The sequence below is a fragment of the Carettochelys insculpta genome, chromosome 30 (genome assembly GCF_033958435.1).
Source record: "Carettochelys insculpta isolate YL-2023 chromosome 30, ASM3395843v1, whole genome shotgun sequence".
NCBI classification, from domain to species: domain Eukaryota; kingdom Metazoa; phylum Chordata; order Testudines; family Carettochelyidae; genus Carettochelys; species Carettochelys insculpta.
The window spans coordinates 7,231,026-7,302,192 of NC_134166.1; the positions used below are offsets into that span (position 1 = coordinate 7,231,026).

At 50.0% G+C, this 71,167-nt stretch overlaps 2 protein-coding genes across 2 annotated transcripts; both read right to left on the reverse strand.

Annotated features, from left to right (window-relative positions):
- Positions 1–3,598: 3,598 nt before the first annotated feature.
- On the reverse strand, positions 3,599–16,279 carry ENSA (endosulfine alpha). Its single transcript, XM_074981198.1, has 3 exons — positions 16,123–16,279; positions 8,355–8,480; positions 3,599–6,731 (listed from the first exon to the last, which is right to left on the reverse strand). Exons 1-3 carry the CDS (start codon positions 16,177–16,179, stop codon positions 6,561–6,563), a joined length of 354 nt encoding a protein of 117 aa, XP_074837299.1. The 5' UTR covers positions 16,180–16,279; the 3' UTR covers positions 3,599–6,560.
- A 15,797-nt stretch (positions 16,280–32,076) lies between these two features.
- LOC142003875 (hepatocyte nuclear factor 6-like) lies at positions 32,077–57,251 on the reverse strand. The gene is made up of 2 exons (XM_074981213.1): positions 56,318–57,251; positions 32,077–32,766 (listed from the first exon to the last, which is right to left on the reverse strand). Exons 1-2 carry the CDS (start codon positions 57,249–57,251, stop codon positions 32,459–32,461), a joined length of 1,242 nt encoding a protein of 413 aa, XP_074837314.1. The 3' UTR covers positions 32,077–32,458.
- Positions 57,252–71,167: the final 13,916 nt, after the last annotated feature.

Consider the following 71,167-nt stretch of genomic DNA (forward strand, 5'->3'; position numbering starts at 1 on the left):
ACCCAAAGATTCTGAGATTAGTGATTATTTAGATGAGTGGGAAAATACCTGTGCTACACTGGTGGTATCCTCTCTTCTCATTCTGTGTCTTCCCCCCACCAGACTCTAAAGCCATAGCTACACTAGCACCCCACTTTTGTAAGGGGGATGCTAATGAGGCACTGCCATGCATACACAGTGCTTCATTAGCATAATGGCATCCACACAAGTTTCGAAGGTTCTGCTTTCAAAACGCATGCTCCCGGCATAGTTGGGGGCCTTTCTAAAGGACTCCCAAGTTCGAAAGCCTCTTCTTCCCAAAAACCAAATGGGAAGAAGGGGCTTTCAAAGTCCGGGGGTCCTTTCAAAAGGCCCCCCCATCGACAGCAGGAGCGTGCGTTTCAAAAGCGGCACTTTTGAAACGTGCGCAGCCGCCATTATGCCAATGAGGCGCTGCATATGTATGGTAGGCAGTGCCTCATTAGCATCTGCTGAAGTGACTCATTAGCATCCCCTTTCGAAAGGGGGGTACCAGTGTAGCCACGGCCTAACTGGAGAAGGGATCTCGCATCCAAAACAGAGTTCAGTTAGAAGGCTGCTGGTAGTTGCTCCATTAAGCTCTGATTCAGAATCAATGAGATCAACTGCTTTTGTATCAGACCCCTACTATCCATAGTAATTGCATTCCTACAATCTCAGTCTTCATAGACAAGGAAACAGAGTTACCTTTTTCTGTATGTACCAATGGAAGGGCCACAAAAGCATTCATATAGAGTAACGAAAAAGAAAAAGCCATGCCCCAGAGCTCCAATAGTCTCTGAGCCAGTCTGGCTTCCTAAGTCACCCCTGAGCCTCACAGGTATCAACCTGTAAAATCTGTTGTCCTTGGTCCACTACAAAAACAGACCTCTGGCCAGTCTGGTGCTAGAACACTGTCCATCAGCATGCAACCACAACACATCTCGAGGGTGACAGAGAGGGGAGATACTGCCTCAGCCTGGTGTGATCCAACTGTAGCATGGGGGCCACATTCTACTGTCCTAATACACAATGAGAATGTGCACTAACGCAAGGCCCCTTCCTTGTGAGGGCCTGGTAAACTGAACTTTGCTAGTGTAGGCTGTGGTGTGCCTACTGTCCCCAGAAAGGGCACTAGGTATAAGCAGACTAAGCATATGCTTAGGGTCTAAGCAATGCAAAAAAGCCTCCTATTCCTTTATTATGCGCTGCTCATGTGTGGGAAACACATTCCTACTCAGGACTCTATGGCTAGCACTACCACTGGACTTCCCCCTCAAATGGAATTGCTATGCATTTGTGACCCCACATCTGTGTCTCTGTTCCAATACTTACCCCAGGAATAAGAGCTCAATATGCACATTTCTGTGGGAAACTTCAGCTTAGTCAGAAAGAATACAGAGATGTCCTGTGGTTATATTTTCACATTAAATGTTCCTTCCCACCTCAAAAGCAACAGGGCATTAAGAAATACTTCTGCAAATCAACAGAAATTCAGTAAGTGAAAAAAGCATGCCCTAGAAGCATGCTTTTATTAAACAAACAAAACATGATTTTAAGAAGTGGTGTAAAATTTTGATTAGAGGGGGAGAGGAGGGAAGGGAAGGGAGGTGAGATTGTTAGCTATGACTTAAAGCTGTTTCTGCCCTCTGCTGCTCAAAAAATAGAATACAACAGTTCCCTTTACAAGTCCAGTGGGCTCACTTCACCACCAGCCTGTACCTTATACAATCATTTACACCAATTTAAATTGGAATTAGAGAGTTTTGCACCAATGCAAGAGAGTACATCTTCAGGACAAACCTAGCAGCCCAATCCTAAAGAATATGTAAGATTTAAATCATATTAAGACATTAATAATCTAGTTTGCATTTCCTGCCTGTGTTGTAAGAGATTCTTTTGCTTCAGTGTACTTTATTTCAAATACTGAAAGTCCCCCCTCCCACTGCAAATACGAGTGGCTTTATAGAGCTACCATTTACACAATTCTGCAATGCCTAGTCTGTCAAACTGCAGCACGCTATCCCCCTGCATCAATGTTTTGTTCAACAAGCTTTGGTTGAAATCTAATAGTTGCTTTTCTGATGAGAACTGAAATTAAGCTCGCTCACTCTCTCTCTCTCTCTCTCATCCAGCACCCTCGGGACCTGACGGGTGCTGGACAAGAGAATTTTCCAGACCACGGGAGGTCAATATTGTATAGCACATTACCAACATTTCCATTGCTTACTGGGCTCTAAGACAACATTTAGGGGAAAATTACAGGTAACCCCCCCTCCACCCCCCCCACACACACAGAGAGTCAGGACTGGTGGGTGTAAAACTTTGTGGGACTACAGGAAACTTGGCCACACCCATGATGAGCGATCGTCCGGCTAACTAAAATCATGCCGAATTACAGATCTTGCCAAGCAAGAGTGTTCCAGATTAGAGAGGTTCAACTTGTGCTTCTGTTAGCTCAGACTGATCATTATCAAAATTTCAAGCGGACAATAGCATTTGTTGCTTTTTTCCAAAAAGTAGAAACAAGAAGCTATTCAGCTATTTTAACAAGGATTTTACACCACATATCCAAATATACTTCTTATACTCTGACTGCACCAACAGATTCAACCTTTACAGAAAGCTCAACTTAAAATCCCTTCTAAACCACACTCCAGCACACCCATGGAGAAATAATGGGCGTTAGTGTTGGTTTTATATAATTGTGCCTAACCCAGCTGCTGCCCTTATTCCAGGACACAATTCTAGAGGAATTGGACCAAAGCATTGCTTGAGAGGTAAAGCCAGCTACTCACTGGGGTTGCCACCAGCACATTGGTATCATTCAGCTTGGCCTATGAAGAAAAACGTACGAGCCCATTAAACATGCAGAGGCCCTTTACTGTTTTGCTGTCAGAGCTTCTATTCCTAATATTTAGTTTCATCCTGTCACGAGCCAAAAAAGTTTACACTCATAGTTCTATCCCCCAAAAGAGGAAATATGTAATAAAAAAATTACAGCCATGCTTCAGTTTTTCCCAGAAGTCTGCTTAGAGTAAGGAAAAATCATTCTAAACACAACTTTAAGATGCAAATATTTTGCATGAAGCGCAACAGTCCAACGCAGATCACTAATTCCATTTCCACACATAAGGCTACACCCCAAGAAGCTGAGCTGCAAAGGCCAAACCACGGAGAACTGGGAGGAAGCCACTGTGAAATACATAATGCTCCCTTTTTAGGGTCCATCTCTCCCCCATTGCTTGAGGTTTTTATGACAGAATAAAAGTGACTTTGGTATGCATTTGAGATAAGTTTATTTTAAAAAAATAATATTTCCTAATCTTTCCTCACCCAGTATTTTGAGGACAATTTCTTTCTCCTCTGTATATATAGAATATTCTGTTTCTTGAGTCTTGGAAGAAGGAGTAGTTCAACACATTAATTGCCCCTGAATTCTTCCTATCAATCAGATTTCACTGAGCTCTGCAACATGAAGGCTTATCAAATAGCTGGCAGATACCCAGTGGTTCAGGAGCAGCTTTCTTCCCTGACACCCCCACCCTGCCTTTTTTTTTGGGGGTTAAGAAAAGCATAGAATAAAATAGAGAAAAAGATGTAAAAAATTATATATATTTTTATATATGTATACATATATATATATATGATCCATATCTATTTACAATATGGCTGGGACAAACAGCAAAACATTTGAGGAGATTATACAAAACACCAATAGCTTTTCCCCCCCAACTTTCACAGATTGCCTTGGAACTTGGACATAAGGCATGAGGAGACGGAGACTAAAGAATAAAGTTACACATTTACAAAGGAGGAGTTCCCCACTCCTCCCTGAACCTGGTCTCCGTTTCATTCTGGTGAAATTAACTTTTATGCCAAACACTATGAAAAAAAAAAACAAAAACATATTTAAAAACCTTAGAAACATGGATGTTTATCTGTAGAGATATCTCAAGCTTGGATTTTATACTTCTTTTTGGAAGCATTACTCTTAGGAATACCTGACAGCTAGAAGCAACATCATGCGTTGCAGTTAGAATCATCATCAGCAAAGCATGATCAGCTGAAACAGATCTTTCTATGAATTACATGGTCGTAATTAGTCCCTACAAGTAAGGCATAGCACAGAACGCACGTAGAAAAATCAACATCAGTTGTGGAGTTTCAAGTGTTGTCTTTCATTGGGTCTTCTTGAGTTTGATATGCAACACAGTTTCCTACAGAATGAACTGATTAAACAGATTCAGTCCCACCCCACATCTTAACAAAACCCAAAACAAAAAAAGCCCCAAACCAAATCTTAAATTTTTGTCTTAAAGATTCAAGCTTCATTTCAGCTGAGCCAGCTATAAGCTGACATCTTAAAATTATCGTTCTAGAGAAACCTTTTAACCCATCACAGTATTGCATCTCTGCTAAAATAGCCTACAAGATTAGAAATGCACTTCGATCCTGTGTTCCAGGTGAAATGCTGTATGTTCTATACCACATGAAGATCATATTTGACATGCATTAGCAGTTGTGATCTTGCATTCCATAGGCTGCATCCATTGAATCAACATGGTTTTCAGGCCTGAAACAGACACAGGCATCAAAAAGAAAAACAAGCTAGTAAATGTGTAACGCCATTAATGCAAGTTTGCTGTTATGCGTCTTTCCAGTCCATCTTCCCAGATTCTTAGTGCTGGTGACCTTCCATCCTGACATCGTCTACCTTCAAAGACGACGTCCTCCTCCTCATGCATCTTCAGGAGTTTAGAAGCATCCTAATTATTGTCCCATCTTATAAATTACAAGACAGTAAACCACAAGGTTGCCTTACAGTCATTCTAATCCTTTCCTTTTAGCCAGCTAGAGGCTGTAGTACAGAGCTCAATATTCTCTAATTTCAACTATTAGTTAAGGCACTAGCCTAGGACTTGGGCCATCTCTTCATTACCCAGGAAGATCAACCTCACTAAGAGTTGATCTTCCAGGATTCAATTTCATACACTAGGCAGGTATGCACAAAATTGACCTATTGGAGTTAGTCAACCAACCCCTGTACTCCTTGCGTATTGTGAGGAATAAGGGAGGTCAATGGGCAAAATTATCCCATCGACTGTCAGTGAAGATGGCCAGGTAATTCAATTGCAGATACGTCAATTCTAGCCACACAACTGCTGTAGCTGGAACTGTGTATCTACAATTGACTTATCTACCTAGTGTACACATAGCCATAGAATCATAGATTCAGCCATAGATTCCAAGGCCAGAAAGGATCATTGTGATCATCTAGCTTGATCTCCTAGAACTTAAGCCATAGAACTTCCCCCAAATAACTCACAAACCAAATACTTTAAAAAAAATATCTTCTCTCTAGTTAAGAATTGTCAGTGATGAAGAATTCACCATAACCCTTAGTAAACATTCCCAGTGGTTAATTACTCTCACCGTTAAAAATGTACACCTTATTTCCAGTCTGAAAATCGTAAGATACAGGTTCAAGTCCTTGATCAACCACAGACATCATGACCCTGGGCAAATCACTTAGTCTCTGTGTGTCTCAGCTCTCCATCTGTAAACGGCGGATAATAGTACTGCCATGTTGCAGAGGTGCGGTGAGGATTGATACAATAAGGATTGTGAAGCACTCAGCTATTACGGTGATCAGGGCCATGTGAGTTCCTGAGATAGTCATTTGTACATGTGACTAGATCACTGTCTAAGGTAAGCAGGTTGTTTTAAAATGCTGACACTTTTAGAACGAAAAATTAAAACTCTGCTGATTCAAGGAGGTAGAAGAGTCTTCTGTCAAGAGGCTTACTCTAATTTTGCTAAAGCACGTTGGTACCTGTGAGTATGGAATAGTTCTCCATTTGCTCAGCCAAGCTGAACATGCAAATCTTGACAGTTCTTTTAAAAAAAAACCAATCTCATTTTGCTTAATTAATTTTATGTATTCTCACTAATATTTTGATTGGGAGTTCCACTATTTGTTTAGCTCATGCATAATATGTTTACATATACCCACTGGGCCACTTGTTGGCAGATCATCCTAGTCCTATCCAATTGTTTCATTACCTCCCTACAGTCACAAAACCTCTGAGTACATTGAACCAAGTAGCCACCAGAATCCCAGAGCCTGCATTCCGGTTGTGCAGCCAAGTCATGAGCCAGCAACAGCCCCTCCTTTATAAGCTTCCTTGCTCATATACAAGATGGCAAAGTTCAAAACACTTCTGCTATGACTCCTCAGATAGTCAAGGGATTTCAATTGCACGCAAACTAAGGCAGCAAACTGGCTTTGTATGGAAAGGATCCACTCAGCTGACTGATCACCAGCTGTAAAAATGCTCACACACATACACCTAGGACTACAGACACATCTCATTTGCCTTCCTTTTGTTTGATTAGTGTAAGTATTTGAATGACTACATGAATTCTGATCATCCCAGCCCTAATACAACCAAGTTCAATCCATGTGTGCTCCCCGCCCCTGCAAAAAAACAAAAACAAAAAACAAAACAAAAAAAACCACAACAAAACCAACAAACCCCAAAATCATCAGAAGTGCAGGTTTACCCTGCTAGCTTGCTTGTTACAAGTGAGGACTTTCTTTGTGGAAGATCTTGTGGTGTCGGGATATGATCTCCTGTCACCAGGTTCTTGTCAGGTCCAGCACTTGGCAACTGCTTGTTCTTCATCTTTGCCTTGGCCATATTGTAGTCACCCGAGTCAAAATACTTTTGCTGAAAGAGGGATGAGGTTTCACAGGTTACCTCAGCACAATCTCAAAACAATGCTTTGTCTGAATACTTGTTGGAATATTGTGAACATTCAAGGTCAGTCTAACCATGAATGCATTTCCTGGATTTAAGTAGTAGCTTGGTCTGTGCCCACTATTGTGTCCCTGAATGTGCAGGCTCATTGGATAAGCCTGGTCTGCACTTAGAAGTGTTGCCAGTATAGCCATAAAACTATAGCTACCCCAGAGAGGGCTTTTGCTTGTACAGCTCACTCAGGTTCAATGAGCAAAATAAGCCTTCCCAACAAAAGCACTTTTGTGTTGGCAGAAGTACATCTACACTAGGGTTTTTGCTGGCACAGCTGTGCTGTAAGCAAACCAACTCAAAGCAACTCTCACACCCTATCAGGCAAAGCTATGCTGGCAAGACTTGTACGTAGTCCCAGCCTAAGCAGGCAGTACAGCTTCACTTCACAGAAGCAATCACAGAAGACTGAAAATCAGACAAGCAGGCTCTTTCCACACAAGGAAAAGGACCTCTACTCCTTAAAGGCCTGATTTTGCACTCCAGTTGAAAAATGCCCTGCATCCCATTGCTTTCCTGCCAACACATTAAATAACCATTATTTTTGTGCTTGCTCTGCAGGCTGTTACCTAAAACAATATTCCCAGAACATCATCAACAGCAAGAGATAACCCTGGCATACAAAGATGTTTTGGCAGGATGAAAGGCGATAAATAAAAGCTGTCAAAGGAAAACAGTTTTGTTAACTCTAGTGAAGCAAAGCAGAGCCAGTGGGTACAGTCTGTGCATTTTAAATGAACAAAGGAGCAGAGCACTTGCATTTTTCAATTTCTCAGTGGATATTCTACAATCCGAAGGGGCTAAGGGGCTCATGCACTATACCAAACATTGTAAAACATTACAGCTAGAAACAAAATGCAAGGGTTTGCTTTGTTGAATTTCAGTGAGGAGTTTTATCAATTCCTCCCACACAGGAGTCACAAGGCCTGATACGCCTTTGCTGTGAACCTTGACTTGTCATATGCCAATACAAAGTGGGTGTAAAACGTTGCCATTCTGAGTTTGGCAGCATTTCTACACCCACTGTGCACAAGTATGAGCGACTGCATAAGGTGCAGGGCAATGGAAAAAATCAAGCCCACAGTTTCTAATTCTGCATCTTTGTTCTTTAAGACTTCTATCTTCAACCACATATGAGCTTTGGAATATCTGATCTGCCAAATCTTTAAGGCAGATCCGAGAGAGAGGCCAACGGCATAAGGTGTCGGTGCACTAGTTTCTAAATATCAGAGTCCAAATTATGACAGGTCACGATGCAGAGAAATGGGAAGCCACTGAGCAATGTCTACAAAGCAAAACTCAAATGTATTGCATATGAATGGCATTCCAACTTCAAGTCTCTGCTCTGGTTTGGCCAACAGATAGAAATATAACCATTCTATTCCTAAATTGAATCAAAACCTCATTCAATACAGTCTGTACTAAACATGTTGAGACTGGTTCAAGGGTTACTATCTAGATCACGCACCATCTGGCATTTTACACCATCTGGCAATGATAATGCTTAGCTTCCAATAAGAGAACATTTGAATTGTTAAGTACCCCTTTCTGCAGTCTTTTCATTAGGAAGTCAGACCCTCCTGGTTTCTGTCCTAAATTAGGATATTTGGCCTTTAATTTTGCTTCTTCTGCTCTCTCAGGGACGACTGCTTCCTTCTCCTGTGTATCCTGAAAAACAAGAATCAGATTAAGGCTGTTCAGCCCTATGAAAGAAGATACCTTTAATTTTACCTCTGAAATCTACTTATATAATACTTGGCCTGTAACTACAAGTCTAATGCGTATTGGCAATTGAGGTGTGGCCAAAGTATGCATAAGCTTTTAAGAACACTGTAAGCCCAATTTTAAACCCATAGTGGGAGTGTTCTTCCTCAGAAAGGCTGTGGGTGAGCAGACAGATAAATGGATCAGGTGATCGATACCAATGTCTCTTGTTCATGGATGTAAGCTCAACTGGGGCAGCAAGGTTCACCAGGGAGGCGTCAGTTTCACATCAACTCCCATCAGTAAAGCATGACACCATCTGTAACTCTCACCTTTCCATGCAGTAGCTGCCAATTGGCTGAGCCAAAGGGGGTTGTAGCCAGAAATTCAACCAAGCTTTTATACACAAGAGCAAGTAACATGCCAGAATAGCTCACGAGGCAGGTCACAGAGATCGAGTTCTGCTGCTTCAACACAGAGTAGTTGTTCACATGTATCCAATGCATCCACATTCCTAGTGATGCTTCAATATAGTTGTTTTAACACAATTGCTCTCTCATAATCACTAAACATCCTGTGTGCAGTAGAAAGAGGCATAGTGCATATTTTCTCATGACAGGAATTCCATAATGCTAAAGAAGGCATGTAGGCAGCTGACAAAGACAGAAGGTCTTCCACACAGCACAGACATCAGAGACTACCCTAAGCTATCCTGTATGCGTAAGAGAACAGATGTTCTTTCATCATCCAAGACTCGCTCACTTGCCTTATGGATTGAGAAAGTCAGACTAGTTATCTTTTCTAGCCTGAAGATCTATGGGTCTTTGGCCTTTTTGCGGAGATTTCTACCAATCCCTCACGTGATGGTTTTTGCAACATGGACACCTGTCTAAAAACTGGATGGAGACTTTCCCAACTTGTGTCACACAAAACAAACAATGCCGACTTAAGTCAGTTTCAACCAAGACCAAACTTAAACTGGTAACTCCAATACCATTATCAATCACCTATGCCATCCAGTATCAGAGGCTGCAAGGTCAGCCCGGTGTCAGAAAAGCACATATCTCTAGATGATCAAAAAGTGTCATTAACTTGTTCTGTGACAAATTCTCACTCTCATTGGCCCAAAGCCTCATAGCCTAGTCACAAACCTAGTGAGGTAAAAACAGGGTTGAGATTTTCTGTGTCCTTGCTGGAATCAAAGATTTAAATACTTTACAGAAAGGGGAAAAAAATAACATATTCAAGACTATTAACTAGCCAAACATCTTAGAATTGCTGTTGGTATGCAGGTGTCAAAAGATTACTGTCAAAGAGTTGCAGCTACAACAAGATCACAGAGATGTAAGAAACAAGACTCTCTCTGACTAGAGAGGGACCATGATTTTGATCCAGATTACTCCCTCTTGCTAAAAGGGGCAGGACAAAATCCATCCAATTAGACCATGTACATTTTAGTGAGAAGAGGCAAATTTTGACCTTCGTGGTTAGGCTCAGGCATGTTATGGGTGAGCTCAAAGACATCTTTGCTTGGAAATATGTAGATGGAACACTGCTGAAGCAGACAAGTGAAAGTTGAGTTGAGAAAATTAAGAAAAATCAGTTTCCTACCCTCAAAAATTAGTTAAGGTCTGTAACTATCTGACTGCTGTTTAAGTGACAGTTTCAGGCCTGTTGTAAAGAAGGTGCTGAACAAGAGTAAATGTTTGCGATGGCTTCAAAAGTAATGCCATCTGCAATGATTTGTCTCAGCACACTGGAGGAGGACGTTTGACAGCTGCTTGCGGTGCACTTGCCGTTACATCATGGAAGACACTGCAGGCCAGAATTACAACAAAAACAGACACCCTCCCTCCTTCAATCAAATGATGAAAAAGGAATGGAAGGGTTATATACTTTTGTCCTCCAGAAGAATGCTTAACCCAGCCCTATTTTTAAATTGGGTTTAAAGCAAACCAAAGAGGACTATGCATACATGAGTTAGGCAGATGATGGATGTCAGCAGAAACAGACTGAACGTGTCTCAGAATTTTTAAATACAGCTCTGAGAACAAACTCAGTGGAATAAAAGTCCTAAGAATATGAATTAACCAGTACGGTGAATTCCATTTCCTAGCACTATATTGCATATTACGATCTAGGGTCAACGGTTGGTGACCAGAAACAGAATGGCACAGTCTGTCCTAAGAAATCTTGCTGGGCTGTTATTCTTGAAAAGTTTGATACTGAAGGGCATTTCAGTGGTCTCTAAAATTCTTCAAAGATTTACAACAGAAGCCACTGGCCTGTTTAGGATATGGACTTAGAGTCTTTCGCTCTAGAGAGCAGCCTGATGGGCTGGGTCAGCTGCCAATCCCGGGTCTGCTGCATTCACTCGGCCCTTCCAGAAACCTCCATTTCTGCTGGTCACTGTTGTCATCAATTCCAGAAAAGCAAGACCACACACACTGGGAACTTAGCTGCATGGACCATTTAAATGGAACTCTCTTGCTGGCCTGCACCATCCTGTAATGTTTGCTCCATTCCCAGGTAACACCTTGGAAGGAGAGGCAGAACATTTTGAGAAGCCACTGCAAATTAATAGGTTAGCCAACCAAAAGTGAAGGCAGGCATAACAATATCTCAAAATCCAGACATAACTGTTCATCATTCATGGTCTCAGGTAGAATGAGTCACAGACAGACACTGCAATCTCTCAATCACAGGCGTGATCCAGCCACGAAAGAAGAGAAGTACAGAAGGAAGTCAGAATGTTGGTGGTGCCAGCAAAGAATGTGTATTTTGGTGATCTAAGTCCACGGGGGCTTGAGAAGGAGGCCGACTGGCTTTCGGGGCCCATAAGTGAACAGTATATTGAAGACAGTTGGTAGAAACAGTGTTTCCTACTTGCATGTGTATCTTATTCTCCAGTCTGTTGGAGAAAGTGGGTTGTACGGATGGAACGGCTTGGAAGCTAAAAGGCAAGATGTGTGTCTGGCCCAGCACAGACAGGTATACTAAAGAATGCTCCGTGAATGGCAGGTGGTGGGTAGAGACGCTGGCAATTTGTTGTCCAACTGGGAACGTTCCAGTGAATACCTGATCTGTTTAAGGCAACAGACAGCTACTAAGAAGTTGGCTGTGGAACTTTAGCCACAAGTATTCTGGGGTAATTTTCTGCTATAGTATTCATTGCAATGGTGTTAGGATTAATGGAGACTTATTTAGCATCTTGTCTTAATGAAGTCCTCTTTTGTAGGAAGAAGACACAGGTGGACATGTGACTCAGCATACTGCAACTCAGATGGACGCTGCCCCATGAAATAAAGTGATTCTTTACTAACAAAGAATTAAAGAGAGAGGCGTGAAGTCCAAAGATGCATTTGGTTTCAGAACAGGAAGTCCGTCTGTGTTACTCTTAGCCCAGTACATCTCACACGCTCAGCTATCCCACCCACTCCCCTCAACTGTTTATTTCTAAGACTTCTATTCCCTACATAGCTGTAAAGGCTATTTTTCCTCCTGTTACTTGGACCCTTTCCTGCTACCCTGGGTACACTACCTTAAACTATTGCTTAGGCACATTACTGTCAATAGCTTTGTGCTTTACTTCAATCGGTGGCCAGATCCATAGCTGGGATATTAATACCAATTAGCTTTTTTAATTTGGACAGAATGGCATAATGTGCAGCACTGCAATGCAGCCTGAACTGAAGAGACAATGGCTTCTTGTCAAAAGCGTGATGCAATCTGCCTGTCAAGGTAGAGTAAATGACCAAGATCCACACACACTTATGTCCTGCTACACAGAGCTAAATTAGATACAGGCAGTTCAATTTCCCTTTGCATACACCACAGTAATTCAACAAATGTCATTGCAGTTAGCCCATAAGCAAGAGAAGAAATCAGACCTCAAGTTCCCTTCCAAAAACAGCAGGACACATGGGCAGTTCACCTTTTTTAATATAGAACTGGCAACTTCCATAGCACAGATGCTCTCTGCTACATGCACAAGGCCCAACCCTTAATTCTTTTTATCTTTAGCCATTGTTCAAAATCAACCATGACACAAGACTGCCACCTTTTCCAGAGGACCTGTATCATTGAACATGTGCATCCAGATGGCCAGTAGGTTTTAGCTGCATGACAGTTAGCTAGTATTCAAACAGTACTGTAGGATCAGGAAAGCCTAGTGTTTTGACAGATCCCTGTTGTACTGGGAGCAGCAGTAGTTTGGATAATAACTGGTGCAGCTGAAAGATGCCCAGATGTTCGTATGAGAACACATGGCCTGTACTAATCCTGCTCCAGTTCTGAAGCTTCTGGTGGCAGCACCGCATATAGGCCATGTCTACACTAGCCCCAAACTTCAAAATGGCCACGCAAATGGCCATTTCGAAGTTTACTAACGAAGCGCTGAAATGCATATTCAGTGCTTCATTAGCATGCGGGCGGCCGCGGCACTTCGAAATTGATGCGTCTCACATCTCGTCCCGACGGGGCTCCTTTTTGAAAGGATCCCGCCTACTTCAAAGTCCCTTTATTCCCATGAGCTGATGGGAATAAGGGGACTTCGAAGTAGGCGGAGTCCTTTCGAAAAGGAGCCCCGTCGGGACGAGCCACGCAGCGGCGAGGCGCGTCAATTTCGAAGTGCCGCGGCCGCCCGCATGCTAATGAAGCACTGAATATGCATTTCAGCGCTTCGTTAGTAAACTTCGAAATGGCCATTTGCGTGGCCATTTCGAAGTTTGGGGCTAGTGTAGACATAGCCATAGAAACTCTGAGGCAAACAGGCTTTAAACACCTTCACTGGCATGCTCTGTTACCCAGAATGCTCTTCAACCTCACAACCATTAGAGATGAGAGCTCTTAGAAGGAATTTAGATTTGAGCATTACTCGTGGTTAAAGGGCTTCTTTTCTACAGGATGTGTATGCCAGAGTAGTAGAAAGAGAGTTCCCATTTTAGCCTCCAGGCATTTCACAAGCCAGGGCTGCACACCATATAGCTGTTTTTGATATCACAGGTAGAAAGGTCAAAGATTTCCTCTATCATACGAACTCTGTCTTTTGGCACTGATCTAGCAGTGGTGTTTAAGTGGTTGGATGGTATCATTCCTGGGCCAGGTGTCACTTTTCATTTGCCTACCATAAAAACTCACTCTGGTCCCTTGAAGGCATAAATGCAGCTCTCTTACGGTATATAGTTTCCCAACTGGTCACATATAGGACCCAATCCACAGTGCACTGAAATGAATTAAAAAAACAAACAAAGACAAACAACAAGTCCTGTGACACCTTATAGACTAACAGTTTTATTTTAACATAAGCTTTTGTGGGCACAGACCCACTTCATCAGATGCATGTAGTGGGTCTTTGCCCATGAAAGCTTAAGCTCCAATAAATTAGTCTAGAAGGTGCCACAGGACTTCTCATTGTTTTTGCAGATACAGAATAACAATGCTACCCCTCTGACATCTGAAATTAATTGGAGACTCCCACTGACTTCAGTGGGATTTACATTATTCACATATGAACATCGGAACCATATTTAGATTTTTTTAAAATTAAGTTGGATGGTAGAGTGGTGATTGGTATTTGGGTTTCCTGGCAAGTCATTAAGAGAAACCATGCCTCCTGGGGTTGGGAAGTCATAGTCTGTCGTACGCATTTCCACATTCTAAGTTGAGGAACTCTGTGAGAGCAAATATTTCCCTATGTTAAAAACCAAGTGTGAAAAGAGCTAATATTTAAAATTAAGGTTTCACATGGGAAACATTTTCTCCCCAATGCCTATATACCTGATTTCTAGGACAGACAATGACAAGGCATTTTGGAAGAGTGTTAAAATCAGGTTTCTCCTTTCCCTAAAGCTCCATCTATACTCTTTGGTCACCTTACCATCCACTTAAAAAGAATCAAGAGGAAAGAACAATTGGAAGGACAATGTAGTCTTTAAATAAAGAGGATAAGTATGAATAGCTGTTCCTCTCACAACACTATGGGCAATGCTCTAAGAAAGTTGATGACTCAGGGGAGCTAAACACAGTGCTGCTAAGGTGCCCTAGACAAAAGGCAGAACAAGAATTTTTTGTGCAGAACAGTTTGTGGGATCATTTTAAACAATTACTCACTACATCTCATTTCTACTGTGCTAATACAAAACTTCCACTACAGCTACCTTTATCCCCCAAAATAATGCCACCTCTTCTCATCTACTGCAGTTTCATTTTTGGATGACCCCCGAATTCTGCTTTACCCCAAAAAAATTAATTACCCTCAAATTAATCAAAAGCTTGTACATATAACTACAGAACTGTTTACAAAAAAAGTGGCTGCTTTAGTGCAAACCCAAACTGATATTTTGAGAAAAACATCCCTCCCACTTCACACCAAAGGCAAAATCCCCTATTGACTCTGAAACAGCCTTTTTATATAATCCTAATGAACCTTCATCTCACCTGTCATCAAATATTTAAAGAGAAATCAAGTCATGAAACTGAGGTGAACTGACATTTATACTAAAGCCACTAAACCGACTGCTTTTAAAGCAACTCCTGCACTCTTAATTCTTCATTTGGGCATTCAGCTTTGTGTGACTAACAGGGTCTGATGAGGTGGGCAAGAGAGAGAGAGACATTTTAAGTAATTTCACTTTCATGTGAGCAGTGTGGTTGTAGCTGTGTTAGTCTAAGGACATCACAGACTCAGAGATACGACGGGGAGAGCCTTTCATTGGACAAGCTTCTTCAGGTGGAAGAGACAATCCTTCCATTACACTTAGCTCTTCTTCAGATGACCTGTTGGAACAGGTGACCCAAAGAAGTGCCCTTTGTGGCTGAAGAGCATGTACCTTCCACCAACAGACACAGGTCTAAGAAAAGGTATTATTTCATCCACCATGTCACTCTGATTTCACGCATCTGCAATCATGATTTCACAGAGACCTTTTACCTAAGCTGCGGTCCACACACAACATTTAGACTGATCTAGCAGCAGAGGTCCACCCCGAATGCAGCTGACATGACCCCAGGTGTAGACACAAAACATTCAGGCCCTCCAAGCTCACTCAGGACCACTGCCCCGACATCCCCGCAGAAGTCCAAGCTCCCAACTGGCACTCCCACAGCCTCCCCCCACCCCACCATAATCCCCTGCCTCAGAGGGAGCCACCCCAGGCCCAGATTCCAACCCCAGACCAGCCCCTCAACAGAATCGCCTTCCCCCAACTCCCGCAAATCCTGCTCTGACCCGCCCTGCCCCATCCCACGACTGCACCCACGCTCCAGAAGCTTCCACACCCCCCAATATCCCACAACCCCCTCTCACCCACCCTGTCCCGCCAAGAGCGTCGCCCATGGCCCAGAGACCTCCACCCACACCCACAATATCCCACAATCCACCACCTAAGCGCCCACTCCCGCGGCACTTCATTCCTAGCTAACAGCCTACTAACACCACCCGCCCGGAAGTACCACCCCGTCAGGCCTTCAGCCAATTACCAAGCAAAAATAGCGAGACGGACGAGTAAGATAGCCAACCAGAGCGCAGCCATGCGGTCACAGGCGCCGCCGATGGCCAATCAGAACGTGCAGCGCAGAGCTGTCTCGCCCAAACTCAGCCCCTCACCTGTTTCTCGTCGCCGGTCTGTTCGGAGCGGCTGTCGGTGCCGAGTTTCTCCGACATGGTGGGGCAGGGAAGGGAAGAGGGACTGGCTGAGAGACGGACCGGCACTCCGCTTCCCACTCTCGTCGCGGCTCCCGTCACTTTCACTCTGTAACCAAAATGGCCGCCGCCGCCCCCCTAACATTGCTGTCTGAAAAGTGGCAAGCAGAACAGCCAATAAGAAAGCTTCGACGGCAAGGATGACCTCATAACCGACCAGTCCGAGCACCGAGAAGGCGGGATGGGGGGGGCGGGACACCGAGATGAGACAGATGGTGAAAATGGCGAATGGGGAGTGAGGACCGGCAGGGCAAAACTTGGATATGACGGACACTGTGCAGAACCAATAAGAGGCGGAGGAGGCGGCCGTGGGGCGGGGCTCTACTGGGATGGGGGAAGTCTTGGCCTACCCGCTGAGTCCCGCGTTTGGAGGTTGGGGGAGGTGTGACCTGCACCGGCCAGGCCCAGAGCCCCGCCCCATCAGCTGGGACACGCCCCCTTTGGAACTGCCCCCAACCGGAGCCCCCCACGCTCTGGGACCCCCCCTCCCACTTAGGACCTGCCCCCTTAACCGCACCCACCACATCCACTGGGACCTCTCCCGACATCACCCCTTCCCTCTGGGGCCTGCGCCCAGCCAGGACCCCCCCCACCCTTTAAGACTCCCGTCCCACATCATCCTGCTGTCTCCGGGACCTGCCCCCCTCCGCCAAAGCCTCACCCTCCCTGACCCACTGGGACACCCTCCCGTCATCCCCCTCCCCTGTCCTGGGAGTTGCCCACCAGCCAGACCATCTTCAGACACACTCCCATGATCTCCTCCCCCACCTCACTATAGGATCCCCACCCTGGCACTTGTCCCCTGTCCACATCACCCTAGGTGTCAGAGTTTGTCTTTGGTGGTGGTGATTCAACAATGAAACCTCCTGCCCAATGCTCCTTCTAATTTTTCCACGTGCAGAATAAGTGTTGTGTGCACGCAGACCTGTAGAAGCTGCCGGGCTCCGGCACGCTGCTAGTGAGCTGGGTGGCATTTGAATCTTTCCCGGGTGGCTGCCCAAATGCTGCCTGCTCCTGGGAATTTCTTTCTAATGGGGCCTGTTTTCCACTTCATGCCAGATTATGAAGAATGGATATGTAGAAGGTACATAATTAAAAGCACTAAATTTCACACTAAGCAAGGTTAGTCATATGTTTTTTTTTTAAACTATAGCCTGAAGTTAGTCAGATTTATTTGCAAAAATCAGAGTAGCTGTATTAGTCTGTATCTTCAAGAACAACAAGAAGTCCTGAGGCACTTTATAGACGAGCAGATATTTTGGAGCATAAGCGTTCGTGGGCAAAGACCCGCTTCATCAGATGTGTGAGTGGGTGGGGTTTCAGATGAGTATTTAAAGAGGAACCCTCCACTTTAAATACTCCTCTGAATGCCCACCACTCATGCACCTGATGAAGCAGGTCTTTGGCCACAAACGCTTATGCTCCAAAATATCTGTTAGCCTATAAAGTGCCACAGGATTTCTTGTTATTTACAAAAATGTTGTACAAAGGGTGAGTCAGTTGTCTTGCTGCTGAATATGACAAATATTACAGACTACATGGTGCAGCCCTTCTCTATTTTACATTTTCTTCATCAGTACAGGTTGCACCTCTCTTGTCCAACACCCTCGGGACCTGACCAGTGCCAGACGAGAATTTGCCAAACCACAGGCTATTGTCCAGCAGCATTAGCAACGCTTCCACTGCTTTGTGGGTTGCACGGACACAGGACTGGCATGAAATAAATCGCTCCAGGAAGATGCATTTAACCGTCCGTGTGATACTCGGCACTTGCATTTCATTTTTAGTAGCCTGGTTTAGTAACCAAGGCCCAGTTCTCCAAAGTACAATGATGCTTAGCTTGTAAATGCTCTGGGGGAAGTCTTTTTGTTTGGTGTTGGCAAAGTGCATAGTGAACCACAAGTGGAATTCAGAGTTACTGTAACACATGGTCATAACTTAACTAGAGAAATCAGAGCTGGAAAACCCCTCTTGGACCCAGCTAGTCCCCACTCTGTTCTCCGGGCTAGTCTGAACTTCCACCGATACCGTGGCGTCCATCGCATCTCTTCCACTGCTCAGAAATGGTGCTCCGGAGGTTTGACCTAATGTCCCTTTGCAGAAGGGAAGCCAGCTCTGCAGGGCGCACGACATGACATGCTATGGCCACTAGATGCCACCGTTGACACAGTTTCCTGAGACTTTCACAGGCCTGGCCATCTGCGGGGATTTTAGCCAAGAGTTGCACTGTACCAGGCTCAGCTGCACACATCTACCCAAGTGGCAGCTTCCCTGGGGCAGGAGAGTGCTGAGTGTGCAGAACAATGTTCGTTGGCCTTGAACTTTAAACCCAGGTTTCTGACCAGCCCAGTAGCAATGAGGCCTCTCTCTGGGGCCCTACTCACTCTGAAAGCCGCCTGTGGGCGGCGGCGACCGGGGTCAGGGGGAGGCTGATGAGAAGATCAAAGCAGAAGGCTTTGAATAGGGAAGCAAGGAAGAGTGAATCTTGGCTGGGTTCCTTTTTCAGCAGCAGAATTATGGGGCTGGGCTGCGCCGGGCCAGGCCGTTGGGAAAGAGATTAGCCTTCCTATGCACTCTGGTGCCGCACTCCACAAAGTGCTCCCGCTGGACTTGCCTGAATGAGTTCCGTTAATTCATGAGTGACCCGCCAGGATGGACACCTCCATCCAATCTGTTACTTCAGGCCTCCTTAGCAGCTAGAGAACGGGGCAGAGTCACTGAAAAGTCGTCCAGACACCGTCAACACCTCTCCCAGCTCTCATCAGGAAATACTCACGCATGGAACATGAGAGAATCAGTGGAACTCCCTGCTGGAGGCCATCAGGAAGTCAGATGTGGAGGCTGGCTGTGAAAAGGGGTGGACAATTTTATGATGATGCAGGGCGTGCTGAGGGAACTGACTCCTGCATTCAGAGGCAACAGCCAATGGCCAGGTAGGTCCAGCAGGCAGGTCTGCCTTGTGCACAGAATAGGGTGGGTGCATGTTAGGAAATATTTTAGATCAGTGGTTCCCAAACTTTTTGGCATCAGGCCCCCTTTTAGATTTTTGAGAAACCCTCACCCCCGCACCTCTTCTTTACCATCACTCAACCCCCCCTTTTAACAAAAAAATTCAATTCATAATTTAAAATAACACAAAAACTTGATATAAAATGTTATTGGAAATTAAATAATTACAAATAGTTTTCCTTGGCCCCTTGTGGGTGCCTGGTGCAGCCCCAGCTGGCCAGCTGCCAGAGCCCCATGCCAGCCGCCAGAGCTGCCCACACCTGCTGCCCACCCACCTGAGCCCTGTGCTGCCAGAGCCACTTGTTCAAGATGACTGTGCCCCGCACTACTAGGGCCAGCTGCCTGCCCACCAGCCTGAGCCATCCAAGCCCAGCAATGCTGGGGCCAGATGCCCAAGCCCCATGAGCCCCGCAAGTCAGCTGCCTGAGCTCCACTGGCCAAACCCCTCCCCTCCCCAGAAGACAGGCATCCCCAGTCCCTCACTCACTCCATCCCCCTCCTGCAAGCCAGGCACCCCTAGCCCCCATCTAATCCTATCCTTCTCCTCCTCCTCCCCAACCCACACTCACTCCCCTTTGCAGGAGGCACATAGCTCCACGTGAGTGTTTGCTGGCTGCCTGCTTTTTATAGCAGCTGTGTTGGGTCACCCACGTAAAATGGCAGGGGCTGAGAGCCAAAAGCACAATAATAAATATGGCGTTTTGCCTTATCCCCCTGCAAAAATCTTGCATAATTCTTTAATTACAACAAGTTGACCTGTTGCAGTAGCAAAACATAAGTTCCATGGAGCAGGCCTCTAAGAAGACTTTAAGAATTCCAGCTCCTCATGGGCATTATGACCTGCTAGTCCTTCTTGTCTGAGCAGGGCTTTGTCCAAGGCCAGAATCCCCTCCCTACCCCATTTCAAACTGGACTGCTGAGCCGTTGAAAATCAAATGTTCAAACTATGTAGTTCAAATTTTAAAAGGGGAGTGGGGAGAGAGGCTGCTGTATTTTTACAAATTCTCTCCTGCTCCCCAAGTTTTCATTTTGCAGCTGACTGTAGAGCTGGGTTAACATTTGGACAGCAATTGGACAAAAAAATTTACACAAGCTCCCAATTCATTTGCCCCCTTTCTACCTGGCTGCTGCACTTCACCTCACACATGGCTGCATTTCTGTGGCACTCACTGTACAGACAGCAAAGCCGTCTGGGATTATAATGATAAGACCTGCAAACATGCACGTGCTTTACTACTGTGAGCAGGCCTGTCGAAACCAACAGTATATTCATAACGAGAATTACATTCTGATATAGTGCCATCATCAGTAGCTCTCCAGGTGCTATACAAAGGAGGTCAGTATCATTAGCTCCATTATACTGATGGGGAAACTGAGACATGGAGCAGGGAGGTGACTTGCCCAAGATCAGCCAGCTGCCCAGTGAGCAAGCCAGGTACACTACTCCAGTCTCCCGAGTCCTAATCCAGGCACTGCCCACTAGGACACACTGCCTCCCTACAGCAGAGTATTGCTGAGGGACAAATATCTGTTGTGTGGCTGCAACTATCAGTATAAAGGGGCTTTTGTAGGGATTCCAGCGTAAGCTGTGCTGTTATCAGGCCCTTGTAATGATGCATGGCCGGTCTTCCTTGTCAGTCACGGAGGGAGGCCACACCTCCTCACAGTCACGCCCTTGTCACAGCAACAAAGGGTCCTGTGGCACCTTATAGACTAACAGAAAAGTTTGGAGCATGAGCTTTCGCGAGCACAGACTCTCACTAAGTGAGAGTCTGTGCTCACAAAAGCTCATGCTCAAAGCTTTTCTGTTAGTCTATAAGGTGCCACAGGACCCTTCGTTGCTGTTACAGATCCAGACTAACATGGCTACCCCTCTGGCCCTTGTCACAGTGCTCACTCAGAGGACATGCCTGTCCGTAACACTGAGGCTACCCAAGCCAGGCCAAGCAGCAGCAAGTTTAGGTGCCCGGCTCCCAGGCAAGGCCAGGGCCACCCAGGCAGGGGGCTCCAGCCTCCAGACAGGGCAGAACAACACAGCACTGGGCCTCTAGACTCTACGGACAGCCAACCAGCCTCTTGGACTACAGTGGGGGGGAGGTGGCAGAGGGACCCAAGCCCACCCTACTCCATCGGATCCCACGTCAGAGCCCTAGCAGTGGCAGAGTGGTCACCAGGGATCTGCTCACCATACACTGACCTGTAATCAGGCCAAGAACATAACAGGCAGGGTGGGTCAGACTAAAGGTCCATCCCGCCCAGTCGCCTGTCTGCCGACCCCAACCAATGCCAGGTGCCCCAGAGGGAGTGAACAGACCAGGGACTCATCAGGCGATCCATCCTCCATGTCCCATTCGCAGTTTCTTACAGACAGAGTCTTGGGACACTATCCCTGCCCATCCTGACTGATAGCCATTGATGGACCAAACTTCCACCAATGTACCTAGCTCTGTTTCAATCCCTGTTAGAGTCCTGGCGTTCACCACCTGCTCTGGCGAGGGTTTCCACTGGCTGATTGTGCATTGCATGAAGAAAGACTTCCTTTGCTTTGTTTGAAACCTGCCGCCTATTAATTTCATTTGGTGACCCCTCATTCTTGTGTGGTGGGAACAAGTAGATACATTTTCCTTACTCACTTTATTCCCCCCCCATATCATGGTTTTACAGACCTCTATCATAGCCCCCTTTAATCTCCTCTTTTTTAAAACTGAGAAGTCCCAGTGTTATTACTCTTTCCCTGTATGGCAGCCATTCCAAACCCCTACACATTTTTGTTGCCCTTCTCTGAACCTTTCCCATTCCAACATAGCTTTTTTGAGAGGCAGTAACCACATCTGCACCCAGTATTCAGAATGCAGGTGTGTCACAGATTTATACAGAGGCAATATGATTTCTTCTGTCTTATTATGTATCCCTTTCTCAGCAAGTCCCAGCACCATTGGCTCTTTTGACGGCTACCACACACTGAGTGGAGGTTTGCATAGAGCTGTCCTCTAGGATTCCAAGATCCCTCTAGAGTAGTAACAGCTAAGACCCAAACAGACTGTTGTCTAGTTTCCTGGGACCAGCATCTACATCCCCTTTGTGTGGTACCTCCAACTTCTGCATGTCCTCCATCTGCTCAGGGCAGGTGGCCAGTGGTAGCCCCAGCAGTTCCTTGGGGTCTTGTTCAATGGGCAGCTCTGGCACTTCTTCAGCATAGCTGGGATCCTCTTTGCACTCCAGTAGTGAACAGGATACATCCATCTCCTTCAACAGCTCCAGCCCAACTGAAGTGCAGGGCTCACCTTTTATAGTTCCACTTCCTGTCCTGCCCTTTCGCTGCCAGTGGGGCGGGGGGCGGAGGGTGGGACTTCCTGGATCTGCAAACCAAGGGGCAGATGTGGTCTCTGCTGTTTAATTTCTGCAGGGGGCCATCCCACCCCACCCCACCACAACACTGTCATACTCAAAGCACTGAATCCACACATAGGGCAGGTCTACCCTAGACCTGAAAGTTGATCTAGGTATGCAATTCCAGCTATGACAATTGTGTAGCTGGAATCTACATATCTTAGATCGACTTGCCTGGTCGCCCTCACAGGGGGAGGTGGACGGGAGAATCTCTCCTTTTGACCCCCCGCCCCTTACTCCTCCTGAGAACAAGGAGTTCCAGGGCCAACTGTTCAGCCCTAATGGTTGGATTTAGTACAGTCCCCCTAGTCATGATAAATCAAACCCCGGAAGATCGACCCTGGCTGGCTTAATCTTCCGGTAAGTGTAGATGTACCCTCAGGGTAAAACTATTTGTTGCTAGTCCCCTTCACTGATCACGAGACTGTACAAAAGGTGTGTCTAGATCAGGCCTCAGTGGAAAAGAGAATCAGGCCTAATTATGAACAAGACCCTTCACAAACGCACTGAGGGGACCAAGCATTTGTAAAATCCACCCCAGAGGGTGGATTTCGGGCCAATGTTCCCGCTAATCTTTTCCATTTATGTGCAAGATTTTTCTGCCCACAGGAGGAATGAATTGTTTCTGTGCACCAAGGCATGTGTGAATGTGTTCCCCCAGTAGAAACCCCAGCCTAGCTGTGGGCAGTCTGCTACCCCCAGAGCAACATTTGACTCTCCTGAGCAGCTGCACGAGAGCTCAGTTTCCAGGGAACACTGCTCCCGGGCCCCCCCATAAAAGCACATCGACCAAGGCAGGAGCTTTTCCATAAAGGACATTTACTTTGTGGGTAACATCTCAACACAAACAGGTACAGGCTGAGGTATCCGAGAAAAAAACCTTTGGTATAAAATGTACACGTCTTCAAAACGTTTACAGGCAAAGAGACTTTGGTTCGTTAGCACGGTCAACAAACGAAGAAGAAACATTCAGGTGACTACATAGCAATGCACTGCTTTTCACACAGGATCACGGCACTCCGCTTATATCCATGGGGAAGGAAGGAAAGGACTGGTGGAGTTGGCATCACGCACTGTTTGCAAGGGGCTCACGTTCGGGTTGTGGCTGGGTGGGTGGTTTTGTGGCTCGGTGCCAGCCAGCCAAAAGGAGGAGGCGTTCCAGGAGGGAACTCTGATTTCAGCCTGGGGTTGGCAGCTGTGTGTTGCAGCAGGATTACACCAGGGATCCCTCACTTTTTTTTCCATCCACGGGCGGAATACATTTTATGATAAGCACTGTGCCATGTGTGGATGCGCACCACCAGTCAACACACAGGCTGTGGGTGTTGTGCTGATCAGCTGGGTGGCACCTGAATCGCTCCCAGGCAGCCGCCCAAGTGGTCATTTTACAGGTAACCCTGGACTACAACCAGGTCTGGACAGGGATTAAATAGAGCAGTGAGGCTGCAGGCAGAGACTTGGAGCACAGATTACATGTAGCCTGCCTCTTCAGGGCTAAACTGACCTAGCCTGTAGCCCCTGCTCGCTGTCTCCTCTCTACAGCTCCCACCCCCGGCCCTGTCTGTTAGGCACAAAGAGGCCAGCACATGACAGGATCGGGCCCACGGTTCCATATGAATCCAGGCAGCCTGCTACAGGCTGCGTGCGGGCCGGGAGCAGAAGGGGGTTGCAGCAGTTGGTCAATTGTGCGGAGGTAGGCAGGGCAGCAGCGTGCTCACATGGGGCATGGGCCGGGAACAGAGGCTGGGTTAGCAGAGTTGCTCAGAGCTGCTGTTAAACTCGTCCCAAATCCCCACTGGGGAGACAAGGTCGGGCTGGGCTCCAGTGCCTATAAAGGAGATTCTTGACCGAAGCAGCTGGACACAAGCAGGCCCTGGTGGTTCCCTCCGGCTAGCTGCTGCCAAGACATGCCAGCAGCAGGTGAGACTCTTACCGTGCTTGGCTCACAAAAGAGCACAGAGAGCAGCCGCTGAGGAGCCTGCGCCACCTTGCCTCCTCGATCCCCATGCTAACACCAGTAGAGTCCTGTGCCAGAAGACGAGTCTTCTGCCCCCAACCAAGAGGCAGGGCACACAGGCAAAACCAGCAGAAGCCCCGGGCTGTCACTGCAGACTTAGGGATGGATGGATTCAGAATCCCAGTTCTGTGTCCTGAGGGGGGAACTGTCCTGGTCTTTTCTTTCTCCCTTTGATTGGCCCCTTCCAGTGTGAAGCTGGAGGTTAAAGAGGTGCCCCCCCCCCCCCCGAGAGAGCACAGGAGGCCATCGCCTGAGAGACTAGTGAGACACAGGCGGGGGCCATGCCAGCAAACCACCAGCATTTCCCAGCTCCTGGGATTAGTGAAGGAGACTGGGATTCCCAGTGGAGTTAAGCACCTGGCTCACCCTGACATTCAATGAGATGCCATAGGTGCCTTTGAAGATCCCAGCCAGAGAGTCAGGGAGATTTGGGGTGCTAAAGAGAAGGGACATCTGGACCCCAGCATGTCTGAGCCTGTTCTTCCAGCCCAGGGCTCTGATCAGCCTCCTCGCCGGGAAGCAGCTGTGGCTAGAGAAGGACCCCCCCAAAAACTCAAAGCGCCAGAGCGGAACTATTTCCAAGTGTTGGGGTGTTTCCTGCTGCGGGGTGGGGGGGGAATCGCTCTGTTTTGGCAGCAGCTGCTGTCGCATCTGGTTCCACGTGGAGACACCCACAAAGGGCTTGTGTAAGCCAGAGCTCCCCACCCCCACCCTGGTGCCCGGAGTGGGTACAGAATTTTAGCAGCCGGCTAGTCGCTCTAAGCCAGCAGATGTGGGCAAAACCCTGGTGCCTGGAAGTCACAGGGAAAACTCCCATTGATTTCAGAGAGGCCAAGATTCACCCCTTGGTCTCTAATTCAGGCAGGGGCAGCCCAAGGTTGTAGCTCCAGCAGTTCTGCACTTGCTTCTGGCCCACACAGGAGGCTGGACCCTAGAGAAGCTCATTCTGCTGTATCTCTCCCCTGAAGAAATTCCCTGCAAAATCTCCCCCGATTTCACTGGCAGGGGATCTGGAGCTGGCCCAAGATTCTGGGCTGCTGATCCAGACCCAGGCATCTGAGGTTTGTGCCTAGCTCAGTCTTAAGGGAACATTAAAGGGCTGTTCCAGGGGAGCCGGACAAGCAACTGCAAGGGCATCGTGTTCTTTTCCTCCATAGCCCTGCTCCCAGCAAGCGCTCGGGCTTGTAACGGCTGAACCGAGGGGCAGAGCTATGTTTTATTGCTCCCCTTAGCCCAGCAGAGCAGGGTTCCCTCTAAATTTTTTCCATCCATGGGCAGAATAAATTTTATGTGCACCAAGGCATGTGCACTTGTGCACCACCCATAGACACGCATCTTGCCGGTAGTGGGCACTCTGCTCATTAGCTGTGTGGCACCCGACTCTCTCCTGGGCAACCGCCCAAGCGTTCAGCTTACAGGAACTCTGCTGTAGAGCCAGCCCAGCTCTGGGGGATGGAGCCGGAGTCTAGCCTGGCTCATGCATCATCGGTGCAGTTATTTAATAGGTTCCAATTGCAAATCCCCCACCACCACAGATCTAGGTCCCAGAAGGACCCCCCCAGCAAAGATCCTAGCTGCATGTACAGCCAGGAAAACATGCGCTGGTTGGAATGACACAGGCGTGCCATGCATCGAAGACAATGCAGCTGCAGAACCTTTAGCCTGCAGAGGTTTTGTTACTGATTCACAATTCAAAATGAACCCCGGTTGATTCCCAGAGCCCCAGGAGGAATTTGCAGCGTGGGCTCCTTGTGGGGAAATATCTTTGCCTGGAGGACTTTTCTTGGTCAGTTACGGGTGGGTAGGGAGGGAAAAACTGTGGTTGGATCTTTTTGCACAACTCCGATAATCAATCTGGCACTGCAGTAAATACAGCTGTGGCCCCACCAGCCTGTTCTGACATAGAGTCACTCCGCAACTCAGCAGAGCACGGGCCTGTCCCCCTGTTTTGGCCACAGCTGCAACCTAAACACTGTTACAGAGGTCTCAGTAAAGTGCTTCCTATCAGGGATCCACAGAGAGCAGGGGAACGTGGCCGGGGGGGTGGCATGCCATGGAGTCGTTGGCTCGGTTATGACAGAGGACGCCTCGAGGTCGTGTCGCTTGTGCTGCAAAGAGGGAGGCAGCGCCTGTCCCACACAGGGTGACAGTCTGACACAACAGACCGCTTCAAGAGACAAGCCATGCAAAAAAATATATGTACATATATATATAAATATAGCTATCGCCGCACGCAGGGCCCCCACGCGCAGGCGCCTCATGAAATCTTTGGTATCTTTGGTGCAAGAGACAAAGTGAGGTAGAAATTTGCCGCCGTTGGACAAAACAACACAGTCACACAACACGGAGGGTGGGGGGTAAATTGTGGGGTGGGGAGGGGACATCAGTTGTGCAGGCAGTGGGATCCAGAGACCTGGGCTGCCTCACTCCAATCTGTGGGGGGCAAAGGGAGATTCAGCCAGCAAAGGACAGATGAAGCCAGCTAAGGCTCTGCAGGGTCTGAGACATTCCTGCTGAATCTGGGGCAGGGTTTTCTAGGTCAGATCCTTGCTTAGGTAGAACAGACTCCAGGAGGGACCCCGGGGTGGATTTCTCAGGGTCTGGTTTAGAAGACAAATGTGGCAGAGTCTCACCCGGGTAATGAGCGTCTGGGCCTCTGGCTGGTCCTACAACAGTCAAACACCACGGAGGGTGGAGATAAATTTGGGCGGGGGGGGACAGCAGCTGTGCAGGCAGTGGGATCCAGAGTGCCCCATGCCAGTGCCCCAGTGCCCCGCAGGCTGTGCCACTGTGGGGGAGCAGATGAGGCTCTTTGGCACAGCCACGTGGCTATTGATTTGCAGCCGTGGTCCTCTCAGCTTGGGGTCTTCCCTGCTCCATGGTAACGGAGCCCTGGCAGCGCTGCACGGGAGGGGTTAGCGGAGACCAGGAAGAGCAGGCTGCCTCTCGCTCACTCATTTCAGCCCCAAAGCTTCCACCCTCTAACAAACCACTCGGGTCTGAGCCTCACGGGTCTATCCCCCCCCCCCCCGGGGCGCTTTTTCAATCAGGTTCATGTTCACCAGCACCTCTTTGCGCGTGGATGCAATTGCGTGGCTGTCGGGGGTCAGTTTGGCCCAGTGAACCCAGTTTCACTGGAGAGAATGGGGCCACGCAGTGGGCAAGTTAAATGAGTGCAAGGCCCCCGTGTGTGCAAAGGCCTAAGTCGTCCCCCCCCCCCGCCCCCCGTGCCGTGCAGCAGCAGGTGGCACGCCTGCCATGAGAGTGGGAGAGCCCAGAAGAAGCCAGCAAAGATCTCCAGGGCTGGGAAATGTGCCCAGATTTCAGCCCCCCTCCCGCAGCCACGCTGCTGCCTGCATTCCCTGGCGTCTGCTACTGAAACTGGGGCAGAACCTCTCAGGCAAAAGCCCCCAGCCTTCTGCAGGGCTCCCCCTAATTTTTTTCCATCCATGGGCGGAATAAATTTTGTTATGGGCACTGAGTTGTGAGGGGATGTGCACCACCAATAGAAACACGCTGCTGGCTGTGGGTGCTCTGCTAACCAGTGGGTCCAGGAGTTCAGCCCTGCACCACACAGGTGCTCTCGGCTCCCAGCAAGGGGATCCTGCTCTTTTTAGACAGCGTCTCAGGGAGTCACCTCACCCCCTCCGCCCCTCCATGCACAGATACCATGGTGACGGGCACCTTACAGGGCCATCGTCAGATTTCTCTTCTATTTGTTGCTGCCTCCCAGTTCCCCTTGAGCTGTGCCCCACAGAGAACAAGAGATTCCTGGATTGGAAACTTCCTGCCTAATCAAACCCTAGATGGGCACCTCCAGGTCTGTCGCAGCCCTGTTCCCAGCCAGCCAGCATGCTGGGACCCAGGCATGATGAGTTGGCTGGGTCTCAGCCCTGGTCCCCCTGGGTTCTCCAGCCCCACCCTTGTACTGCCCTTCTGGCGGGCCAGCATGGCAGACAGCCATAGGAGCAGGGGGGCCACTGGAGACCAAACTGCCCTCTGATGGCTCTAAGAGTAGATCCCACCAGGAAACAACCGGCAGCGCAGGGTGGTGCCACCAGCTTCATCCGCCACTGCCCAAGCTCTGGGCACTGCCTACCTCTCAGCCCGGAAGCCAACAGGGAGCTCAGCTGCGCAGCCCACCAGGATGCTGGCTGCGGAAAGCTCAGCTCTGAGCAGGGTTCCCTCTGCTTCTTTCCATGTGGAGCAGAATAAATTTTGTTCTGTGCACCAAGGCATGTGCAGACATGCACCACCAGTAGGAACACAGGCTGCTGGCTGTGGGTGCTCTGCTAAAACAACTGAGCAACACCTGAATCTCTCCTGAGTGACTGCCCAAGAGCTCAGCTTGCAGGGACCCCTGGCTCCGATCCCCACCTTTCATCCTCCCTCAGAGCTTCCTGGGCCTCTCTGGCTTTGACTCCGCCCCCCCCCCCAACACCTTGGGAAGCTGCTCCTGGCTGAGCCAGAGGGTGTCTCAGCCCCTCATCCTTAGAGGAGAGAGAGGCGTTGACGTCCTTTGCGTCACCACCTCTCTAAATGCGGCGCCAGCAGATGTGGGGTGAGATCAGGGAGCCACGTCGCGCTGAGCTGTGTCGTGTGCTGAGCTGCTGGGTCTGGCAGAGGCCACGGCTGGGACCTGCAGGCCCAGCCGCAGCTAAGCTCTGGCCAGGCATGGACACAGGGGGGAAATCAAAATGAACTGTCACCTCCCTGAAGCAGGGGACCCGCTCCGCAGCCCTGCAAGGCGCAAGGGGAGTTTGGCTGGTGACTCGGGCAGGGGGCGGATGGTTGAAGCCCCAGGCCCTGGCTGTAAAATCTCTCTCCAGCCCTCACCGCGCCACAGCTCCCAGATGGGGGTGGCGCCATCTGTGTCTCTGTACTAACATTGTCCTGGAGCAGACTCCCAGCAGTAGCAGGACGCACCTGAGTGTAGCTCTCAGCCAGGCATGAGCAGGACAGGGAGTGGGGTCCTGAGTGCAGCCTCACTTGGCTGGGCTGGAGGGATATTACAGGTGCCCTCAGTCTGGGCTCAGTCCTAGAAGTGCCCCACAAACCCGGAGGCCCCTGATTGCCATGGATGCTTCAGCTCAGCTCCTTGGAGGCTCTGGGCCTATGTGCGTTGGGGAGCTCTTAGATGGGGTTGGATTTATCTATGTGCCTCTCCAGCACACTAGTCCCCTCTAAGCCAGGACCTTCTTATGGGTCCAGAACCTGCCTGGGGCCCAAGAGGAAGTGACATGAGATGGAAAAGTGAAGGGGTCATCGAAGCATCCTGATGGGGGCGGAGTTTCCCCCACCCCCAAGTTAATTTCCCCATCTGTCCGCACCCCTGTGCTCACGACAGCCCTGCAAGATGAGTGTGAGAGATCACTGGTCTGATCCGGTCGTGCATCAGCACAGGGGTGTTTCACGCTCACGTCGCACGGCACCATGGTGACAGAATCAGGACTCGTGATTTCAAAGCACCAACGTTCGGCTGCTCAAAGACACTTAGGTGCCTAATTCCCCATGGAAAACCAATGGGAGTGAGGTGCCTCCCCAGCTTTGAGGATCTGGGCCTTCGATCACGGAGCTTAGCAAGTGGTCAGCCCATGTTGTGAGCTGCCTACATGGGACGGGACCAGAGGGAGTCTGGGTGCAGAGCACTGGGCAGCCAGCCATCAGTACACTAAAGGGAGCAGTCATAGTCCCAGGGGCTTGGTGGATATTCCCCAGGCTCCCTAGGAAAACCTCTACTCACACCCTGGGGAGAAGCCATTCCAGGAGGACAGGAAAGCCTGGGTTTATAAACCCCCCTCCTGAGGGCATTCACAGGCCCTGTAGCTGCCCTACACCATGTACTGGCTCCATTCCTGCAGCACCTTGCACAGCCGAGCCGGCGGACGAGGCTACCCTCTGAGGAGAGCAGTACGTGGAATGGACTTTGCTCTTGTGCAAACAGCAGGTGCAAGGTGCTGGGCACCAGGGAACCAGGCTCCCCGAGAATCAGGCCCACAGTCTGGGCACTTAGACCAGAAGAAGAAGCAGGTTTGTCTACACAGGAAAGTTGATCCAGATTTAGGTGGAGCGTGAACTTAGCAATACCCTAGACAAGGACGTGACCTGTAGCTAAACCCTTAATTAAACTGTCCAAGGAAACGATTGATTGATTTTCCCACCAGTCAGCAACAGAGGAGGGAGCCAGACTCAGGAACGCCCCATTCGCCCTGGGACTTCTGCCCCTCAAGTCTCCACCGTCACATGCTGGGGAGGGGAGGGGGTGTCTCCAGCTCACCTTTCCTCTCCAAGTGATTGACAGCCACTGGCTCACTGAGCATCCTGGCAACCCAGCAAGGTAGGGCAATTGTGAGGGCTCTCACAACAGGGAAACTGAGGCATGGGATGGCCAGTGATTTGCCCCAAAGCTGTGCACCACATCAGCGGTAGGCAGACTGAGGAACAGAACCCAGGAGGCAGGACTTAACCTCTCCTAGCGATATTCGCAGAAACCTTGTCAGAGCTGTGTGGCAAACTCATGAGTCCTGACTCGCACTCAGCTCCCACTCTAACGATTAGACAGCATTTCCCCTCCCAGAGCCAAGGGCAGAACCCAGGAGTCCTGGTTTCCAGGCTGTTGCTCTAACCACAATACATCACTCCCCTCTCCAAGCTGAGAGCCCAGTGCCCGAATCCTGGCTCCCAGACAGAACTCCTACTGCACCCCGCTCCGAGACACAAACAGGACCCAGGAATCCTGGCTCTGCATCTCAGCCCTCTGCAGCACCACCTTCCGCAGAAGGTAACATCAAATGGCCTCGATTGTTCAGGGCAAACCAACGCGTTTTAAAGTGCCACAACCTGTACCAGGCACCTGAATCTTCAGCCATGTGCCTGCTCTGCCTCTCAGGGAGTTATTGGGCACGAGGTGGGGGGGAGGCGTGGCCCCATTTGCCCTCTGCTCCCCAAGGATCTGACCTATGATTCTTTTAACTCAGATCCTCAGTGGGCATAAATCAGTGTCACTCCATTGCAGAGGTAGAAAAAGTATGCTCAAAAGTTACTTGAGTAAAAGTACTGCTCCTTTGGGAAATAATATAATTATGTAAAAGTCAACCTGTCCTTCTGGAGAGCTGCTTGAGTAAAAGCACAATATTATGTCATCCTAATTGTACTCATGCATCCAGAAGTATCCACTGATTTCATTGGGAAGGCCACTTTCTAATTCTAGGTGCTCGAGTACAATCAAGACATGACACCTTCGTACTTTTACTCAAGTAGTTTTCCATATGGATGGCTTGACTTTTACTTAGTTACCCCCCCGAAGCTGTACTTTTACTCAAGTAACTTTTGGGGATACTTTTCCCACCTCTGTTCCATTGCAGTCAGTGGGGCCAGATCTCCACTGGGGTAAATCAGCAAGCCCCACTCAATGCAAAGAGATGACTTGTTTTATCCAAGGCTCTGGATCCAGAGGTAGGGAAAGTACCTAAAGAGTTACTTGAGCAAAAATGCAGCTGCTCTGGGGAGGAATGTACTGAAGTACAAGTTACCGGTGTCCCTGTGGACAACTAATTGAGTAAAAACACACGCGTCACATCTAGATTGTACTCAAGTATCTGGAAGTGAAAGCAGCTGCCCTTTTTTTAGGTACTTTCCCCACCTCTGTCTGGGCCATTCCAGTTCTACTGAAACAGCTGAAAAAACTCAGGTGGCAGGAGGGGAAAGAGATGACTGATGAGAAGAAATTAAAACCAACAATGAAAATCATCCCCTTGCTCCATAAAACACCCCCTCCGTCGGCAGGCAGCGCTGCGCTCCCGGTCCAGCACCCCCAGCTTCCCATCATGCTTTGGTGCACGTGACAGCAGAGGTGGCGCTGGGGGGGTGGGTGCCGGAGGACGGGGGGCGCCCCTCCTCCATCCACTTGTCCAGGCTGCGGCGCCGAGCGTTCATGAAGAAGTTACTGACGGTGGAGAGCTCCAGGCCCAGCTGCTGGGCGATGGTGACCTGCAGGTCCTTGGATGGCCGCTGGTTCTCATGGAAGATGGCGTGCAGCGTGCGGCGCTGGATGTCCGTGAAGACCAGCCGGTGCCGCTTAGGGACGTGGTTTCGGTCGGCTTTGCTTTGCTCTTGCTCTTTCCTTTTGCAGGCTGCGGGAGAGGGAGAGAAGAGGAGAGGCTGTCAGAGTGGCGGGGAGCAGCTTCTCAGCGACGCTGGGGCTCGGCTGGTTTGGGGCCAGAGAGCCAGCCCTGCAGATGGGAGCCCCACACCCTGCATGCAGCCCCTGCCCCGCTCCAGAGCTTCAGCCACAAGCCCAGCCGGGGGGACCTGTCTGCCTCGATCTTCCCAGCTGCTAAGAAACCCTGCAGCAAGGGGACAACCCACCCCAGGGGAGCTCCTCCTGAGTCCTGTTGGAGCTTGCCCTGAAGGAGGAGGTGCCTGGCAGGGGTTCTGCTAATTCTTTCCATCCAGGGCAGAGTAAATTTTGTTCTGTGCACCAAGCCTGTGTGGATGTGTACCACCATTTGAACCACAGGCTGCCAGCTGCAGGTGGTGGTGGCTGCTCTGCTAATCAGCTGGGCAGCACCTGAATCTCTCCTGAGCAGCTGCCCAAGGGCTCAGCTTACAGAGAACGGAGACCCTCGGACAGCACCCACTGCTCCTCGAAGCTGTCTAGGGAGCCATCAGCCTCCGCCCAGAGGAACTCCACTGAGATTCATGACAAAGGAGGAGCAGAAATAGGCCCCATAGTCACAGAGCACACCCTCGGCCAGCGTCCTCCTCCTGCGACTGTAGATGGCCAATTTAGCTAGGGCCAGGAGGACGTTGACAAGGAGGTCCTGGAACTTCGACGCCAGATCGCTGGGAGGGAAGAGGGATTTCAACCGGCTGGTTGATCCCTCCTGATCCAGGATTCCTTAACAAGACTGACCTTACGGACTCATATGCGCGGCCTGTTTGGCTCAGAACCAAGGGCCAGCTAGCCTGTCACCCTCCCTCCCGCAGGCCTCACTATCAGCTGCTGCAGAAGCAGGGGCAGAACCTCATTGTGACGTTATGCCCCATTTTCGTCAAAGAACTGTTACAACACGAATACGGCATAACTCCAGGATGCTTTATGCAAGACGGGTCATGTGAGACCTCACGGCACAGGCGCCGATGACTGAACGTGATTGTGCTATTGGGCAGCGTGTATCATGGCTGCATCGAAAGGTAGGGACATGGACTATGTCCCAATTACAAGTTACAAATGCGCTTGCTCCTGGGAAGGCCCACCAGAGAGGAGGCAATCAGCCTGGATGGGCCACTAGGAAGGACTTTGATCTCCCTTTGTGCTGACCAGTTATCGCGTCACCTTGTACAGAATATCCTTCCTGATCTGCTGGGAGTTTTCCCCTGGAGAAGGGTGAGGGGGTCAAACTAGGAAACAATGAGTTTAGGACCTGTATGCCTGAGAATTAGGGCAGGTCGACACCACTGGAGAAGGTTGAATTAAGGTACAGATTGCACCTCCTAAATCCAGCACTCTCTGGTCTGGCAACATCCCTCATCCGGCAGGACCAGCAATGTTCCTGGACCAGAGAGCCACAGCGGGCGGGCAGCCAGCTGGCAGCCTTGTGGGGAACAGCAAGGCAGGGGCCAGAGGCAGTGTCCCCCCAGCAACTTCTTGGGGGACCGAAGCAGGAGCACTGGCCTCCCCCGGCTGCCCCACGGAGCTGGAGAGCCAGGGCTGGGGCCAGGGAGCCAGCCAGAGAGCCAGAGAGCGACAGTCAGAGGGCCAGTGGGGACAGCCAGGGATTGGTAGTCATTAACCTCCCCTGCTCCAGCAAAATCCCTCGTTCAGAACCCCTGTGGTCTCGAGGGTGGTGGACCAGGGAGGTGCAACCTGGAGACAATTTCAGCTAAGGTAATTCCATAGCTAGAGTCAAGACACCTCAATCCAAGCTTCCGCGCCATCTCCACTGAGGGGGTTGGTGGGACCCCGCGGTCCCACTGACTTCCCTTACTCCCAAGGCGGGCAGGAGTACCCAGTCGAAGGGGGCGCCCTGTAAATTTGATTTACCATGTCCCCACCTGGTGCGCTAAATTGAACTCCAGAAGATCAGCTGTAGCAGGGTCCATGTCCCTGTACCGTACCCTCAGGCCCATCCCCACAGAAACACACGGTGCCAGCTGGGGGCACTCTGCTAACCAGCTGGGCAGTATTTGAATCCCTCCTGCGTGGCTGCCCCAGTGCTCAGTCGCAGGTCCCAGCTGGGGTGGGAGGCAGTGAGAGCTACTCTGGGTGTCCTCGGTGGGGATGTTTAGCTGAGTGCTTCCCGGCCATGCTCCTGAATAGACAGGGCCCACCCAAGACACCCTGTGATCACTTAGGCCTCGCCTGTCCAGCAGAGCCGAGGCTGGGGGACATCAGGCAAGTGTCTGACAGAGGCGGAGGGTCACAGGGCAGCTGCCGCTTTTATCTGCCACGTCATCTTTACCCTCGCAGCTGATCATTACTAGCCCTCTGAGAGGTGGGGCTGAGCAAGCAGCCCCCGATGCGGATGGGGAAACCGAGGCCCAGTGAGCAGCCCCGGTGTGAAACAGAGGAGAGAGGGGCACCTCTTGAAAAGCAGGCCTGAGGCCCAAGCAGTGGATGCACCTGAAGGTTGCTCAGCCAGCTCTGTCCCAAGGCTGGCTCTGGGGCTGGGCACAGCTGCCCTTGTGCCTGGTTTAGCTGCACCGAGAGCCCCGGGCACAGGCACAGAGGGAGCCTGAGCCTCAGCCAGTCGCTAGAGGGTATAAAGGTGACTGTGTCATCCCCAGGAGGCTGCAGCTGGGCTGATCGGAGCTGGGAAGCACTGCTGGGCTGGTGGTGAGGATCATGAAGGCCCGTTGAGCTTTGGCTTCCTCTTTGTAAAGCCAGCCATAGAAATATCTAGTGCAATAGCAGAGGCATGGCAGGGTTGGCTCAGCTGGGGCTGTGAACAGGCAGGCAGACCCAGCACCAGGCTGAGAAAGAGGATGAGCCACATGGGGTGTGCCCAGGTGGGGGCGTACGCACTGCCCTGCCAACCAGGCATATGCAAGTACAACCTGTCCCGACACCAAGGCCGCATACACCAACCCGGTCAGAGGGGGTTAAAGGCCATGAGATTACAAGCCAGCTGCAAGCTGGAGATTCTTCTGATTAGACTCTAACCATTCGGGGCTTTGCTCTGCACTAGGCAGACCACCAACTGACTTAGGGTTGTGTTAATGAAAGCTGAGAGGCTGACAGAATCACATGACTCCAGGAGCTGGGACTTTTAAGCACCAAACAGTACAAGAGCTGGTGCTGTTCCTGCCCCACAGCCCATTGGTGAATGACTGGTGAGAATTCAGAATCCCTTTAATGCCCAACCTCCCCGGCTAGGCCAAGGATGGGGGCTTCGGGTGGGGAGTGAGGGACCCTGGCAGAGTGGTGGGTGCTAAGTGGTGGCCCTGGCAAGAAAGTGTATTTGAGGGGGGTTCTGGGTCTGGACTAGCAAGAGGGCCTGCAGATCAGGACTGGGGGGCAGTTTCAGAGCTGGGGGAACCTCACTTAGCCCTCCCCACACTCCCACACCGACTCCAGACAGCACCATCCATTCCTGCCCTGCAAAGCAGACCCGCTCCCCGGAGCAGAGTGCTGCCCACCGAACGCCTGGCATTGGCAGCCACTGGCACTTGGTTCTCAGGCGGCTGGGTGGGGGCATAGGTGTCTCCTGCACTGTGGGTTTGCCTGAGACAACCAGAGCCTTGCACATGCCAACAGCCTGGCATGCCAGTGACGCAGGGGCACCAGGACAGAGGTGGCTGTATGTCTTGCCATATAACCCTCTTCCACATATCCTGACCCCAGCCCTCGGCACCCACCGGGCCAGTGGTACAGACGCTTCCCCTCCCCAGTGTGCAGCGATGAGCTAGGTCTGTCTTAGGGTGATGAAACATGAAGGCCCTGCCTTCCCCTCCCCCCAGTTCCTCCTGTGTCCCCCTCCCCGTGCCCCTCCATCCCCAACCAGCCCACCCCCCTCCACTGCTCCCCGCCTGGCTCCGCATCTGGGGCTGCACGCTGATAGAAAATATTGATCAGATCCAAGCAGTGCGGTCTGCAAACAACAGCCTATTTCGCCTTAACCCTTGCCGGGCTGGGCTCCCAGCCGCCGCAGCTGGCGTTTGCAGGGGGATGGGGGCTTGTTCAGATGCTCTGGGGCAGGCTGGAAAGGGGCCTGGTTTCCTTCAGCAGCGGATGTGCTACAAACTGGAGACCTGGGTCAGATGAAGCCCCAGTTCTGCCGGTTACAACCCACAGCTCCCACTGAACTTCACCCCATTCCCTGGGCCACCTGAAGGCAAGTCAGGGCTCTATCTGCAGCGCCCCACAGTGCCCCATAGCCCAGGCCCCAGGCAGTGGACCTACCCCCTGCCGAAGGTTGCAGCAGGTTTCAGAGTGCCATGGAAGGGGGCAGTTCTTGGAGCGGTTTCAGGCTCAGACGCAGGCAGGCATCCATCACCTTGCTGAGCTTTCCTGCACCCCTGCTCCCTCAGAGCAATGGTAGGAGCGGGGGTCTGGAGTGACTGATTCAAACAAAACCAGCTGCTCTGGTGCCCGGAGACCGCCCTGTCTCTGCCTCCGGTGCACCATGCGCCCTGCTGCCAGGCGTGCCCTTCACAGCCAAAGTGGCACCGAGCAGGCTGGCCCTGATCTCAGTCACGGTGCGTCTGGGCAACGCCCGGCCTGATGGGGCCCTGATCTCAGTCACGGTGTGTCTGGGCAATGCCCGGCCTGATGGGGCCCTGATCTCAGTCACGGTGCGTCTGGGCAACGCCCGGCCTGATCGGGCCCTGATCTCAGTCACGGTGCATCTGGGCAGCACCTGGCCCGACAGGGCTCTGATCTCCTTCTGGACTTTTAGGCACCGGTTGTCACACCCGTAATAATAACTGGCTCCAAGTGCAGTTTGACTGAGAGAGGTTGTCGGAAACAAAGAGCCAAAATCGCTCCCTTCAGTTTCACTGGTGTAAGGTCACTGACTTCCCTGTTTCACGGGTGTGGCTGAGGGTTTTAGATTCCGGGCTGGGATCCCAAGATGCCCACGTGACGTAGGTGCCTAAATCCCATTGGGTCGGCTCCAGCCATACTGAGGTGTGGCCCTCTGGCTACGACTGTCTAACGGCCCAGGGCAGCCTGTTCTCTCAGTGCCCTTCACACAGGGGGATCCAGCTCTCCACCCTGCTCTGGTTACCCCCACCCAGCACCCAGGTGTCTGGACACAGGTGTCAGCCGCTGAGCAGACGACATACTGGTTGGGACGTGTCGACGGCCCAGACCGACGCGGCCAAAGAGGGGAAAATGGCCAGGGAGAGTGGCCGTGAATCACGCTGCAGAGATATGTTGCCTGGCTGGGTTGCCATAGCAATGGGGAAGGCCAGGCTGATCAGCGGCATCTTCTCCGGACACAGTGGGTGTAGGGGTAACCGGTGCCCACCCACCAGGGCAGGCGAGGAGCCGGGAGAGTCACCAGGTCCCAAGTCTTCATGCCCAGAATGGGCAGTTCTGCTCCTAGAGGCTGCCCTATGATCTCAGCGGGGCCTTTGATTGGGTGAACCAGGCTCCCTCAGCACAACTTCTTTCCTCCTGTTTTCTCTGCCCCGACTCCTGCCAGCCCCACGTGACCTGTGATCCTTCAGGGTCACTTCTCCTGCTGTCTCCTCACATGCTCCAAAACACCCAAAGGCAAATGAGCTGTGGGTAGGACTAGATGACCTCCTGAGATCTCTTCCAGCTCTGCCATATGACAAAGTCCTTGCCCTGGCAGCACCTGAATCTCTCCTAGATGGCTGTCCAAGCGCTGAGCTCACAGGGAACACTGGACAATGCCCTCCCTTAAGCACCTCCAAGAGGATGTGAAACCTTATGGAGCTCAACTGCAGCTGCTGACCCACAGAGAAGGTATAGCTGAGTCCAAAGGGTCTGATCTGTCTTGAGGAACCCAGAGGAAGGTCCAGGGACAGAAGGGCCTGTGATTCTGGCAGTATGGCAAATACAAGGTCTATAAAATCAGGACAGGTGTGGAAAAAGTGAGTAGGGAAAAGTTATTTACTTGTTCCCATAACACAAGAACTGGGGTCACCCAATGAAATGAATGGGTAGTAGGTTTAAAACATAAGGAAGTTTTTCTTCATGCAGTGCATAGAAGAGCTGTGGAACGCCTCACCAGAGGCGGTTGTGAAGACCTGGACATTAAAAGGATTCAAAAAAAGAACTAGATAATTCAAGGCCCATCAATGGCTATTAGCCAGGAGGGGCAGGAACCGTGTCCCTGACCTCTGTTTGTTAGAGGCTGGAAATGGATGACAGGAGAGGGATCATCTGATGATTCCCTGGTCTGCTCACTCCCTCTGGGGCACCTGGCATTGGCCTGTGTCGGAAGACAGGAGACCGGGCTAGATGGGCCTTTGGTCTGACCCAGTCTGTCTGTTCTTGTGATGGCAGCCAAGGTAGCACAGACCGATTTGAAAGCAAGATGACCAAATTGGGTTTTTAAGAGGCTGAGAGACAGAATCTCTGCCAACGCCATCTCTCAGCTGGGCTCCTTTGTGGCTCCTTTCGGCACACGGCACATCTACCCACCTTCAGGCCGCTGCCAGAGCCACAGCGCGAACACGAACGGACTTCCAGGGACTTGCACCAGCCGAGAATTTCGCCCTCCCTTTGCAGAGATGATAACAAAGGCGGGGGGGGGTGGGGAGAGAGAAAGGGGGGTGCAAAAAGAGGGGCTAATTTTGGCAAATCCAAAAATCAATGCTTCCCTTGAAGAAAAAGCCCCCCGGGGCATCAGGCACAGGGAATTGTGGGTAGTTGACTACTAGCTTGCGACTGTCACTGACTGACTGACTGCAAGGAGGAGAGAGGAAAAAAAATCAATGGCTTCCCTTAAATAAACCACCCCAAGGGGGATGGAATCCATCCAGAAATACGCTACCACTCCCTCCCACTGTGGCAGCTGGGACTGAGCATGGGGCTCTGTAGCCCCAGTCTGCCCCTCCGGTTCCTGCCCCAGCAGTGAAAGCAGGGATTGCCACGTGACTTCCTGCTTTCCAAGGAGATGTCTCTGAGAGGCTGGGGGCCTTCTAGCTCCCACCAGGGGGTGCTCGGAGAGACGACTGCAGGGGGGTAAATGGAGGCAGGATGCTGTACTGCCCACAGGCACACAGAATCAGGGCAGGGACAACAGCCAGAAGTCCTAGATCCCAGACCCCGGCTCTAACACTAGATCTCACTACACTCTCCAGAGCTGGCAGCAGAAGGCAGGAGCCCCCCAGCCCACATCTCCTGTTCGAGCCACTAGGCACCACTCCTCCCCAGCACACACGAGAACTCAGAAACGCTGCTTCCCATCGCCCCTACTCGAAGCACTGCCCCCAGCCCCTTGTTTAGTGGGGCACTGGGGCTGGAAGTACAGGGACCGGGTATTGCCTGGCTGGGGAGCCCCTTCCCATTCAGAGTGGAGCTGTCGGCCCAGAGAGCTGCACTGTGTCCCTGGCTGAAATTCTCAGCTTGTGCGCTTCTCCTTCCCTGTGGTTCTGAGTTGCTCTGCTGGGGGCAGCAGACTCTTGGATAAGGGAGTGGGAAGGTTTGATTTGTCGGGTCTGTCTGCACCCTCCACTGAAATGGAGTCTGTAAACCCCAGCTAACCCCTTCACCCCACACACAGCTGCACCCCGACAGGCAGAGGTGGAGAAAGTACCCAAAAAGCTACTTGAGTAAAAGTACAGCAGCTTGGGGGAGAACAGAAGCACTCCAAGGGGTTCTCTCTACCCATGTGGCTCCCATCCCTGTGGGATCGGAGCACCTCACCACCTTTATCCTCCCCCTGGGAAGCAGGCAGGGCCATTATCTGCTTTGTAAAGGTGGGAACCTGAGGCACAGAAGGACTACAGCCGTGATCCACAGAGGTATGTAGGCAGGTAACTCCCACTGAAATTAATGAGAATATTGTTCAGGAGCTATATCTGTGTGTGTCTGTACCGCCCTATAATGCTGGGTTCTGACTCTGGTTCGAGTCCAACCCCCCCAGTGTGCTGACACACAAAGCCGTCTGAGGCAGGTTGTGAAGCTGTCAGGATCTGTATCTTAAGGCCCATCGTGGGGACAGTTCTAAGCCCGATTCCTGCTGCAAGTCGGGTCCAGGCCCTGCCTTTCTGCAGTGTGGATGCAGCTCAAGCCACAAACCTGACCCCGAAGGTTTGCACAGGGCAAGATGCAGGCCCAGCAACTGCAGGCCCAGGTGTCTGACACAGCATGGGCTGAAAACCCCGAGCCCACAAGCCTGCGTCCCACAGACTCAGGCTCACAATGCAGCGTAGACCAGCGTCCTCTCTCGCTTTTTATATCCATGGGCAGAATACATTTTGTTCTGTGCACCGAGGCATGTGCAGACGTGCACCGTTAATAGAAACCCAGGCTGCCAGCTGTGGGCACTCTGCTAATCAGCTGGGCAGCACCTGCATAGCTCGTGGGCGGCCGCCCCAGCGCTTGGCTTACAGGGAACGCTGGAGAAACACCAAAGGGTACCCACCCCCGTAGCTGCTTTCAGAGCCCAAGCAGGAATGGCTACATGGCTATTTTCAGTGCCAAAGGAAATCTGTGGGCCGAGACCCTGAGACTCGTTGCCAGGGGTTTTGGGTGGGGGGTGCAGCACAGATGGGTACGCACTGAGCTCTGGCTGCAGCTGAAGCTTTTGGACCAGAAGTGAATAAACTCAAAATTCCTAACCCATCCTGTCCTATTGCAGCCCAGGTCCCTGCCTGCACTTTAAATCACTCCTGACTGGCTTTTGCTGCAGCTCAACCACCTTTCGCTGGAGCTGCGCGCCAGGCACACCCGCTGACTGTCCTTTCTGTTTGGGCCCCTCCTACCTCTCGGGGTTCGAGCCCAAACATCTTTAGCAGCCACCAGCCCAAGGGCTGGGGGCCAGAGTCAGCCAGCCCGGGCCAGCGGCAAGATTTTCACTGCAGCGTAGACATACTCTCAGTGACTTGCCCAGTGCCGGGAAGTTTGTGGCAGAAGGAACTGGGCCTACCTGAGCCATGTCCAAAACCGCAGGCTGGTTCCCTAAGCTGCAGCACCAGCCTTCCTCTCCCTCTTGTTGTCTCTCCCTGCCCCTCAAATCCAGAGCAGCTCCCCTTTTGCTAATTACCGGTCTCCCTGAACTCCAGCTTAGGCTCACAGCTGGAATTTGCACAGCTCCTACAGTGATGACAGAGCAGCAGCTGCCACAGCGCGCAGTGTTTTCTCACTGGTTCCCAGCTGTCTGACTTCATTCTTTCAAGCCTCCCACCAAATCCCCCGAGCTTTACCCCAGCCCTTGCTCCAGGTTAGAGCTCTTGTCCTTATTAAAACAGGAGATAAGACAATTTTCCCCTCTCTTAGGAACACTGGGTTCTTTTCAGCTTTTGACAGCAGACAAGGAAGCGCAGTTCGTGGTTAGAGCAGGAGGGCAGGGGAGCCAGGACATCTGGGTTCTAGTCCCTGCTGCAGGAAAAGGGTGTGTTTAGAGTACCACAAACAGCAGCTCTGCTCCAGGAAGTGCCCTCCCCAAAGGAGGGGCAGGATCTTTCACCCCATTTTGCAGCTGGTGAAAGCAGAGTTCACAGAAGAAAAATGACTGATGCAAGTGGGAACAGGACTTGGGCTTCTCAATCTCATCCCTCACTCCTGTGGGTTTCCCATCTCTGCCACTGACTTCCTGTGTCACATCAAGTCCCCCGGCCTCAGTTTCCCCATCTGCAAAATGGAGGTGCTGACCCTCCTCTACTGCAAATGACTTCATTAACAGAGACCAGGAAAGTCCTACAGACTCAGCGATCAAAGGAGCATCTAGGCTGAAGAGTGACAGCCTTTATGCAGCCTGCTTTCCCGTGGTGTTCAAAGGTGACCCAGAAAAGCACAGCTCCTTGCATCACATGATCTCTCCTGACCGACCGTCGGGCACCACTCAGGTGCCCTTCAAGCCCCAAAGTACTGCAGTACGGCGGGAGTAGTGCAGGGGTCAAACCAAAACCTCGCCCAAAATCCTATTTGTTCCTGTCTGAAAACAATAGTTTTACCTGCAAAATACGTTTGTTAGCCTCTTCGGTGCTCCAGGCCTGCTTGTTATTCAGAAAGCAATATTGAGTTGCCTTGAAATGGCGACCCCACCCCCGCACCGTCCCCAAGATTTTCACTTCAGTTCAGACATTTCAGGCCCTTGGCTGCCCCATCCCAAAGGGCATCATTATGGGGCTGTAGCTGCATTTTTTTTTGTTTCTGGTAACATGGGCTGAGATCCAACAAATCGTTTCACACAAGGCAGCCATCAGAAGGCAGCAGGTTTGGGTCACTGGCTACCAGGCTGTGGAGAAGCAGACCTAGACCCCTGAAGGGGCTTCCATCAGATCAGGGGTGAGGCACATGGGAAGTATGGGGCAGGGACCCCTGGCCTTAGCCACACCTGGTCTGGTTTCCCGGGAGCAGCTGATTCACAGAGGGCTCCAAAGAGCAGGGCTGACAGGCTGTGCCCAGCTCTGCTCTCAGACTGGTGTTACACAAGCAAATCTCTGTTGTTTTCAGCTGGCTTCGGCTCATGCCATCCTTGGACCCACACACCAAAGAATCAAGGCCTGGGCCCCCACCTCCATCCACCATGCTGCTCCCCTTCAAATCAGTGACCAGCCAGAGCAGGGGCAGCTAGTCTGCTTTCCATCCTGTTCTCTTCAGCAGCTGCTGCTCACCCGCTGCGCTCAGGCCCCTGCTGTTGATTCCCAGCCTGGCTTGTCGATTCCGCTGCAGCGGCAAGGCCCAATGTTTGGGCTGTTGCTCACGTACTGGAGCAGATTCTGCAAAGGGAACGGCAGCGGAGGTGGGAGAAGCCGGGCTTTTTGGAACGGCCGGCCTGACTGCCAGGGGCGCCTGGATGTCTGTACTGAACTGCACAAGCCAGCCGGCTCCAGTGCAGAAACCGGGGGTGGGGAGGGGTGTCTATGCCCTTCACGACCTCCTCACCCCCAGTGCAATGCCCAGCAGAGCACTCCCAGTACTGCAACTTCAGCACACTTACCCCTCACACTACGATCTAAGACGCCACCCTGGAACTCAGGAGCTGTGCGTTCTGTTCCTTTCCCTGCCACGGGCCTGTTGAGTGACTTTGGGCATGGGACAGCCCTGCGCTGTGCCTCAGTTTCCCCACACACACTTTTCATCCATCTCGTTTAAGCTCTTTGGAGCAGAGACTGCTGCTCAGCCTCTGCCCATGTACAAGGGGGTCTCTCGGCTCCAGTCCCACACAAGCAACAACTGTTTTCAGTACAGGTTGAACCTCTCTCAGCTGGCACACGCGGGGTCTGGCCAGTGCCCGATGAGAAAGTTTGCTGGATGACGGGAGGTCAATATTGCCCCGCATGTTATCGACACTTCCACTGCTTAGTGGGCTCTTTAGGGGTAAATTACAGTTAAATAAGAGCACAGAACATGAGCGACAGGACTGGTAGCTGGAAACAAACTTTATGGGATCGGGGAAACTTGACCACGCCCAGGATAAGTGGTTGTCCACCTAACTGAAATCATGCCAGATTACGGATGTTGCCAGATGTGAGAATTCCAGATTAGAGAGGTGCAACCTGTATTCGACTGCCCCTGCAGCATGAAGTACAGTTTGTTAAGTAGCAGCCTTGGGTATTTAAACATACAGGGTCTCAGGCTTGGAAAGCTACTTGCACGGATCCCTTCACCCACACTGAGCCCAGCTGACACAAATGGGGCTCTGGGACGGGGTTCTTCTGCGTGGAAGAGCTTGTGGGGCTCATGCCTGGCCAGCACATTTGTTACAGAGCTAGAGGGATGTATTTCCCGTGATATGTCATTACCAGGGGGTCTGTTTCTCTGCAGGTCCCCTGCACGCTGCCCAAGCTCTGTGCTGTGTGAAAATGCAAGCACGAGGCAAGGGACAATGCTAACAAGTCAGAACAATAGCACGTTGCACCCCAACTTTGCTCCCACAAATACTGCTGGGTCAGAGAGAATCAGACCTGAACCCCTAAGAGAGGAAATGTCGGGTGATTGAAAGGCTGCTGGGCCAATCCCAGTTTGCTCCCTCCCCAGAAGGGGCAGAGAGGACATATTAATGTCTGGAAAGCCCAGTTAAGCCTAAAATAACTGCTGTGGAAGGCAGTGCTGTTCAGTACCTAGAGTCCTGGGAATGAGGACTCCTGGGTTCCAATCCTCACCTGACATCTTGCCCACGGCCTTGCTCCGTGCCTCAGTTTCCCTATTGATAAAGCAGGACTAACAATGAGATGTGCTGCCTCCTGTTATACTTTGGTGCATTAAAGTTTTATCGATGGGGGTTGCCCATACGCAGCTCCATTTGGACTGGGTTTGAAATCTGAGGAAGTATTTGTTTTTCTACAGCAAAGCCTTTAAACCAGCAATGGATAACCTCGGATGCTGAGCGGGCCACCTGAGTGTCCCTCCTTCATCTCAGTGGGCATCAAGATTGTCGTAACCAGGACAGGCTCCCGGGAGAGGGGAGTTTTGGTAAATGCACTTGTGTAGCTGGAATGGGCAGGATGTGCTGACCGAACCAGAGCCGCGCTGGGACTGGATGCAAAGGGAGCACGTGCCAATCACAGTCATTGTTATGTGCAGCCAGCAGACACCTCCCTTCACATGGCCTGGCTTTACGTGGGTGTCACGTTAGAAATACCAGTAGAAAAACAAACAAACAAAAACCTACGTGGACGGAACCCAGCAGAATCTGGCAACCCTGCAACTGGGCAATGGTAAACAAAATGACTCGTGGGCCCCACGGTGAACCCCCAACTGGTCCACACGACTGCCCTAAGCAAATCAACATCCAGCTCTTTGCAGGACCCTTATTGTACAGCAATAGCCCTGGTCTGTATTGTTCATAAAGCCAACAGCCAAACAGGACCTTCACTGCCCTCCTGAAGAGCCCAGGCCAGGAACGCTTCTGAGCTACCCACCACCCGCATTCATCCCCATAACTAGCTGCAGATCCGAGCATCGCAGCCCTTCAGAGGTGGCACCCAAGGCAGAGACTTGACCCTGTGCGCTCCAGCATAGCACAGGGTCTGGTCTCACCTTGATTCCCAGCTGGGTCCTGGCACTAGCTTTGACTGAGCTAATGCAGGGCTCACCAACTGAAAGAGCAAGAACAGCCTTTTTTTTAATCTGGTAAAAACTCAATAATTCAAGAGCCAAGAGCCGTAATGGACGTGAATACGAGACGGTCCTTAATAAATAACGTCAAACCAGATTTTCTGTAAGCCCTGTTTTAAGACCAGCGCACACAATGGTTTGCAACGTGATCCATGTTTACTGCAGGGCATTCACAAACTTTTTTACATATTCTATTTCCTCACACTTTACATGTGTGTGTTTGTACCACTCTCTTCTTGAGTTTTACTCCCAAACCCACTTTAATGATGCCAATTTTACTTCACATTTAATTTCAGTTTTCTTTCTCAAAATGCGTGTTGCCCTTCCCAGCAGGAACGCCGCAAGCTTATTTCTCCTTTTCAAAATCAAGGGTTTATTGCAACACAATCAAACACAGATTCAGTATCATGTCCCACGATCCACCGCACATAGTAAAGGGGTAGTGAGCCAACATTTTGAGATCACGTATTGTTTGCCGTTTAGATAGGAGTTGTTCATTGGGCTTGTAGATGTTCACCGTTTATTGAAAATAATCAGGAGGTTTTTTCTGTTGCACGGTTTGCAATTATAGCCATAGGAGCGACAAAGAAGTCCTTAGAGAGCCATATACAGCTCTGGAGCCGCAGGTTGCAGACCCCTGAGCTAGTGCATTAAAAAGAACAAGAGCCACAGTTGTACATGGGGCGGGTTGTCCTGTGTAGTGCCTGGTATCTCAGGCAGGGTCATATATGGGGCAGTTAACCCCTCCTGGCCCATGCTCAGCCAGGCTACCCTCTCTTGTTAGCCTGCCAACTCAACCAAATGCCTAGCTCAAAAGCTAGTCACAGACAAAGGTGCATTACAGTAGCCTTGACAGGCTGCAGTCAAGACTGCGGCCCCTGCTAATAATGGTGAGAAATTATACCTCTCCCAAAGAGCTTACAAGTGAAAGAGACAAGCCAAAGGGTGAGGGGGAAACTGAAGCAGAGAGGGGCGGCAGCTTGCTCAGGATCAGTGGCAGGACCCTGATCTCCTCCAACCCAGCCCAGCACCCTGGCAGCTGGACCGCAGCACCCCCATGAGCTGGGTGCTCCATGCATCGAGGAATAAAAACACAGTCCAGCCCCAGACCCCAGATATCAGTCCAGTCTGACCTTCCAGAGGCATAACCTAGGCAGGGTACCTGCTCCTTTGTCGTAAGGGCACGTTGTTTGTAAATCCAAACTGCATTTATCTAAGGAAGCTGGAGAGAAAGGTCAAACCACACACAAGCGTTAGTGTGGGACAACTTTTTATTATGTATTCTTCAACCAGAGCCTTTAATTATTACCGTAGTTTTCCTAAGAGGCACTGCCCTTCGAGGCACTCTATTTTAGATTGCCCTCAATTTTGAAACAGAGGAAGTCCTGCAAGTTTGCTTTTAAAATTTAGCCTGGAGGGGGTTGATCCTGGGCTTGTTAGAGACAATGGCAAAACCCACATAAACTTTAACGGTGCAGAACTGGGCCCTTCAACTAATGAGATCTCAGCAGATTTCCAGGTGTAATTTTCCCTGTTTCAGGAAACTGATATATTTATACGGAGTCAGTATTGCCCACCCCAAGCAGTCAAAAAATACATGTTAACACTCTCCTCCCAAAAATCATGTGAATGGATCAAAAGTCATTGAATTTTAACTAGAATAAACCCTGGGTGGTTGTTATTTGCCATCTCCTTTTGGAACCTCTAGGGATCACATTTGCAAGCATCTCTCTACAATTCTAAAAGCTTAGAAATTTAAAAAAATAGAAAAGAAAAAGAAAATGACACGGCAAGATTCTTGCATCATCCCCGGACTCAAGGAGCTGAGGCTTTAAGAAAACCCAACAGCACCCTGATAGAAGCACAGCAAACCAAATTCTGCAACCGTTGCTTCTGCAAATACTTGGCATGGGCTCATCAATGCTACTCTTGAGCATCAGGGATGCCAAATCTTGATAGGGCTACCAACAGTCCCTCTAAGTCTTTTCCATCCATGTGCAGGATAAATTTTACTATGTGCACCATGGCATGGGGGATGTGCACCAGTAGTAGAAACACGTTGCTGGCTGTGGGAGCTCTGCTAATCAGCTGGGTGGCACCTGACTCTCTCCTAGGTGGCCACCCAAGTAATCAGCTTACAGGGAAAACTGATGGTTTCCATTGCAGTCAATACAACAGACGTGGCCAACCCACGGCTCTTCGAGCAATGAAATGCCAGTCCTGCTCTGAGCTGTGTGCTGGGAGCGCTTACCACTGCTCTGCACACATGCCCCAGCGCTAGGAGCGAGAAGTGTGTGGCGGCAGCAGCAGTTACGGTGGAGGTGACTCCACTGAGTCACCGGCATTGGGGTAGAGTTGGGGGGTGCGGCTGTGGGTGCCTGGCTCCGGGGGAGGGGGAGGGCCCTGAGCCATGTATTATAGATTTATTTTTATGTGTCTATATCTCTCTATCTATATATAGATAGTTCCATAAAAATAAATCTATAATATGTGGCTCTTTTCACTCTGTCCACAGCTATTTTGGCTCTTTGTCTCTAACTGGTTAGCCATCCTCGATCTAGCACAACACTCCCGGACGTCAGCAAGAGCAGGACTGGGCTCTGTTTATCTGCCACCTCGCTGTGACGTGACTCAGTTTCCAATCAATAGGAACAATTTGCATACACACTGAAGAGAGGCTCCTTTCAAGTGAAAACAAGTAAAAAACAACACCCTTCCCTCCGCTACGGTAACAGCCAATCATGCTGCGAGGGATGTGCGCAAGGCTGTGTTTTGCAAAAGGGACTAGAGATTTGGGAAGCCCAACTGGAGACGTTTTACAGGGACCTGATCTCCAGCAAGTGCCGAGTGCGCAACCCCTGAAAACCAGGTCTCATGACAGGCTTCTGACAACTGGGGCACCAATTACTTACTATTTGTAGTCCGGCCTGGTCTTAGGGCCAGGTGTGCAAGGCCATTTCCTTGGGCCCTGCACCCTCAAGTTCCCATGCTCCCATTTGCTATGGCACACACTGCCCACCGGCCGGCCTGCTGTCACTGTGCTACCTTGGGCCCCAGGAGCTCTTTGGCTGGGCCTGTTTGTACTGATAGCACCTAAGACAGTAGAAGGCAACCTGTGTCCCACTGGGGCTCTATCTGCAGCCTGTGGACCCCCCCGGCTGCCTCCTCCCCCGCCCCAACACCTCTCATGCACCAGGCCATTGGAAGCCTGCACTTCCTCTGCCTTCCCCCCTCCCTCCCAGAGCTGGAACATTGCAAATCAGCTGTTCGCAGTGTTCCAGCTCTGGCAGGGAGGGGAGGAGCAGGAGCAGTTAAGTGTGGGACTTCAGCGCATGAGACACTTAGGGCCGGGGGGGGGCGCTCAGTGAGGAGACAAAGAGCCACTCATGCCGCCCACCCACTCGCCCTGGGTGTCCATCCCTGACTGAGGAGCTCCCATCCTACCTTGGGGGCCCAGGGATCTGTGCCTAATATCATTCATTCCGTTTTAAAGTCCCAGGGACAGAGTCATGCAGGTTATTGGGCACCTGAACATTTCTGAGACTCCCACAAGGGGCCTACCTGTATCTTCCAACACCTAAATTTATTTAAATAATCTCTCTCTCTCTCTCTGCTTCTGTGTCTGTATCCACTACGTAGTTGAGAAAGTTTGTCTGTCTGTCCTGTCTGTCTAAGAACTCCTCCTAAACGGCTGGAGTGAGGATCACCCCATTTGGTACCCAGCTTCCTCTTATCATAAATTCAAACCAAGCCAGAGTTTGGTTGTGCCAGGACAATGGGATGTGCCTGGAATGAGATTGCTCCTCATAACACCATATAGAAAAGAGACAATCACCAGACAGGTGGAAGGGGTTGGCTGGTGTCACATCCCTTGACCCCAGGGACAGCCCCAGTCCCGAGCCTCCTTCCCACGCAGTGTGGGGGGAGCGAGATGTAGCTCAATTCATATGGGGACCTTGCTGGCTGTTCCCCTTTGTCAGGGAGCGAGGAGAAAGTGCACAATTTGCTGCATTCCTCGCTCTGGGTGTGGAGCACAGGGGCAGACAAACCTGGACCTGTCCCATCTAGGGGACATGCAGCCCTCCCTGGCTGTGCCGGCTGGGTCTGCAGCGGCCATGATGAGGTGCATCTCATCTGGCCCCAAGCTGCTGCGGTGAGAGAGGACTGGGGTAGGCCTCTCTCTCGAGGCAGCCGCACACTGGACCCTTCCTGCCCTGCCCTGCCCTGCCCTGCCCCGTCCCGAGCCATGACTTAAAAGGAGCATGGACATTTGCATTTTATTTTCCAAAAACCAAAAAGTAACTGAGTTAAGGACCCCTGCAATGGCAAGTAAAGTTTCTAGCATGTGTGCGTGTGTACGGATGCTACTGATTTTCGTGTGGATGATGCCGTGAAGCTACTCTCATGGACAATAGTATAAAACCCTACGACTGAGACACACACCCCTCGCTGATTTTCATCTCACACGCTCTGCATTGCCACCTCACTCAGGTTCAAACTGGGAAAGTATCTATGCCTGGCTCTAGGGAGTCCCATCTTCCAGCTCTCAGGCCATGGCCTCCATCCTGTTGTATCCACACACAGCACTGGAAAATTTAGATTAAAAAGGGGAAGGGGGAAAACAATCAGCCAGTTTTTTCCATTAAGGTTTGGTTTTAAAATCTCTTATAACTGTTTCTATTCCTCCAGGGTGAGGGTCCCACCGCACTGGCTGCATACATGCCCAAAACTGCTACATTTTCCATCCCAGACTCTTAAAGCACTTTACAAACATTGATCAGCCTTTGCAACCTGTTTGTACAATTGATCATCGTCAGCTGGAGATGAAGGGGGAGCAGAAGCCCACAGAGAAAAGGACCTACCCCCTGGAATCCCACGTGCCTGTGGGCAGAACGGAACCCAGGAGTTATGGGGAGTGGTGACAGCATGCAACGGCTGTTTTCCTGGGGAATCTGCCAATGCACTCTGTGAAGTTGAATCTGTGCAAAGCTGTCAATGGCCTTTGCATACAATCCCTGTGCAAAACCTAATACCTGAACATGCAGGCCCCTGGTTCACAAGTCATAATTTCACATGTAAGCCAGCGAACCTGGCTCCTCTCGGGAAAAGGACTCCCTCCAGCTGGCAAAAATACCTGATGCTGAGTTTCCCCTCCTGACCGATGGACCTGCCTCCAGCTGAAATAGCACGGCTCCCTTACCCCACTCCCGATCCCGCGGAAAGCCTCTCGGCAGCTGCCACACCTCTTCGCTTCCCGCTGCTTGAGTGCTCTGTGATGGGCGAGAATCCTCCAAGGGCCCATGAGCGTAGCCACTGGTAGGCAGCAAGCAGAGGGCCATCTGTGCTGTTGGATAACATCACAATCCTGCCAGGCTTCAAAGTCAGGAGCAGTGCAAGCAGGGTTGCCAACCCACAGAAATTTCATTTACGCACAAAATGGGAAAAATTTACCAACAGACACATTTTTTTATGGACATAATTTTTATGCTATATTAAGATGACATAAATGGCCCAAAGTGAAAAGTAATCATTGTCATTCATACGCCACAAGAACAATGTGCTATTTAACTCACTTTCATTTAGCTAGTCATGTTGTCAATGTGCTGATGCTAAGTCGGCGGGATAATGTAGATGCTAACATCATGTGGATCATGTGATTCACGTTACATCACCTCAACTATTGAGCTAAATAAACAACTAAAACGTCCAATTTCTGCTGCTCTGCAGTAAAATGGCTGAAGCGGCACAGAAGAAATTTAGTTGCTATAGAATAATTGCTGTTTTTTAAACATTTTACTGCACTTTTACAAAATTTACAGACACCTACGTTTTGCATACTTGGCTTAATCTAATTCTTGACTCCCCCCAGCCCTGTTCTGCCTCTCTACTCTCTGATTTGCTCACCTAGATAATGTTTTTCTGATTTGTCAACCTTGATTACTATTTTTGGTTCTCTGTGCCTGCAATATTGAGTCTATTCTCCTATGACTATGGGCTGAAGAAGTGGGTCTGTCCCACGAAAGCTCATCACTGAATAAATTATTTTGTTAGTCTTTAAAGTGCTACTGGACTGCTTTCTTGTTTTAATAGTATCTAGACTAGCACAGCTTTCTCTCTGTTGCTATTTTTTTTTAGACGGACTTTACAGACAAGCCCAATTTTAGCTAATTTTTTACCATAAATTTACTGAGGGTTGGCAACCCTGAGTGCAAGGCGACCCTGAGTGGAAGGTCTTTTTTGGCTCCCACATTCTCTGGGCAGCTCAAAGCCAGAGCCTGAAGCACAAGCAGTAGGCTTGTGAGTGGCTCTTATTCAAGGAAAACAAGAAGAATGGATCAGGATAGGTTCCCTCACTTTGTTCCGTGTTTGTACAGCATTGGTCACGGTGGGGCCTGATTAGTACTGTGATGAGCTAAAGAAATAAAAACAAATCACTGGCATGCAGCCACCTCTGGGGTGGAACCAACTATCTAGCCTGCTGAGTGCTGAACAGTGGTATAGGGAGCAAATGAACACACAGACATGAAGCCAAAGCTGTAGAATGGGGGACTGAGGGAAGCAATTGAAAAGGAATTAGGTTTCACAAGAGTGTCACTGGGGACACAGTGTGATCCTTGGCTGTACACACAGGGGAGTAACAAGTAGGAAGGAAAGTTCTCTGATATAAGAATACTGCGGCCAGATCTGGAGACGACGTTTAATAAAGGATCCCGGAAATTACAGAGAAGAGCCACAAAAATTATTTGAGAACTGGAGAAAATGTCTTAGGGAGAAAGACCCAGGGTAAAGCTTCACCGCAAACAAAACTCTGCTGAAGTGAGTCTCAGAGCCCAGGTCAACCACTTTGGGTTTGTCCTATGGAACTAAACATTTTAGTGGAGACATTCCAACCAGGGGTCTGAAACCCCTCCCAGTTTTAGGTCGTGCTGGTTTTGCTAGTTCTTTTTATACCACTTGTTACAAAACGAGGCCAATCGCTGGAAGCGTTGCTGTACCCCTGGGAAGATCTCTGCGTACCCCTGCTTGAGATCCACTCATCAGTGGACAAAGACAGCAGCATGAGACCCGAACAGCAGGAAGCGGAAGCCAGACAAAGCCAAGCTGGAAAGAGGCTCCAATTCTGCACAGGGCAGGGGATGAGCAGCACATTTCGCTGCCTCTTGATACCTTCAGCCCAAGACTGGCTGCTTTCCTGGAAGAGAATCCGGAGCTCAGCTGTGTCGAGGAGATCAGAGAGAGGATGACCTAATGGATCCCTTCAGGCCTTAACATCTGGGAGGGCATTTTCTCAGCCCTGCAGAGCAGATCTAGGTTTCTCTGGGTCTCAGCTGAAGAACCTGCCGGTGATAAACTGAGCTCCGGGGGCCTATTTATCCCACAAGGGTGAGATGGGGTTCAAAGTTCCCGGTCCAGGGAGGGTAGGAATTACAGACCTCAGGTTTGCAGCCCCAGGCCAAATCCTCCAGCCAACAAAGCAGAAAGCCTAACCCACTCTTAGCTCAGCCGCACCAGCATTGCTAACACAGGGCTCTGTCTAACTCCCTGGCTCTAACTAAACCGATATTCCCAGCTTGGCCCTTGCACTGGTGCCCGCATACAGACCAGGGCCACCATCCATGGAACGGATCATGCAACACACACCTGGAGGGATGCAGTCACTCACAGCCAACATTACAGGGAAGCACGTTCATCACTGCTGGGATAACCTGGGGCTGGTGTGCAGAAGGTCCTTCTATACCTGTCACTGGCCCCCACCCATCTTGGAGAGCTCCGTTCCCCACTGCCCATCCTTCTACAGCCGAGGGGACACAATCGAAGACAGAGCTGCTGCTGCCCAATGTTAAGCAGCCACGAGGCTGCTCCGATATCTCCGGGGACAGCAGCGCATGGCCCAGCAGTAGAATCAGGGCAAGGCAATCACTGCCATGCTTTGGAAATCGTACGATCTGGCCCTCAGCTGTCACTGTGCTGAATTAGGACTGGGTACAATGGCGAGCACCCGGCACCAGTGGCTTTCTTAGTAGAAAGCAGAGGCAAGGAAAGGCCTCTTGCAGCTAGTGCAGCCCCCAGGTTCCATGCCCAGTCCCCGCCTGGACCCCAGGCCTAGGAGTAATAAACATGCGTAGAGACACCAGGGAGAGGAACTGCACCCAAGAGAAGCCCTCTGCTTTCCCACGAGCCCTGGCGGGAATAAAAGCTGGAAGCTTCCTGCGCTGTAGGATGGAAAGCCCAGAGCACAATGGAGGGAGAAGCCTTTGGGGATAACTGTGTGCTGGATCCAAAACTCATTACAAGCACTGGGGAAGTGTGGGGGTGGGAGGGGCTCGACTCCAGCTCAGTCCCTGGGCTTTCTGATGTTTCTATTGCCCAGACCTGCTCCTTCTCCTGCTACAATATGGCAATAAACCTTGGGGAGGGGTAGAGCCTTAGGGTGTCTAAATACTGCAGTACCACAAACACCCCCATTTTGTGTCCATCTGCACAAAGGATCCATAAGCCTCCCGACAGCATCACCATCAACTAACGAGCAAAGAAAGGCTGTTATCGTAGGGCCCTGCTATGCCCCGCGATAGGACGCGAGGGCTGTTGTCACATGGCATTCAATGTACGTACACACAAAACCACCACCTGGCTCCCCGGACAGAACTCAGAGAGACTGGGACCAGGCCCAGAGCCTGAAATGAACCAGTGCCTTGCTTCAGCTTTCTCTCCTCCCCTGGCCGCAACTCGCTCTCCCTTCGGAAGATGACGGGAGAACCTCACAAGCACGAAGGAGAAAGAAAACAAAACAAGCAGCAGCATTCCGAGTGGCCATGCAAACTCACTGAACTGCAGCAATGATGCAGAAAGAGTCACGAGCAGGGATCCCTCTAATTTTGTCCATCGGAGGGCAGAATACTTTTCTTTACATTCACTGAAGCATGTCAGGATATGCACCACCAGTAGAAACACGCTGCGGGCTGTGGGTGCTCTGCTAATCACCTGGGCAGCATTTGACCTCTCTTGGGTGGCTGACCAAGTGCTCAGTTTACAGGAAACACTGGCCACCAGCCACCAAGATTTGGGCCAAGATCTTTCAAAACAAAAGATGAAAGTTAGGCTTCTAGATCCATAGCGAGGCCATTGAATACAGAACCTCACTTTCAGCAGTGCTAAACCCTCAGCAGCTCCCGTGGAAGTCAATGGTAATGGTGAAGGAAGGGGTACCGGAATCAGGCCAATTATTTAGGGGCCTAAATAAGGATTTGGAAGCTTAATTTTGGATGAGAAGGGTCGAACCCTCAGCCGTCCGGGATTCTGGATTTTTATTATCTACTCCACTCTGCAAACCCGAAGAAGTGGGTCTTACCCACGAGAGCTCATTACCTACTAACCCGTTAATCTTTAAGGTGCTACAGGAGATGGCTACCCCTTTGAGGCCACAAAAGGATATTAGTTTCATTGATTTTAATGAGACTTAAATGCATGCTTATGTGGTTAAGAATCTCTTGCTTCGGGACTTAAGTCAAGCTCTAGACTATTAGGGGAGAGACCCCCCATGCTGGGTTGCCCCAGCACTGCAGGGTTTCTTACACCTCCCTCCAAAGCAGCTGGTGCCAGCCCCAGTTGAATACTAGAATAAAAGGATCTTGAGCCCGATCCTGCCTGGCTTGCCTAGCCAGGACTCTGGTGTAAATCAGGATTGCTCCACTGAAGTCAATGGATACCAGCTGAAATTCCAGCCCTTGCTTTAGAAAATCCTGGGGATTTTGCTCAGTGAATAAAGCTGCCCCTCCCCATCCACTGCAAGGGGCAGGTCTGTAAATCCCTCACCTGTGGGCATTTGCCCTGACTGCCTCCTCACACTAACCCTACAATAACAACATCAGCACACAAACATCGCTGACTTCAGGGTTACCGTTCCCATATGCAACTTCCCATCCAAAGCTCACTCAGAGCCGTGGAAAGAGCACCTGAAGCTTTGACTGGGCATCTGCCATCCAACCATTCAGAACCAGGTCTCCATGTTGACCGTGAGGCTAAAGTGTTCAATGACCCCATGGCAGCACGAGGAGCAACAGGCTAAGGGATGAGGCGACAAAATGAGTTTATCAGCGTAAAGGACAGCAGGCAAGTGGAGAACAACAGCGAGGCTGCTTGAGCGCGTGTTGAAACCACCCTGAAACAATACAGGGGGATGCAGGGGAGAATACAACTGGTGATGCCTTTGGCATCCCCTCCCCACTTCCAATGTATGCACCTACATTGCAAGTTCTCATCAAGAGCTCAGGTGTCGATGACCCAGCAATAAAGGCTTTGGGTGCAATTATTCATGCACTGCTGCTTCATTCCGGCCTGGCCATTTGCCAAGAGATTGGCAGAGTCACTGGTGACCTTTGCTTGCTCCCTCTCGCTCTTGGAAATCAAGAGGAAGGGCCGTATACCCCTGTATTGTTCCAGGCTCAGTTCCTGATCATGCTCATAAAAAAGTATCTTACCTTCTAACCTTAAAGCTGCCATTCTCTGAAACTCAGGCTCCTGCAGCCACCGCCACATCCTTTTGAAAGTCTCCCTGCCAGACTTCAGCTTGCTCCAGGGCTTGGGGTTCCTCAGGAGGTCGGACAAGGTGCCTTGAGACCGGCATAAAACCCTCTCGGCAAAGATGGCCTGGGGGATGCTGTACCTCTTCAGCTCCGCAATGATCCGCTGGGCGACTTCTTTCGTGTTGATCTCCTCCAGCTGGCTGGAGAGGACGGTGGTTTGGGTGGCGATGGGCTGGTTGGGTCTGGAGTTCATGTCCAGCCTGGCGTGGCCGTAATGGTGCTGGCCCATGCCATTGGGAGATCCCATGGTGGAGTTCTGGGAGGGGGAAATTTCCCTGGAAAAGTGCTGCTCGATCCTGCTGAACATGGCAGGGTGGCCTTCGAAGTTATTGGCCGCCACCATCTTCTCGTTGCCCAAGTGTGCAGCAGAGTGGCCGTAGCTATGCATGGGGGTCAGGTTAGGGCTGGGCAGGGAGGACAGGCTCTGCCCCATGCCCAGATCCTTGTGGTAAGGGCTGTAAAAGTTACTGCTGGAGCCCAGGCCCCTTTCTTCCCTCATCAGGGTGAAGCTCCCGATCACGTTGCCCACGGACAAGCACTGGTGGTGAGGGTGCTGGTGGTGGAACTTCTCGTGCAGCGGCTGCAGGGGGGTCAAGGTGGTGTAGCTGTTGGCGGCCCCGGTGGGCGAATCCCCACCAAATCCAAGCCCCGGGTGCAAAGAGGTGGCCAGGTGATGCTCCGCCCGGTGGTACTCACTGCCGTCCAGCACCGAGGCCACCAGGGAAGGTCTGGGGAGAGCGGAGTGCAGGGCTCTGCCTTGGCCATGCATCAGTTCCTGCTCCTGGCTGGCCATTTCCCCGGCGTTCTCCAAACTCAGCTGGACGTTCATGGCTGCAGCCTAGTGCATCCTCCCTTTATCGACTCGGCCACTCATTAATCTCTCCCTCCTCCAGCCTGGGGAAGGGCTTTTCAGATTCCCAGGGGGCCTGGGGAACCCTCCCTGCGTCTGGCAGCGGGGAGAGGAGTACGGGCAAAGGGGGAGAAACTCCTGTGAATTCAGCCACCAGATCTTCTCTGCAGGTGGGAAATCTACCATGCCCTGGCCTCTGTGGCAGCCCCGGGAAGACGAGGGCGCCTCATCTCTCCCCCGCCCGCAGACAAGCCGCCTTCAAACCGAGCCCACACTAGACACATTCTAGCCCAAGAATGGGGGATGCGGGGCGGGAGGGGCTGGGGAAGGAAACGAGGGGAGGGAGGCTGGGTAAATCCCCCCCACCCCGCCCTCCCTTCAGCCCCCAAGCGAAGCGAGAAAGTTCATGGAGAACCTGGCTTACCTAGCGGCGGCGGCTGCGGTTCTAGCCATGTGGGGGAGGCGGGGGATGCCAAAACAGAAATAAATACAACAACAGCGGAACGACCATCCGCGGCAGGGTGTCAGGGCCCCCCCGCTCCCGCCCCGGGCCTTTCAGCCGCGGGTCTCCTCTGCCGGAGGACTTTGGGGTGATTAATTCAGCCCGGGGGGGGGGGCGGTGCGCGGAGAGTTCCAGCAAAGTGCTGGCGAAGCAGCGGCTCGTGTGGGGTTTTGGGGGGCGGGGGGAGGCTCAGGTCCCTCTCGGTTCCCCCCCCCCCGCCGGTTTTTAACAGCTGCAGCGCCAAGCAGAGTCCCGTCCTCTTTGTGTCTCCTGCGCGCGCGCGCGCGCACACACACAGACACACACACACACACTGACACACACACACACACACAGCCCGACCTCTCCCCCCTCGGGAGCTACCCCACCGCTCCTCTCGCATCGATGGCAGGGGCCAGCGCTCCGCTTGCCGGCTTCTCCCACGTCACCCCGCCTAAAATCTGAGAGATGTGCAATCAGCCGCCAACCTGCTTTAACCCCCTCGGGCCCGGCCTCTCGCTCCCCCCCTCTCTCTCTCTCGCGCGCGCGCGCGTGTCTGTTTGTGTGTGTGTGTTTGTGTGTGTGTGTGTGTGTTCTCTCACCAGACAGACCAGCAGTCCTGCAGAGAACCACCAGAAGTCCTGCGGCTCCTGGTAGCCTCACCAATATTTTGGAGCAGAAGCAGCTGAGGAAGGGGGTCTTTGCCCACGATAGCTTTTGCTCCAGAACATCGGTTAGGCTGTCAGGCGCCGCAGGATCTCCGGGTGCTCTGGAAGACACAGGCTAACACGGCCGCCCCTCCGACGCCGCGGTCCTGCGGCACTTTAAAGACTAACCAAAAGATTTACTCGGTGATGAGCGCTGGTGGGACGGACCCACTTGTGCCGAGCTGTGGATGTTGCAATACTTTGAGGATCAGGGTTCAAATGCACATTGCATTTAACACACGTGCTGCACCCCTGCAATAAACATAACCACCTGCCTCAAGCCCCCGCCAGCAGAATCTCCAGCCAGCTGCCCATCACCGCGGTATCCGGAGCCTTCCCCGTCAAAGCAATAGCGAAGCCCCTCGTGAGTTGCATGAACCGCGCCCCCCCCTTGAATCCCCACCCCGTCCCCTGTATGCTACCTATGTTTTGGAATGCCTCTTCCCCCTGTACGAGGTCACAAATAATCTGTCTGCAATGTGGATGTAAACGCAGAGCAATCTGTACAAATCCACTTAGAGTACCCACGTGGAAACACGGGTTATGGAGCTGTATAAAGCCGCCCAAGTGCAAGGATTCTCACGGATATTTTCTGTGTGATTTACCTACTTTACGGAGGAGATCGTACAAAGAAAAAACAAAACAAAAAACCTGCGCGTCTAAATAGCACAGAGATGGCAAATGCGCGTTCCTCTAGTTCTGTGATATCTCTCATACGCAGAACTCACCCAAAAATCTACAGACTCACCGAGGCCGAGTCAAACCTACCCGCCACCCACCCTTTCTTCACCTCTGCCTCGGAGGAGAGAAGTAGCCCGACCCAAGCGGCGCAGACTTAAGCTTTCCAACTCCACCAGAGGTCACTTAACGAGCAGAGAGCGGTTTGCGCTCTCTCTCTTCGACCACTCATGATCCCAGGACAACTGGAGACAAGTCCACTGGGGAGGGGGGGACGGGGTTAATAACAAGGTTCGCGCACAATGTTAATCGCTTGTAAAATACTCGTCACCCTCCCGCCTCTAGGTCCTGGGAAATGCGGGTGCAACCAGTTCGTCTCTTCTCCCCACCAAGATTTCAACTGGAGACAATGACAAAAATGAACGGACGGCCTCGCACCAAGTGAAAACTCTCCCAGGGTCCCTCGGCAGACAGATCGGTCGGGGCGATTTTCGCCTTTTTTGGGGTGACTGGATCTCGGGCATAGCGAAACTGAAATGGGTTTATGCTCTTGTCTGATCTCCAGCTGGTAAATTCCATGTAACATTTCGGAATGTTTACCCCCCCCCCCCCCCGCCAAGAAAAAGACCATCAATCCATCACTCTAACAAGCCAGCGTACAAAGAGAGGTAGATTCATTAGACCTGTGGGGTCCAACCAGTTCTGCAGCTAACTAGCCCCGTTATTCTGAAAAAATAGTTATTGCTTAAGTCAGCCAGCCACACGCCACCGGCCAGGAGTGGCTAGTGCCTTAGAGACCACCGAATGAAAGAGAGGGGCGTTGGGGATGTTGATTGGTTGAGTCAGAGTGGAGGAATTTGTGGTTTGAGGGTGGCCTGGGCACATTCCGCAAATGTGTAGCACACACCAGTCCCGAATCTCAACCTGTGCGCGCTGGACGCAGAAGGAAGTGGGTGGATGGGAAGAAGAGGAGACAGAGCCGTGCTAAACTCTTGCGTTGGGCTTGCTGCTGGCGGGGGTGGGGGTGGTATTTGTGTTCCCTTTGAGGCCAGATTAAGGGTAGAGGCTCACCGCTCTGAAGCCTGACTGCCTCGGCTGCGGACTCACTAGATCCCCTGGGTTTCAGCTGTCACCCTGAACCCACCCGCCTGACTTCCCCAGCAGGCGAAGCTGTGTCTGTATCCATACATTTGCCACCCTAGGAGGGGGCGCTGAGAGCCACTGAACCAAACTATAAACCCTGCATATAATGGGACTCCCCCCCCCCCCGCTTCGAGCCAGGGCTGCTGCAGCGCCCCCGCACCTCTAGTTCCAGCAGCTATGCACCCTAGGCGTGATGACCGCTGCGCACAGGTGCCAAAGCACACGCTGTCCACACATCGCCCTTCGATTGTGATGGGTTGGGAAGTGGGGGTGGGGTTTTTTTCTCCCCCCGTCCAGCTGCAAAGCAAACCAGGCCCCGTCATGGAGTCCAATCGGAGCCCAGTGGGGGCTAGTCATTCCCCCCCCCGAGGGCTGAGCTGAGACAGTCTGGGCTGGCTGTCCTCTGGTTCAAGAGACGGAACCCCCCAAAGCTGCCCCTGGAAGCCTGAGGGGCTCGGGAAAGAGCTGTCCAGCCCCAAGTGCTGAAGGATCTGGATGGGTGTGAATGGACGCAGGGACGGTCCCGCAAACCAAAGATCCCCCCCCCCCCCCCCCCCCCCGCCCCGCAGGTCCTAAAGGGCTGGGAAGGAAACAGCAAACACGGGGCCTCTCCCTTTAAAAAAACCAACCGTCAGATCGCTGGATCGAAGCGTCCGGCCAGGAACGCCAAACATGTTTTTGTTGTGTCTACACGGAGGGACGGCGCGCTTCCCACGCGCTCCTACCGTACTGCAGAGAACCAGGCGCGCGCCAGCGCAGGGTTGCAGCAGACAATCCGGGCACGTCTCCGCCTGAGAAATAAACAAGGTGCGGGTTCGGGGGGCGGCCGGCGAGAAGGGGATAAGAAATGGGCTCGGTTTCTACTGAGGGGCAAATGCTCTCTTAGAAGGTGCGCGGTTTTATTTAGGCAAAGGGAGAAGGCGCTTATATTTCCGTTGGCTACAGCTGCCTCAGGGTCATGGCTGATCTCAGACGCCACAAAACAGACCCCTGGCAGCTTTTACTCCGCCACCAATCTCCGTTTTGCAGGGGGAATCTCTCAGCCATTGACACGCGCCCCTTCTCCAGCGCGTCTTCACCTCTGCTCGTCCAATGATAAAACAGCCCCAGAGTAGTTTTGTCGGGGGGTCAACGCAAAGTGACTCATTTACTCCTTGTCAGAACTGTGCAGAAAGAGACATATTAGACTTGCCTGTTATTTCAATCATCTGACATGGCATTTCTTGCGGTGTAACAAGAATGAAACACCTCCATAGTCCAAACCCAAACAGCTTAAAATATACTAAATTCTGCCCCTGGAAATGTACCTGTCTCTCAAATGACGTCTGAGGTACCAGTCAATTGTCTTTACTATAGAGACAAATGTTGGCATAGTCGCTATGCCAATTGAACCTAATTATGAAATAATATCCGACGCCCGAGTTTTCCAACGCCTCTTGTGAAATTGTATTTGGTGCCTACACAAATCCTTAAAGGCAACTTGCCTCATCAAATTGGTTTTTAGCTCTCCTGAACAGAGTTTAAAACACCATTTAGTTGATTAATTGCTTTTTATTGATCAATTTGCTGTTTGGCAGGAACATTGGTCTCTTCACTGAATATATTTAAATACTTTCCTTAGCACATTACAAGACACAAATTCCTTTTTTTAAAACAATTTGGTTGGCTTTCTTCCTTCCCGCCTTACAATATCTAAGAAGAATCTACAGGCTATTTCAGCTATCGTTCACTTCGAGGAAATGAAATTGGGTTTAATGCAATTGAGCGCCCTTAAAGATGAAAATTGCATTACATAAATTTAATATTTCTCCTCTTTAGGGTTTTTCAGAATAATAACTTTCAGAGTGTTAATGAAACGCCAGCAAACTTTCTCCTCTTGTTCTGTAGCTCTAAGTCTCTAGGAAGGATGGTGTCCAGAGCCCTAATGTATTCATGGAATTTATTTCTAATTGTTAAGACATAGGATGCTCAAACCTAAAATAATAGGGGAAAATTCCATCCTAGAAACAAGAAATAATAGATTTCTAAAGGAATTGAAAGGCACCGGAGGAAATAATCACCGCAAATCCTTTCTAAAAATCTCAGCACAACCAGGGATTTAACATTTTAGATGCAAAGGAAGAAAGTTGCCAGGACAGGGCATAGCCTTCTAATAATACTGGGAGCTCGGTTTTCTTTCAGGTAGGTGGGGTCCTTACTTAGAATAGTGGACATGTGAGAGATGATCATTCAGAGCTAGTCAGATACATCCAGACCAGTTGAATGGATGTTTACCCACAAAATGCTCCACTTATGCAAACTGGCAGTGATCTAAGGAAATAAAACATCCTATCATAATTGCATCGTCCTTATGTGATAGCTGTAGCTATCTATTTACACACCGACCGACAGACACCCGACCTATATAAATGACCATGTACCTACACCTCAAATATCACAATTGCAGGTAGCACTGCAATTGTCTTACGTCAGTTGCAGGAAGCGGGGACAAATCATTTCACGGTCTCTCAAATAATCATCACTTTTCCAAAGCCCGCTGAGTTATTGATATTTACTCGCTTTAAATAATCTTCCACTACGTGCCAGCTCTTTAGGAGTTATGTTGAAGCCTTTAAAATACTTTCCTATTAACAACTCTATCCCAGACCATAAACAAATCCTACCTGACACAATAAAACCACTTGGCAGGTTGATAGTTAATTGACATGGGGCGGGGGGGCGGGGAAGCTACAGGTTAGGTTGTTTAAAAGGAGAAAATTAACAATAAAAAGTTCATCAGTGAAAATCAAAGTTCTGCAACATATTGACACAGCCACCTCCTCTCCCACCATGAACATTTAATATCAAGCCCCTGAAAGACTCAGAAATTCCCTCTCACTTGGTAAACAAATATTAACCTGATAATATTTAAAGCAGCCCGCGGGTAGCGGGGGAGGACAGACAGAAGTTTTCTGACCTCATTCACACCGTACTGTGAGCCCATTTCAGAAAAGTCAGTGGAGTTACATCTGTATGAAGGAGATCAGAATCCGCTCAAATCGCTGTGCTGGGAAACATCCCAGCAGTTACAGGAGATGCAATATAAGATTAAATCAGCGGGCAAGAACAATTTGAAACACCATCTAATTTTCACTGGCTCCTGGAATTGTCAGTTGAAAATGTAAAGTGCTTGTAATTACACATATATTATGTGGATTTGATTCAATAGAGATCTGAAATATATAGGTATTAATTTAATAATATATAATTGCATAAGCGTATTGATTATTCAGATCTTTCTAGAATTAAGTTGCATAGAATATTAAATATAGTGAACCCATGTATACATGTTGAATATTTTAAATAAAAAACGGTAAATTATACTGTCTGAGGGAAGAAAAACTTAACATTGCATAAGCAGCCTTTTAAATAAGTCAAGCAAAGATCTCTCTCAGTACAAACAGCGACCGATGACTCCTTTTCATCCAGACCTAATGTAACTATAACATAACACATTCCAAAACTAAAATAAAAATAAAGAGAAAAATAACACAGCTCCTTTCCTCTTCATTTAAAGTCCCTAATAAAAAGCAGAGTGAATTAACTTGAATCAGTGATTTTTTTTAAACAAATATGATAAGCTGTTAACCTTTAGAGGGCTATAAAAGTGGCGGTAAGTAAAAAAAAGAGAGAATTTAACTTGATTTAATGTAATCAACATTATTTAAACTATTCCCTGGACTATTTCCCAATGTAGTTTACCTTACAGATAAAGGAAATAGCAAGGAAGGAAATTGAATTACGTTCCTATATTTGCCATGCTATGGATCAAATTCCTGACAGCAAGGAGGTGAAATATCAGCCCCAACAATGAATCATTTTGCATTTACAGTATTTTATGTTTCTTAATAAATACTACTTCTATTGGGTTAAGCTTTAATTTGGACGCTATTACATGGCTTTTCAGTGCTGTTTAAATCTGATCAATGGAATATTGTAATAAAGCATCCCTTAATGAGAGTGAAATTAACTAGGGCAGAGATGACAAAAGGGTCTGCAGTTCTCCGGGAAGTTTTCCTCTCGTTTTAACCAAATATTTTTAGTATCGTCCAACTTTTTAATTCCCTAATTTGCTGGGGTCCCTTTCTCTCCCACCCCCTTTTGCCTTTACAACTGCAGGAGACGGAGGTAATGAGGGTTTTGTTTTTAAGTCAACTTTCTCCCCTTTGAAATACCAGTGCTGCATTAAAGGGATCAATAGGGATTTTTGTGGTGCTGTCTCCACTCGATTTTCCAGAAAGACCATTTATTGGACGGCTAAACAGAGGGGCTGTCTTCTGCATGCGGCGCGGCGGCTGGAAGGGGTTTGTGCTTCAGCTGCGAGTTGAAAGGAGGGGAGAATAAAGGTTATAACAGCATTCAGCAGAACCACTAATACAGCGAATATATTAGGGTCTGCCAGTGCACTGATGATTGCAAGGACTGCAGAGCACAGACTCGAGCCTTTCTTCTTTTCTCATTCCTAACCGGTTAGCGCGAGCCCTTAGCATTTTTAAGCCTCTCCACATTGATTTCCATCCTGTATATTGATCGGCAACACAATATTGCCCCGCGTGCACTTTTTGAGAACGGCCGGTCGTTTCCATCTTGAGCAGAGGGAGCCCATTTCTTTCTGACCTTTTGTTGATAAGTCACAGATCACTTAAAAAAACACCCATCAGGAGACCTTAAATGATCAGCTTAAATCCTGGGTACCCTGCGTAGGTCTGAAATGTGTTTTGAAGCCTGGCGGCGTCTTCTCCCTACTCCCCTCCCCCCCACCGGCCACCAATCACTAAAATGTTTGAAAACAACAAGAAGTCCTGGGGCAGCTTATAGACTCACAGCTATTCTGGAGCATCAGCTTTCGTGGGCAAAGACCCTAGGGCAAAGCCCGCGAAAGCTTATGCTCCAGACCTAGGGTCTTTCCCACGAAAGCTGATGCTTCATAATAGCTGTGAGTCTATAAGGTGCCTCAGGACTTCTTGTTGCTTTTGAAGATACAGACTAACTCGGCTCCCCCCCTGATAAAATGTTGAAGACAAGCAAAAGGAAGGTTCTGGCAGCAAATGGGGTTTGGATTCGCCAGGATCTACCAGCTGAATCAGGGGGAAAACATTAAAAGCAGATTTTGTAAGAATCACCGAGATTTTTCTGCGGCTCAAGGCACCAAACATATTGTCCCTCTATCAGCTGCAAGCTGTTGTGTGTCTCTTATGCTGTGGTTAATTTCTCTAATGCTGTCTCTGCAGGACAGTTCCCTGGGGTCGGTTGCAAGGGTGCTGTAGCAGGAAACCACCTATTTGACTAAATGAAGAGCTCTTTGGATGCATTCCACCCCCTTACACTCTAGTGGAACAAAACGCTGCTGGATGTTCTCACAGGTGCCACGTGAGAGTCCGGATTCAGCAGAGGAAAGATTCCTCAGGGATCATAACAATAAAACCCACCGTCCGTGCTGAATGCAAAGCTGGCGGAGCTAGAGGGGGTGGGAGTTTTGTCTCCAAGAGGCACTGTGATATCCCCAGGACCCTTCTCCTTCCCGAGAGGGGCAGAGGAGGGTGTGTACTGCAGCCATGCAAAGAGAAACAGAAGCTGGGGAAGAAGGAAAAAAATCTGACATTTGTCAATCCTGCAAGGAAAAATACTCACAGCTTTATACGCAGCCCCGGCTGCTCTAAGGGTTGTGTGAAATCGGTTTTTTTTAAGGGGTGGTGTATATAATAATCAAGTTTCCAACTCTTTGCAAAATTAATGAAGAGACATTAGTACCTAAGGAGTGGCAGTAACAACAACATGGTCTTTTACACCCACCTGGGTAAAGAAATAGAGCCAGGAGAAACCTTCTTGCCTTTGTGCTACCAAAACAGCAACAGAGCAGCATGGCTAAAACCACTGGCTAATCACCGGGGTATGAAATTTGCATCCCAGGGAAGGGAGAGTGACTGGGGGAGAGCAGGGGAGGGGACAGATGCTAGCTGCGTGTGACTTGCAAGTAGTTACAAACCTCCTGCTCTCCAGCCAAGCCTTTCACCTGATCCCCAGCCTTCTGGTTAATCCCCTCCGCCCCGCCCCCCAATTAGAGACCCGAGCCATTCATTCATTTTCAAGTGCACGCACAGCTCGGCCGAAGAACCTAGTGCCCTTAAAGCACTGGTGGGCTCAGACCTGCCCTTGCCTTCCCCAAAGGAGAAAGCCCAGACCCAGGTCTGAGCTGCTTCCGCCAGTTAAAATTCCCACTTGCCTGTGTTTGAATAAACTTCTCCATCGCAGGCTGCGTGGGTGGCTAGTTTCCTGCTGCTTCATTCCCCCCCGCCCCCCGCACCCTTCTCTCGTCAGTGCTTCTCAGAGATCCAGAAATCTGCAGCTGTCTCCTTGCCACATACTCGGGGCTGGAAGAATTTTCCTAGCGGTGATGCTGAGAACCACTGAACCAAACTGCAAACCCTGTGTGCAAAAGGAAGCCTTCAAGCCCGCACATATGTACATACTCCTCAGCTACTCCCACCACCACTCCTTTGCCTTTCTCGGATTCTCCTACCTGCTTTCTGATGAAGGGAACCAGGAACTTCTGCTCCTGGGATATTCTGGCTCTGCTCTCCTGCCAGTAAAAGAAAAAACAAATCCCCGCTTTTGCCTCTAAAGCTGTGCGGATCTCCCCTGCCGCCCTGTTCCTGGCTAATCAAGACGTTAATGAACAGAGATTCTAATCAATAGATTCCAGCAGAAATGGTCATATTTTCACTTCTCCCAAGCTACCCCCCCCCCGCCACATCTTTTATCAGCTAATGAAAACAAATAATCATTTGAGGATAATCTGACAATCCAATTTAATTATCCCTAAACCAGATATGAGCATTTCCACCGGAGCTAGAAAGATTTGTCTTTGATGGTATTGTGAAGAGAGAAAAAGAGAATTTTCTCGGAGCTTGTCTGAAGCCGCTGGTCAGTTTCAGAGCTCCTTCTTGTAAGCTCCACAGTAGGTGGAAAAAATCCAGTTTTGCTCTTGGCTAGTGGATCCTAACACATTTTCAAATGTACAGTACATGTGTGTGCCCTTACAAATGGCTTGTGACCACACATAGTTTACTTACCTGGCCCTAGACGCAAAAGGTCACATGGCAAATGTTGAGTTTTTTCCTAATTAAATAAGTAATAAATATTGTCTGAGTTTAAAGAAAAAAAAACAACAACAGGGAGCCAAGCAAACTCATGGATTGATGGTTAGATGGCAAAGAGTCAACTTTGAGTTGTTATTAGTTCCTGCTAGGCAAGAGCCATTCATTTCAGCCTATTAGGATCTGGCGTTTTAAGGGAGCCATGGACGGTTAGTCAGCCGCACAAAGAAAGTTAAATAAATCCTAGATTGTGAGATCTCTGAGGCAGGGACTGTCTGTGTAACATTTCAATATTGGTCCCCAGGGCATTCTTCCATTGCTACATTCGGAGCCATCATAAAATTGCAGAATTCCCTCAGAACTGAATATTCCCTGCTCCAGTGGGGCCCTGATCCAAGCAGCTCTGTGTGAGGACAATACAAATGATCAATAAGAATAAATCCTAGTGCGACATTCTTCATGTTCTTTATGTTTTCCCAAGAAGAAAAAAAGTGGACGGAAAAACTACTTTAGGCTGATGAATCATGCTCTTTTTTATGAGGTATAATAATTGGCTACAGCACTGGATGAAAAATCAGCCCCAGTGAAATGACCATCAGCCTCATGAGGCCAGAGCTGGTGTGCCTTAATAGGGAAGAAAATAAGAGAATGGGTGTTAATTCTTAAACTAAAGATAAGGTATCAATTCTCACTTTAGTAGCATTACCTTGTCTATTGGGAACCTGTGTGTCGCAGAGGGCAATTATTGAATGGCACAATATTATTTTCTGAACTATTTTTTTTTCTGAGACATGGCAGCCAAGGGCAAATTATGTCACTGTCCAGATATACAACCCAGGAATATCTAACAGAACAATGAGCGGGGTTAGCCTGTTAGGCTACGTCTACAGCAAACTGTCCACAGAAGTTACTGTCAGCAGAGATCTTTTGGCAAAACTTCCACTGACAGATCACATCCACACACACAAGTGGATCAGAAAAGTGATCCACTCTCTCGACAGAGAGCAGCCAGACTGCCCAGCCACTCTCTCAACAGAGTAGCCAGCCAGAAGCTCAGCAAACAGGGCTGTCTGGTGACCTGGAAGCCCCGTGTATTGACTGGGGGCCTCGAAGTGTCTACATGACTTTATTTTTTTAATCAGCAGAAACTGTTGACAAAGACGTTATTCTTCATCGCAGAGAGGCAGAACGCTGTCAGAGGAAGTGCTGAATTTTATCAACAAATGCATTTTTTGTGTAGACATGCCGCGAGTTTTGTCTCTAGTATAGACATAGCCGTAGAGATGGCAGTGACCAGTAGAATGAGCACTGACCTGTGATTTAAAGCAGCTGGGTTTTATTCCTGCTGTGACTTAAGCCATCTTGCCTGTTTCCCCTTCCACCATTTGCCTGTTATCCACTTAGGTTGGAGGCAAGACATGGCTCTTACTAGAAGTTTGTACAGTACCTGGTGTAATGGGGTCCTGATCTCAACTGGTGCTTTTGAGGAATGACTGTAATACAAAGCACACATTTCTAATGAGCGTTAGAGGAGGTGAAATACCTCTCACCTACCTCATTCTTTAGGGATTCTAATGCTAACTGTAAAGGGATGTTTGCCATACAGCAGCCTAGACCTAATACTTAAGGTGGGTAGTAACAGAGAAGGAGCTGTGCTAGTCTGTATACTAACAAAACAAAAAGCAGTCAAGTATGACTTTAAAGACTAGGGTTTGTTTTTTTTTTAAACTGCCAAGACCAACAACAGAAATATTTTTGAGTAATTAGAAAACCAGCAAAAAAGTGTTTTGATACAGTTATTTTAAGAGGCCTTTGCCTTGCTAGAACCCACAGCTATCAATTTATCTAGCCCCCTCTGATTTCTTTTTCCAATCTAGATCTAGCACCAAAGCACACAGCATTCTGCTAAACGGATCATTGAAGTCAGTGGAGGCCTTCCCATCCATTGCAAAGGACTTTGGAGGCAGACCTATGAACAGGGATCCTGCTAACTTTTCCCATTAATGTGTGGAATAAATTTTGTTCTATGCACCAAGACATGTGGAGATGTGCACCACCCATATAAAACACTTGCTGCTGGTTATGGGTGCTCTGCTAATCAGCTGGATGGCACATGAACCTCTCTTGGATGGCTGCCCAAGCACTCCACTTACAGGAAACGTAGACTCAGCCCAGGTGACCCAGAAGGTGAAGTGGACTAGAATCAGGTACTTGAAATTGACTGAGCAAGAATTACTACCCAAAGAGAGCAACATGCAAATGGTGAAGCTGGTGTAAAGTCAATGGGAATTTAAATTTGTTTTAACAACCCATGGCACTGAAAGTAACGCAAGGATTTCCCACCCAGCTCCTTATGCCAGTGTTTTAAACCAGGTTTATTGACACTGCTTTCATCTGAGGCCTCCTTTTTATTAATCCGCAGATCCCGGGAAGCCCCAGAGTGAGGCTGGATAATCAGGTCCAAGCTGCTGCTCATGGCCTGAGAGACTATCGGGAAAGGGCTGCAGCTTGGATTAGCCCAGATTGTCTTTTACATGTAGTCTCAAATGACATCCAAGGAGAGGGGAAATTTGCCAGGAAAAAACCCCCCAAAAACCAGGACACTTTTGGGAAAAGCCAGGCTTGTGAAGAGCCTGCTCAAATGACAACACTGCAAACATACAGGGTCTGATTCATTGCTCTGGACGCAAGCAGGCCCTGATTCAGCAAAGTACTTATATTTCAGGGTGTATTATTGGCTTCAATGGGATTTAAGCATCTGTTAAAAGTAAAGCACGTGTCTGAGAACTTTGGAAAATCAGGACTTCATTCCTTTCTCCCAGTGTTATTCATGGAAGTTTCGCTTGAGGAGTAATAATCCTTCACTCTTGTCATTGACAAACCTCACAGTGCTTTACAAAGAAGACAAGTCATGTGATCCACATTTGACAGCTGGGGAAACTGAGGCACAATGAGGGGAAAGCAATTTCATTGAGGTCACCAGCAGCAGGGTAGAAACCAGCTCACCCAAGCCCTAGGCCAGTGTCTGCTCTACTAGCCCACAGTGCAAGGCTGGCACTCAGCTCGTAACGCATTAACGATGAGTTAGGAGGAGCTGAGCTACAACTAGTCACAAAAGACCGTTTAGATTCATGTTTCCACTTTTCACTAGCAGTTAGAGGCCAGGATGAAGCAGGAGCGGGGAGGGCGTTGTCAGGTTATCCTACATCTGCCAGCTATCTGGCCCTTCTCTGACTTGAAGGTGCACAAAGGGGGAAGGGGGGGGAAATGACATTTCATAAGGGAGGGGGAGCAGCGCAATCAGCTGCTGGGTCTCAGGCTCATCCGTCTCATTAAACGTGTTGAGCTCTGTTACGTGTGTGTGTGTGTGTGTGTGTGTGTATGTGTGTGTGTGTGTGTGAGAGAGAGAGAGAGAGAGTGACAGGGCCTCTTGCCCTATGCCTCTTCCAAGGGGTTGCGCCTTGTAACTGTCCTTTAAGTTCAGGCCTAATAGTCTAGTCCTCTGCATTCAGGTCCGTTAGCCCAGTCCCTCAGGCCTTAGTGGCTTGGTCTCTCCCAGCCAGGCCCTGTCGCCTCAACACTCCCCTTCATTGCCCTTTTCCTTGGGACATCTCCCCTGTGACCTCGTGCCCCTTTGGGTCCTCTATCTTGGGGCCCACAGTCTGGCAGGAGTCAGGCTGGAACCTCCTCCAAGCTCTGCTTATCCTGCCCAGCACTGCCCTATCTAAGGTGTTCACTCTTGCTGGGGCA

Excerpts from the sequence above, each read along its gene's own strand:
- LOC142003875 (XM_074981213.1), bottom strand. The coding sequence starts at position 57,251 with ATGAACGTCCAGCTGAGTTTGGAGAACGCCGGGGAAATGGCCAGCCAG. Across the intron at positions 32,767-56,317 it reads GGCAGCTTTAAGGTTAGAAG|CCTGCAAAAGGAAAGAGCAA; the intron begins GTAAGATACTTT and ends CCTCTCCCGCAG.
- ENSA (XM_074981198.1), bottom strand. The coding sequence starts at position 16,179 with ATGTCGGAGAAACTCGGCACCGACAGCCGCTCCGAACAGACCGGCGAC. Across the intron at positions 8,481-16,122 it reads AGACCGGCGACGAGAAACAG|GATACACAGGAGAAGGAAGC; the intron begins GTGAGGGGCTGA and ends CTTGTTTTTCAG. Across the intron at positions 6,732-8,354 it reads TGAAAAGACTGCAGAAAGGG|CAAAAGTATTTTGACTCGGG; the intron begins GTACTTAACAAT and ends TCCCTCTTTCAG.